Below are 72,089 nucleotides of genomic sequence, written 5' to 3' on the forward strand. Positions count from 1 at the left end.
TGGGGTTTTTTTTTTTTTTTTGCACTTTTCTTTAGTATTATGGGTACTTTATTTTTCTCGGACATACTGAGGTTTAATTGACAAACAGAATTGTAAGGTATTTAAAGTGTACCATCCAATGACTTGATCTATGTTTACATTGTGAAAGGGTTCCTCCCACTGAGTTAACTAACAAATCCATCACTTCAAGTATTTACCTTTTATTTTTTTGTGTTTTTTTTGGGAGGATGTTTAGATTCTACTCATAACAGATTTCAATCATACACTTCAGTGGTATCAATTATAGTCTCTGTGCTCTACATTACATCCTTACACCTTATTCGTTTTCTAACCAAAACTTTTATCCTTTCACTAGCCTCTTTTTATTTCTTTCACCCCCAGCTCTTGGCACCCACTTTTCTACTCTACTTCTATGTCAGACTTTTTTGTTTTTTTCAGATTCCACACACAATTGATATCACACAGTATTTGTCTTTCTCTGTCTGGCTTATTTCACCTTGCATAATGCCCTCCGGGGTTCATCTATGTCACCTCAAATGACAGAATTTCCTTCTTTTTTAAGGCTGAATATTTTATTGTATATATCCACCTCGTTTTCTTGATCGATTGATTCACTGATGTACATTTAGATCAATTCCATAAATTGGCTATTGTGAACAGTGCTGCAATGAACATGGCACTACAGATATCTTTTTGAGATAATGGCTTTGTTTCCTTTGGATATATACCCAGAAATGGGATTGCTGGATCATATGGTAGTTTTATTTTTAATTTCTTGAGGAACCTCTGTACTGTTTTCCATAGTGGCTGTACCAGTTTACATTCTCGCCAGAAGTGCACACAGGTTTTTTGTCCCCCAAATCCCTGCCAGCATGTGTTATCTTTGGTCTTTTTGAAAACAGCCACACGAATATGAGGTACAATCTCATGGTGGTTTTGATTTGTATTTCCCTGATGATTAGTGATGTTGAACATTTTTTCATGTACCTATTAGCCATTTGTATGTCCTCCTTGGAAAAATGTCTATTCGGGTCTTTTGTCCAATTTTTTTCAAGTTTTTATTTAAATTCCAGTTACTTAACATATAGTGTAGTATTAGTTTCAGGAGTAGAATTTAGTGATTCATCACTTACATACAACATCCAGTGCTCATCATTACATGTGTCTTCCTTATCCTTTGCACAGTTTTTAATGGGATTACTTGGGGTTTTTTGTTATTGAATTGTATGAGTTATTTGTATGTATTGGATATTAACTCCTTATCAAATATGTGGTTTGCAAATATTTTCTCCCATTTCATAAGCTGCCTTTTCATTTTATTGATGGTTCCCTTTGCTGTGCAGAAGCTTTTTGGTTTGCTATAGCCCCACTTGTTTGCTTTTGCTTTTGTTGATTTTGCTTTTGGTGACAAATCCAAAAAAAAAAAAAATCTTGCCAAGACCAATGTCAAGGAGCTTACTCCTTATGTTTTCTTCTGGAAGTTTTAGGGTTTCAGGACTTAATTTCAAGTCTTTAATCTATTTTGAGTTGATTTTTGCGTGTGGTGTAAGATAGGGATCCAGTTTCTTTCTTTTTGCATGTGGCCGTCCAGTTTTCCTATTGCCATTTAATGAAGACTATCTTTTCTTCGTTGTATATTCTTGATTCCTTTGTCAAAAATAATTGAACATACATGTATGGATTTATTTCTGGGCTCATTATTCTGTTCCATTGCTCTTGGTGTCTGTTTTGACCCTCAAACCATACTGTTTTTGTTACTACGGTTTCGTAATAGTTTGAAATCAGGAAGTTGTGATGCTTCTCGCTTTGTTCTTCTTTCTTGAGACTCTTTTGACTATTTGGGGTCTTTTGTGGTTCTACAATATGGATACTTAAGATTTGCTTCTTATAGAAGTTGTGGTTATTTTTTAGACATTAAAATACATTTCAATCACCACAAAAATATCTACTTTGCATCTGTTTCCTAATTTGAGTTATAACACTTGAATTTTTCTCTGTTGCATTACCAATCCAGTTGTTGCATTCCATCAGGAAAGAACTCCTTGGGTGAGTTTTTCGCGATCATTTCTGTGTTAGGTTAGCATAACAATTTCAAAAACAGAGTCAAAATTAAAAGAGTTCAATGAAGCCCCATATACATATCATCGAGATTCAAGTAAGACTGCTTATAGCTGTGGCACCTATCCTTTTTTACCAAAAAAATATTTTAAACCAATGTTTTTTTAGCGTTGTGTCAATAATGAAAAATAAACCATATAATATCTTCTGTAAAATGACAATTTTTGCTCAGTTTTATTTTCTTTCTTATCTCCCTGTTATTTTTCCAAGTTTTTGCCAATGTATGCATATTAATATTAAGTTATTGTATTTATATTATACATAAAATAATGTAAGCATCTTTTGGACATAAATAGTATTGTATAATCTCCAAAAACAATTATTTAGACTTAATTCTATGTTTCTTGGTTTTTTGGTACACCACAATTTTCTTTCATTCGATTATTTTCCACACTCATTTGGATTATTCTCCAATCTATTACAGCATGTATTTGAGTCATCATTCCCAGAAAAGTATGTGGGTAGCATCCTTCCTAAGCTTTGCATGTCCAAAAACGTCCACCAGCTTGTCTTTCACAATGAATTTGGCAGGCCATAGAACTGTGCCAACCATTTGAAAACATGACTCCATTGTTTTCTGGCAGTTAAACTATTTTTGTGTCTGATGCTTGTGGAATTTTTAACAGTTGGTCTTATAATTTAAAACTCATGAGGTTATGTATAAATGACAACTTACTAGTTCTATTTTCACTGAAACTTGACAATCTCTTATACTCTTAGTATATTTTTTCTACAATGCAAAAAATCTTTGTCTCTTTAACATTTACTTCTGATTTATCAATTCTGTTATCTTTTCTTAATTTCTGTTTTATATGCAAATTCTTTGGTCTGTCATCCGTCTATCTTAATTTTCTACATTTTATTCCTCTGCTTCCGTGTTGTGAGAGACTGGAGTTTGACTTCTATTTCATGTATCCTATTTTCTAAAACGTCAGAGGTTTTCCACCATTGTGTTTACAGTGTTAAAGTCAGCGACCATGTTTTTTGTTGCCACACATCTTTCTCTGACATTGGATTTTTATCTTCATGTCTGCGAGCTCTAGTTACATAGTTATACCTTCCTCAAATTTGCCTGAGAGGATCTCACTCTTCTAAAATAGAGACTATTAATAAGATACTGTTGAGTTTCATATAATTTTCCTTTGTATGCAGAATATTACTGTGAGAGGAGGAAGAAAGGGAAATGAAGTGGTGGCTTCCGTGATTTTTTAAAATCTCTCTCTCTCTCTTAAGTAGGGTCCATGCTGGGATTGAACATACGACCTTGAGATCAAGACCTGAGCTGAGATCAAGAGGTGAATGCTTAACCAACTGGGCCAGCCAGGTGCCCCAGCTTCTATGATGTTTGAAATAGACTAGTAATAGTTTCAATAATTTAGAAGGAATTCTTCAGTTTCTGCTAGAAGGGCCTTGCTATTCTCCACTTTCTAGCATGGGCAAAAGTATTTCTCTGTATTTATGCTTCCTTTCAATGTCCCATCTGTGAACTGACTCTTCTTTTCTAATAATCTCATCTGTAGAGAAAGTAGTCTTTTGGTGACATTTGTGTGACTGTTTTTGACACTTTCCTCTAAAGTCCTTGCTATTCCTTTAGGATATTTCTGTCCATCCCCCCACGATGGATTAGTCTTCCATCACCTGTCACCACAGATACCTTAGTGGTCTCCAGTATCTCTTTCTGTGTATCACAATGTACAGATATTTCAGACTGAATGTTGACATGCTCTTACGCCACTGTGACTGGTGGCATTTGCATAATCCTATCCCTATTTTCCTTCCTCCACTATGTTTAGATGGAAGGAAAGGAATTAAAATAATTCAGTATTAAATCCAAATCATTTTGAAATCTCTCTAAATATTGATTTCATCATACATCTCTCCTGACTCAAAAACTGTCAGTGGACCCGGAATGCCTATGGGATAAAATGGAAACATTGCAATTTCTCATCCAAGGTTGGTCATAGCATGCTTTTTAAATAGTTTTTCCAGTCTCAGCTCGTATATCTCCTCAACTTACTTTTTGCTCCAATAAGATTATTTCCTCATTTTTTCCAAATAAGCCATACTCAGTTCTACCTGCACACTTTCCCTCACACTATATCATTAGTCTGGAATGCCTTGTATGTTGTAGGTAAATTCTCTCCACTATTTTATTCCTAGCTCAAGAATTACTTCTTTTATTGAGTTATCTAAAACCTTCACAAGCTTATATAGCATTTTATTTCCTGTGTGACTCATGTTAGTAATTACATGATGTTGAATATTTTATCATACCTTCAATGAGGATTTGTCTCACCTCTTCCACTTAGATAATACCTGGATAAGTGGCATTAGCATTAATACTTTTAATCTTCATTTTACCTCCAACATCATTAATATTGCAGTACTTACCAAATGCTTGCTGTATAAATATATGAATAAAGAGAGAAAACAAAACAAAAAACCTAGTAATTCGCTTTCATTTTGAGGTACTTTACACGTTGTTGGAAAAAAGCCTAAAATTCTCATTGAAAAGTTCAAGTGAGTTAAAGAGATTTTAATCAATAGTTTTCATAATAAAGTTAAAAATGTTATAAAAGAAAATTAGAACACATTCACGGGGCATTTAGAATGGCCTTCAATGGAATCGTTTTTAGGGGAGATAACTGCCTCCTCATGGAAACAAAATGGTCAAGTGGGCTTTATAAGTAAATTAATTCTGGGTTCAACTCTCATTCTGCCACTGTCCTCTTGGGTAGGTTTCTAATTCCACTTTACCCCATTTCTTCATCCACAAATGGAAATAATAATGGCCCATTATATCATTAATATCAAGAATTGAATGGAGACTAAATATTTAAAATTTCTCTAAAAGTGCAGTGTCTATTACACAGAAAATAATAAAAATGCTATTTATTATATTTCTATTTCCTTAAAATATATTAATTCATCTAATCAATTCTCACTCATCTGATGAGTTGAGTTATATCACTACCCAATTACAGATAGGAAACAGACAGATAAGTAATTTTTCAAGACCATTTAGTTAAAAAACAAAAACAGAAAACAAAGCAGCACCAGACAATTCATATTGTATATGGCCAGAGCCCACACTCTTGGCTACTAAGCTATACTGACACCCAGATGGACAGGGATTATTGATCTCTATTCTTATTCATCTTCACTCACAATGCCAGTCAGATCTCATGTAAGATACCTGCCCTCTTTGCAGAGCTAGTGTAAGGTTTTTGGGATATTAATGGGAAATGATAATCCTCTATTTCCCATGAAATAGGAGGGATTTAAGAAAATATCACATTACTACAGAAAGTCATGAAAATCTCTTTTCTGCAGATTTTCAACAATATTATTTGGAATGGTTAAGGTATTTCTGGATGAAATTTACAACATTTCACAGTCCCCTTTGAGCCCTATATTCATATAATTTGATTTTCTAAATCCATTGATGTATGATACAGATAAGTTTCCCTTCATGTGGTAAGAATTGATATTTTTAAATTAAAAATTTAAAATCAATTTAAAATTTTAAATCAAAAAAATTTTTTAAATTTTAAATTCTTAAAATAATTCTATTTGTATTTATATTTTTTGGAAAAATTTAAAAATTATTACATATAAATTTAAATGAAGCCATACCTTTTTACAATTAATGAGAGAAATGCAGTCCAACAAAATTTAAAACATCTCATTTTCAAAGCCTTTTGTGGCTTTAACACATTCTGCACATTTTAAAGTAATTAAATGATCATCTTAGAACATTTATAGCACAGGCATATTGAGAGATACAGAAACGGTAACAGGGAAAGAAAGAAGAAGGAAGTACAGGATAGCAATAGCAGAGCAGCTGAGTAGGCTTGAGACACTGAGGAATATGTCTATTTCTTAGCCTCAGAATCCATATCAGAACATGATGACAACTCTAAAGGCAGCTCCCAGGATCAGACTTTAGGATGTGGGTAGCGTGAACATGTGGGAGTGTGTCAATGTTTTTTCCTGGCTGGACAGACGTTTTTTCCTCTGTTGCCAAAGCCATGTTGTGTGTATGAAAGATGAGTTCCCTGTTCCTGGTGCTGTTACAGGCACCAGGAATCAGTAGGAAAACACTGGAATCCAGCTTTCTTTTGGAAAACCAGACCAACTCATGGAAAAAAGCCTCAAAATATGGAGTTAATCCTTGTACAGATGATCATTCTTCTGGTTTGCATATCAGTTATTTAAATATCCTGCAACTGAGGTAAGGAGATAACACATTATAAAAATAGAACTACAGTGGCCTTAAATCCTCATTTGGATCAAGTCTTATGATACTGTCATATAGCCAATGATTAGAAAATGATGCAGGATGGTAGCCAATCAACTTCCTCAATGCAGAGATATATCACAATTTTCACTTGTGAGGCCATTCTTGCATTTTAACACCTTTCAATAATGACATTTTCCTTTACAAATAGTGAGCATAGACACATATGGTATAAAAAAGAGGAAAGGGGTGCCTGGGTGGCGCAGTCGTTAAGCGTCTGCCTTTGGCTCAGGGCGTGATCCCGGCGTTATGGGATCGAGCCCCACATCAGGCTCCTCCACTGTGAGCCTGCTTCTTCCTCTCCCACTTGCCCTGCTTGTGTTCCTTCTCTCGCTGGCTGTCTCTATCTCTGTCAAATAAATAAATAAAAATTTAAAAACAAAAAAGAGGAAAAAAGTGAAAAAAATATATTGGTTAAGTAGGTTAGCATTAGACAGATAGAAGATGTTCAATGAATAATAGTCTCTTCCCCTTTACAAAAATCCAATAGCCTTTGAATATTGATATCATGCCCATTTTCCAGAAAGGAAACTGAGCCTAACTACTTATAACTGATGGAGATTGACTTGGTTTGTTTGATCACAAATGTCACATGTAAGCTTTCCACAGCATCAGGATCTTTCTCAGGTTGTACTGGCTTTCCCACAACTATAGAAGAGATGCTTTTTTTCCCTGTGTAACTGGTTTAGTTTCTTCTCAAGATGTCTGATTCAATGGACATACTATTCTCTCGTGAGGCATTATAATGTAGTGCTTGAAAGTTTGGGCCTCTGGACTTAGTCTGGATTTAAAGACAAGCTGTTGACTACTATTGTGTAATCTTAAAAGTTTCTTTAAAAAATCTTGTGCCCAGAACAGTAAAAGGACACTCAGTAAGAACTAAGAAAATCTGAATAAAGTGTGGGCTTTAGTTAAGAATAATATATTGAGGGGCCCCTGGGTGGCTCAATCGTTGAGCGTTTGCCTTCAGCCCAGGGCATGATCCCGGGGTCCTGGGATCGAGTCCCACATCAGGCTTCTCTGCGGGGAGCCTGCTTCTTTTTCTCTCACTCCCCCTGCTTGTGTTCCCTCTCTCGCTGGGTGTCTCTCTCTCTCTGTCAAATAAATAAATAGAATCTTTAAAAAAAATGTATTGATATCAGTTCCTTAATTGTAACCATATTAATGTGAGCTGTTAATTATAATGTTAGCAATACTTTTGGGTGGGGAATATATAGTAACTCTCTGTACTGACTTTGTAATTTTTGTGTAAAGTTTAAACTCTTCTAAAAAGTAAAAATTTATTAAAAAATACTGGTCTTGGGGTACCTGGCTGGCTCAGTAGGCAGAGCATGTCTCTCTTGATCTCGGAGCTGTGAGTCTGAGCCCCACATTGGGTGTAAGAATTATTTAAAAAAAAATACTGTGCTTTAGTGTCCTCCTGGTTTTCTTGGGAAAATTTGAGGAATTAATACATATACAAAACTTATTTCCTGGTAAATATGAATATGCAAATAAGTGTTAGCTATTCTGGGGCATTCTTAGGGAAGGGAGAGGTTTGGGCTGAGAAGGAGGCTCCCTTTTTATTGGAAATCTACTCAGTGTGAAAAGAAACAGTAGGCACACTCAAGGGTTCCCACCTTCCTATGCACCCAAAGTTTGTGTTACAAAAGTCTCATCAGGAATGTCATTCCTAAAATCAGGAAGTATCCCTAGATTTTCTAAGTCGAGTTTATCTGCCTGTTTGTCTCCAACCTGTTCCCAGTTCCAAAGAAGGTACAGGTGAGATTGAAGAGAAACACAAGAAGAGGAATTAAATGAAGCACTGAAGAGAAGCAGATTAATCCCACATACAAGTTAAATATATTTAGCTGAAGGTTCATTGTGGCTCTGGGGGCCTGAACTATAAGACTCACTGTTGGAAACTCAATATCCTGCTGCCCAAGTTTGCCAGTCACTAGTGGCCAGTCACCAAATTCCCTCATTCCTCGATATTTGGCTGGACTGCTTTCTGTTGCAAATTTTTTTACATACGATGAAAAATTCCATAGAGTGCCAAAGAAAGAAAGCATATGTGAAAAGATAGCACTTTCATTAGTAAATGAAAGTTGGTGTCAGATGAAAGGAATTCATGACTAAAGTGACTGTGAATCAGCTTGAGAAAGCTCGCCACTTAGTTGACTTCCTGCACATCAAAAATATGAGGAGCAATGTGCCCCTGTTCCCTTCTTAACAGTGCTTGTTTCATTTTCTAGTGCAAAATTAGATCACAAAAACAGTAAGCCCCTAACTTTTCCCTATTGGTGAAATTATATCAATGCTTCCCAATCTTAAATGTGTATGCAAACCTCCCAGGAAGTCTTGTTAAAAGACACATTATAATCCATTGGTTCTCAGATGAAGTCTGAGATTCTGCATTTCTGACAAGCTTCTAAAATTTTGAACCCCACTTTATTGAATAAAATTAGGAAAGGTTAACCAGAGATACACTCAGGCCCGCACATGAAGTTTGAACTCAGCTAAGGACCAGCTGCCTATCTGTCACTAGGAAAATAAACTTGTGGTGAAACTCAAAAGATACACACATGCCCTCACTTCTTTTTTAATAGAAATGATTGTGGAGCTCAATAATTCTCAACCCTGGCAGTGCCAGGAGAACAGACACAATTTGTCCCTATGTCATCTGTAGAGATTTTGGTTTAGTTGGTCTGGTGCAGGCCTGGAGATTAGTATTTTTTAAAGCTTGCCAGATGACTCAGTCATGCAACCAGGATTGAGAACCACTATGGAACTGACGTCACCTTAATTAATGCCTTTCCACTAAAGCTTATTTGTTGGTTGGCTTTCCTGTATCACCCAAGTAGTACTAAAATCTGAAGCAAAACAAATTAAGTGGCCACCAACTTCTAGGATTCTGAAATCAAAGATGTTTGAGAAATGCTGTATCTTTCTTTTCCTTTCTTTCCAGATTCACTATGCATATATTAAAGCTACATAGATCATCAGAATTTCTGTTGAATGTGAGTGGCATACTTGAACTCTGTGGATGATGTAAAATGGACTTTGAGCAGACATCTGTGTAGGCTTGACACATCTATAAGGTGTGTTTAAAACCTGTCCTATCAAAAACCAGCCAGACTCTGGAGATGACACTGTGAATAATGTGGGTGACAGAATCTCCCTGGCCTAATTAAAGGACAGGAGTATCAATGTAATATCAGCGTATCACACATCAATGATACAGTGTTTACATAGTGCTATCACAGCTCTCAGCCCTGCTGCCTGCCTATCAGAAAGGACGAGAAAATTTTAAAGGTGTTACGAAGAGTAGGGACAGACCTTGCCTGTCCTTGGATCTGTGCAAGGAAATGGAAGTGATGTCTACTGTACTCAGCATAGGACTCTGAGTACAATCAGGACGGACTGCTGACAGATTTCTCCTTCACTCCACCCTTGGAGACAGGCCAGAAGCTAGGCTTCAAAGTATATCTAAGTGAAAGTTCATTTCAGCTTTATCAACAAACATGAGTGCAGCCAAGTAATTCTGAATTACCCTTATATAAACAATGTTTATCTGTATTTCCCTTTGAAAATAACTATTGTGTTTTTTGAATAAGCCAATAAAATATTGTTTTTCTTTGTGATTCCTGACATGTTTTTTATACAAATTCCACCATTAAAACCTACTTTTGAAGGTTCCCAAGATTTGAAAAACATTTAGTGTTTGGCCCATGAATGAGACTGCAAACACAACAAGGAATACTAAGTATCACTGAGTAGTCAAAAGTGTCATGATAGTATTACCATGAAGCATTTCCCCCCCCTTCAAATTTTAGTTTCCTTATCAGTAAAATGGGGCAAATGCCACCTACCTCAGAGGATAATGAAGACTGAGAAAATATGCACTCTATTTAATAAGCTTGGAATGCCTTCTTTTGTTAGTGGTTAGCTGCATGGAGCACAATACACTCAAATGAAGTCTGTGCTGTCCCACACTGAGTTTGTGCATGACCCAGTGGTGGAGATGACAGTCGAGTGAAAAAGAAATATGCCGTGCAGTTAGGATTAACCCAGGGCACTTCTTTGATCTGCACCAAATTCAAACGGACATCCTTTCAACTTTATGTACTCTCCAATTCATTGCATTTCATTTTGCTTTAAATTGGTGCAAAGAGGCACAAACAATTGCATTTACATCTCCTTTTTGGCCTTTGATTTTCATTATTGGTGCTTCCCAAACATGTCCTCAGGGAGCCTGAACACTTCTGCAGAGGTATTGAACAGGGATGAGGAGGGATGAGCATGGCTTCAGACAGGTGCCTCCTCCTCCCAGCATGACTCCTACTCACTTATAACTACTTCTCTCGAATAAGACATCAAGGAAGGAAAGACTTTTACAGCTAAAATAAATGTGATAGCCGCCGCTATAAGGAGAATTTCAGATCGAACGCTGCTTACAACCTGAGCCTATCTCATTCCTCAATCAACAAAATAACGAAATAATGCATGACTTCCTATTTTCCTACCAACTCTATTAATATTTCTTCAAAGTGGTATGTTAAGTGGCAACATGCATGTTAAGTTTCATTTCCACATTGACTTCTTATGTGACTTCGGATCTTTGTACCACTAAAAAGTGCTTCCCCCCCATCTCGTTGAGAAGCTTACTCAACAAAATGCCCTTGCTTATTGTTAAAATATATTATGTGAAATCTAAATTTACTGGAATATACTACTCAAGCAATCATTCTGGACAGTCAACAGTTAAAAGGGTGCAGAAATCAAATCAAGAACAGAAATGGCCACATGGCTACATTTTCAGGGGCTGTGCAAGGGGTCTCTACTATATGCTCTGAAGTTTCCTTTAAACTGCTGTTGAGCTTTTAAAGATATTTGCTGATCTTTGCATAGCAGCCTTTGTGTAATTGCTGGCAAGATAATTCCAAATATAAAGAGAGAGGTACCAGATAAACAAATCAAATTACAGTAACACTTCATTAAATGCAAGGATGTGAAAGTTAACCCAATAGATATGAATACAACAGACTGATCCATGGAGCATGTTTGAAGACTACTACTTAAATACAAAATTCAAAAACTGTTAATGCTATAAAAGATTTTTCAAAAGAATTCCAATTATTCAGTAAATCTGATTCAGACCAGTGTACATATTTGGACTGATTTTATATTTGGATTTATAATCATAGGTGAAAAAGACTGTTTTCTGTCAAGTTAATCTAAGTAGGCTTGGGGAAAGGTAGGATTTATTGCTCTTTCATTAAAAGCAATGAAGAGAGAATAATTTTCTTTTCTCTCCATTATTTTTCCCTTTTTTTTTAATCAGCTCATCACTCTAGAGAGCACCAAGGAAGGAAGAGAAGAATTATGACAACTATTGCATGGAATAAACTATACATCTCATAAAGGGTATCATAAATAGATTTCTTCTATATTCCTAAGGACACCAAATAAATGACAGAAATTCTGAAGCCCCTATACTGCTTTGCTAAACTTTGTTTTAAATAAACTGATATGTGCAGGCTCGTCAAAGGATATGTAAGAGGATATCTATTATGGCATCTTTTTTATGGTGTGGATTTGGAGGCAATCTGGGACTCCATCCCGGCAAAATGGATGGTAAAACGTGGAGGGTACGCAAGCTGGAGAACTGTGAGGCAGTTTGAGGTGGTGGGTTAGATGACACATTGCAATGTAAATTTACTTTAAAGACATAGTTGTCAAGAAAAGTATAGAAAATAATGTGATATGTAAACTAAAATATGTGCACCTTAAAAAAATACATATTTTGGGGCACCTGGCTAGCTCAATTGGTAAGCACCTGACTTTTGGCTTCAGCTCAGGTCATGATTTCAGGGTTGTGAGACTGAGTCCTGCATGGGGCTCTTCACTCAGCGGGAGTCTGCTTGAGATTCTCTCTATCCCTCTCCTATTATCCCTCACCACCCTCTCTCAAATAAATAAACAAAGCTTCAGAAAAAAACAAAACAAACCAAAAAAAACCCCAAACAATCGTATTTTGCAAAAGTAAGTATATATAAACCAAAAAAAAAAAAAAAAGCAGAAGACACGAAAAAATGATGGTTTGGAAGCAACCTTGAAGTTAATTTAATTTAATCATTGCTCTGATATTAAAATTCTCTTTATAACATTCCCTCCAGGTTCCTGTCAAGCCAACATAGGAACTTGCACTGGGAAGCCTCTGTGTCTTTTGAAGGAGCACACTTTTTGGAGTGTACAAAGTTAATCCCTTAAAGCAAAACCTACAGAAGCATGAATGAGAACAAACCCTTTGTCCAAAATTTAATTCTCTGTAGGTTATAAAGCAGTATTTTCTCAAATTTGAGGAAATGACCATTGACATTAGTATCAAATGATAGAAAGAGACAGTTGTTTAAAATGCAGATTCTTAGACTCTACCCCAGACCTACTGAATTAGAATCTCTGAGTCTAAAACTTCTGATTTTTAACAAGACTCCACCCCCATATCCACTAAGTGATTCTTATGCATATGGAAGTTTAAGAGCTACTTGTATAAAGAAGCAACATTAAAGTATAATTCACTCTATGCATGTTCCTATTCATAAAAAAAATGTTTAAGATGTTCTGGGGGGTAAGCTATTTTATATTTTTCCTACATATAAAATTCACACTTCATCTCTCTTTTCATTCATTCCTCTAAGACATTGGATTCACAATTAAATTTAAAACAGAGGAAACAGAAGTCTACTAGCATATTTTAAATTTATGGGTTTTTGTTGTTGTTGAAGAAGAAGCCCAAGCCATCAGGAATAAACTTAAAACATTATTACAATGATCTCCCTCAGTCAGAGCAACAAAGAATTATTCCATTAGTAAATATCCCTGTACTTATCCAATTCAAAAAATCCTTTTAAATTCTGCTGAATGAAAAGGAATGAACATTCATTCATTGGCAAAGCTGAAAGAAGGCATGTTAAGGTCTGGCACTGAAGTTATATTTATCAGATATGTATATCTATTTTACTAAAAAAGCATACTATATGAGGATTTGGTCAAGAGCAACACTTTTGAAATATAAACTCTGAAGTCAAAATTCATTGCCCCGAGCTAATGAGAGGACTCCTCTCTCTCTCTCTCTCTCTCTCGTTACTCTTACATCTTTAAAATCTGAAACTTTATATTTATGCTGAGGGAAAAAATAGTGTAGGAATAAACAATATTTTCTAACCACATTCAGCTGAAATGGACAGCATCTCCAGGCATATAGTGATCAGGTAATTATGGTTTGTAAGACCCTTATCTTCCTCACTGATTCACTACTGCAAATTTTGGAATTCTGGCAATGAAGCCAGGACTTGAGACTTGCAGCATTTTTTCCTTATTTTCTCTTTCCAAAAACTAAAAGAAAACTCCTCATATTGCCGAGACACATAGATTGACTACACACATGCATGCATATGTGTGCACACACACATGCACAGATGCACACCCTATCCCTCTGAGAATAATCTGGCCCTTTGGTGCATTACAAAGAATACTAAGGGCCAAACCTTTTAGGGCTGGAAAATAACTAATGTTCTTGCCAGTGAGTTAAAGCTGGAGTATCCCCTTTGTCATAGCCAAATTTATGACATGGATCAAAAACTATAAAAAGCTATGTTGCATCCTGCCATTAAGGAGAATTAATATTTTCAGTGGTATGTTAACCAACGTTTTTCCAGTGTCTCTTGTTAAAAGCAGATTGTTGACTTTTCATCATGGTGTGCCAAACATTTTCATTGAAACCTTAACAAGACTTTCATCTTAGAACCATTATTTCTTAATGGACTTGGATAAGGGCAACGTAAAAGAATGGCTTTGCTTTGCAGCATTGCCGCATGCGGCAATGGCTCGTCATTAGCGCATTGGGCCTTGCTGAATCATTACACATGTAGACATTTAAGGCATTTCCAGTGTGACTTGATTTTTTCCTTGAAGCACACTTCATGTTTAATCTTATGCTAAAGCAACATAGGTCCCTCCCTCATTTTCATGTATTTTTTTTTATGATTCTTTGTACTTGACTATCCAGTGAAACTATAATAAATGAGATCATTTATACACACACACACACACACACACACATACACACACACACACACACAGAGTTTTGTTTCCTTTGTACTTTTTATTGAGGATATCTATCTCTGGGATTTTCTTCTGTGCTTAAGGAATCAATGCATCTTTTAAAAAACCCTAAGCCCCAATAATTTAGCAGTAAACTGTATGACATCAGTTGTTCAGAATCTCCAAATATATCTATATTCTTGTACATCAATGTCTTTATGTGAACTGGAGGCAACTGTACCATAGCAAAGGAAGCCTGAAGGCTAGAGGACAAAAGGTGCCATGAAAATAGAATGTGTCCTCTTTCTGGACCTTCCATTCAGCTGAGTTTTGAAATATGTAATGTAAAAAAGATATGATAGAGCTAGTGGGCTGATGCTGACAGACTTTAATTTGCCCAATAATTTTTCATTTCTCTCAAATACATATTTAGAGTCAGTGACAATTACACACAGAGATGGAAAATTTGGCTTTTGGCTTGGGTTCTCACTTGAATGTGTTGGCCTATATCTCTATAGAGTGTTTTATGATGTGGTTGATCAAATTGTAAGATATGACTGTAAACCACACCACTGACTTGAAAACCAGCAAGCTGAGAGTCACCTGAAGCTAGCTATCGAAGTCAGATAAACTTTTGAAATCCAAGAATGTGTGGGAGTGGGCTGTTTATCCAATAAATAATATTTAATTCTAGAATCTAGATTTTATAGAATTTAATATGCCTCCCAGGAAGTTTTATGATTTGGAAAACTGCATGACTTAAATACGTATTACAAAAATCCTCTATTTGGAATGTAAGTATAACCATTCAATCTTTATTTCTAGGAAACAAAAATCATTTCACTTCCTCTAAACGTATTATTTCAGTTCAGCTGTTTTTGACTGCCAGTAACATTTCCAAAACCAAAGTGGATTAAACAAGGAAAGTTATCAATATAGCTCATGTAAGAAATCCAGAGATAGCCCATCCCAGGTGGGAAATTAAATAGCTCAAGTATACAGGGCTATGGTCAGCACCTCTTCCATCAGCTTTACCTTTTAATTGCAAGCCTGTTGTATCTCCAAGCATCACTACCTCACACAACCACATCCACGGGAAAGACAAAATAGTTAAGACTTTCTATTCATGTTTCTCTTTCTTTTTCTCAAAGAAAAAACATTTCTCAAAAACTCCTCAGTAAATTTCCCCTTATTATTTTTATGTATGTATTTGTTTTTAGCTAGAAATAGAACACAGATAGGTAACTAAAATTTAAAAAAAATTGTTGGAAGGGATCTTGAATGATTAAACTCTCTATTGTGTTCAAACAAGTATGCTATTAAAAATGAATGGTACAGCTTGGGGAGTAAATGGGAACAGATGCAGTGACCCATCAGAAATCAGAATGGATGTCAGGTGCCATGACCCAGAGCTTGTTCAGTTGAGAGCTGGCTGAACTGACGTGTCTTCATCTAGCCTTTCTAAGTGTTTAGATAAAAGGACTTAAGATAGCAGGTGATAGAAACCCAGATTGTCTTGTCTTCCACCAGACTGTAATGTCTTGGAGGCAAATAGTGTGTTTTACTCATGACTATATCCCTAATATCCAGAATGGGGCTTGAAACTCAGAGGGCACTAAATATTTGGTGAATTAATCAATAGACAAATGTAGTCAATCACAGAATATCTGGATTTGCTTCACATCAAATTAAGAAGTTCTTTTCTTTTTTAACTTCCATCATCTGTTATATTCTTTAACTACATTTTCAATAGTTCCCATTTTTAAGCTTTTGTCTTTTTATGCAGTAAAACTATAGTTGGTTAGAATATTTTATTAGTGAGATGATGAAATACCTAACCAGTTTATCATTAGGATTATAGAGTTTGGGCGGTCTGTGACTTTTGAAGGAAAGCAGAATTTGCCACCCTAAAATATTTCTTTTTGACATAAGAATTATTTTAGGCTGAGTATTTTTAAGAAACAACAGATACAGGAATAGCTCTGGAAACTGAGTAGAAGTTACTTAACATTTATGAAGGAAATCTCCATTTGTAAGGGTATCTTTCTCTTCGCACTAGGAAGAGAAGGATGACTCTACATCTCTAGAAAATTTTATCAATAAAGAAGGTCACAACCTAAATCTGCATAACAATCACACCTTTATTTACTGTACTTTTCCTTATAGCCTCCCTTTTGTGGCACCCCCACCCCCAACATCTTTCATCTTTAGCTGGAGATGATATTTAAGGTGGTGGCTCAGGCCACCTCAGAAAGTTACTCAGTTTTCCTGGGTATTTCCCATGTATACAGGAGGGATACAGCTAATAAACTTGGTTGTTTTTATCCTCTTAATCTTTTATTAAGTGGGTATCTCAGCCGAGAACCTAGAAGGGTAGAGGGAAAATTTTTTTTTCCTTCCCTACACTGTATTTTTGAATCAAATAAGTATAATATAAATGTTTCAAAATAAGTATATTCTTCCTGGGTATATTTTGCTTCTACTGTGATGGCAGTTATGAGGTTAGAAATAACAATGAAATTTATAGTTAAGCATAAAATTTCTGCTTCCTCTTTGGGTGGAGACATATATCAGCTAGATTTCCTAACTTTATAAAGTCCAAAATAAAAGTTATCTTTAAGAAACACCTTGCTCTAGTGTACAAATATAGTATGCCTTAAAATATGGATAAATAGGACTATGATAATGAAATTGCCTTCAAATTATAAACAAAAGGCTGATTCTGATTATGAAATTAACATCTCATTAAATAGGTACAAAACAAATTTATACTTTAAAAGAAACTAACTGCATCAAAGGAAAAAAACTATGGGAAAAACAAAACTTTCAAATGTGATTAAAGAAAAAAAAATCTAACCAGAGAACACTATTAATACAATATTTGATGTGCTAAAATACTTTTAATTATTTCCGAATTCAAACCTGCTTTCGCTTACTTGAAATTGTTGCATAACTCAAAAGTGCCATTATAATTCAACCCAAATGGTAGGGTACTTCAATGAGCTGGTGGAATTGATTCTGGACATTAAAGAGATGCCGGCAAAGTTATAAATTGCTGTTCTAATCGGGACTGAAGAGGTTAATTCAAGATTCCACTAAAAAACAGACTGGCAGAAATGTTTCCAGGGCGTATTTCCTCCCCCCCTTCTTTCTCTCTCTCTCTCTCTCTTTTTTTTTTTCCCTCAGTAGGGGTTTGGAGAAGAGGTTTGGAAGGGAAGGAGAGGGCTGGTTCCAGGCCCCCTGCATTCCCCAGAGCACCGTTAGGGAAGGGGGAGGGCTTCCTGCCCAGGCAGCCATCTGTAACATTCTAAGAACAGCAGGAACCCGGGCTGCTCCAGTCAGTAAGCCCTGGTGAGGATTCTGTCTGAATTCAGAGAGGAATTTCCCCTCTTATTTCTTGCATTCTCTCTGCCTCTCTGTCTTTTCTTTTATCTGTTGCAGGTGAGCAATGGGGCTGGGTTCTAAGTAGTTGCTTGTATAAATAAAATAGCATCTCAAGATGTCTGAACAATACTGTAGGGGACAGTGGTTTGACCAGTACCAAAATACCCAGCCTGCCTCCTGGAATGTGCTGGCAGCAAGCTGGGAATGTCATCATTCCAGCTAATGTCACACTGTGGAACACTTTCTGGGATCAGTGGACGTGTGTCTGATGTTCCCTAAAGTTACTGCTTTCTAGGCTTGAGTCAATTAGAGCTGGCTTTTTTGGAAGTGGTGTCATTTAAAACTTATTTTATACAAGTTATTTTTGTGCCTATAATTTGGGGCTCACACGTCTGTTATTTCCTCCCGTCCTTGGCGTGCATAATATGCTGCCTATGGAAAGTGGTAAAGAGTGACTATGGAAAAAGTAACAAGGGGTTTTTACTTTTAACATCTGGAGAAAACACATTTAAGGAAATGCTAACAAATAGGTACAGGGATTGATAAAGTTATATATATATATATATATATATATATATATATATATAAAATATAATCTCCTTCCTTCCTTAGGTAAAACAATCCAGACAGAATTTTTCAAATCAGTTTTACATAAAGCATACAATAAGAAGTTTACAATGAGCCTGATCTCACTTAAGAAGATGCAGTTCACATCTTTTTGTAGGGTCAACCAAATGACTAATGTCAAATCTCCAAAGCACATAGGTACAAAAAATTTTCTCAGAAAAGAATAAAGGGATAGGATTCCAATTTTCAAATTTTCCTACTTTCCACTTCTCAGTAAAGCTTTACTATTATATTTAACTTCCTGGCAGCAGACTAAAGAAACAAGCAAATTATACTGCAGAATATGAAACTTAAAAATTAGAAAGAAACCTTCAAGGAGCATTCCAGTGCAGAGATAAATATTAAGACAAACCATGCACCCATAGTTTTGTTGAAAAAAAATGTACAAATGTGAAAGTACTCTAGTCTTATACACCAAAATTACTTAAAGACAAAGTATGATTCAAGGGAAAATAAATCATAATGAATATCTACTACTGTATTAACCAAAAGAACGGTGGCTACATTTCAGCACAGTTTTCTACTTCAATTCTTTCACATTTTTATATCTTAAAGTAAGCATTAGTAAATATTCCCATCTGGTCTCAGTTTTTATTTTTGACCCTGAATCACAATCTTGTATCAGTATAGCCTAATTGATAAAGGCATTGCATCAAAATTTGAAACACGAAGAATCAAATATAATAGCTTCATTTTTCCTAGAATTACCTGGTGTTGAGATGAGAAAAAAAATTTCAAAATCTGTATTTTGTGAAAAAAATGTATCAACAGAATAACCAAACACTGAAAATTGTAAGATCAGGTCTGTAGAAATTTATAAAGCTTTAGAAAATAAGTGGATTGCTTCCAGGCGTGTGGGACTAGTGCTTATGGAGTTAGAGTACCCTTGATGCAGGATGGGGGAGGCACTTCCTGAGGTTGCATTAATTCCTTTCCTGTGTCCAATCATCTTGAAGTCAATGTCCAGGATCAAGCTGTGAGTTTTAACATCTCAAAGCTTAATTTCTGTTTAATATTGCAAAGCAAAGGACTAGTACTATCACCAGGATGATGTGACTGCCATATAATACCAGAAAAACAAAACAAAACAACTATTTGTTTATAATTTCACAATGACAAATACTTATTCTAAAAAGGATACTGCCCTGATCCACACAATCAGTGCTCCTTACCTGTAAGACAGGCCACTGAGGAATCCAACCGGTTAATGAATTTGCAGTGAGAACTTGCTGTGTAGGGTAAGAACAGTCCAACTCCTTGTGACCAGCACATTTCCTTCATGAAGGCAGATTTTCCTTCTTTAAATAAATGGATGCACAAAATAATGTTACAGTCCAGAACGGAGGTCCTGGGATCCATTTTGTCTCTTTAAGGAAAATTAAATGTTGGCTGATGTACAATTCTAAAGCACAAGTCTCGGCAAATGATTTTATCTCCTCCATGCTGGTATTTTTCCAGACATTTTTTGTTTTATATAACTTCTAAGCACTGACAGCAGAGATTACTTCCATTTATTGATTTTTTCAAGGACTATTCTAGAGAAATGGTTATTGTGAAAATTCTCGAAACTTATGGAAGCCTCAGTGTTTCTGGGCTAGAGTTGGTTATTCATGAGCTCTTAGCCATGTATGCCAGTAAAAGACTGAAAGTCATTATGGGGTTACATTGCCCATGGGGTTAATCAGTAAAACCCGTAAGTAAGAATAATTCTTCCTATTTTTCAGATGAGGAAATTCACTTTAGGTAACATTTTCTAATCACTCCTCCGGTAAAGACAGAGAAAGTATTTGAATTAGATCTCTCTGACTTCTTGCTAGGACAACACGGACATTCTCTATTTTGACCTATACTTGGCTAAAGAAAGATAATGCCCCAAAACTAGAGATAGGTTTTTAGAGAACAGGAATAGTGAGGTTTAATTTATATGCTCCCAGAAACCAGTACAGTGAAAGCAAACGAGAGCCTCACTTAGTATTTGCTGAATGAATAAATGAATTGTGTGAACTCAGTAGGGTTTAATCGCTACCTTGGAAAGCTGTAGATTGAACATAAGATAAAATGATTTGTACTTTACTAAGCTGTTTCCTTCAAATATATAATAATCCTTTAAGGATAAGAATAGTGTTAAAATTATGCTCACAGTTTTGGAATTTCCTCTTTATTTAGCTGGTTTTCTTAGAATTGTCATATAGAAGAATAAAGGGTTTCGTATCCACACAATTTAAAAATATAGTCAGAGCATAGAATCACTAATAATTAAGAAACTGCAAATTAAAACTACAATGAGATACCACTTACGTGCATTAGGATGGTTACTTTAAAAAAAAAGGAAAATAACAAGTGTTGGCAAGTGTGTGAAGAAACTGGAGCTCTTAAGCACTGTTGGAGAGAATATAAAGTAGCATAGCAACTATGGAAAACAGTATGATGGTTTGTCAAAAAGTTAAAAATAAAATTACCATATGATACAGCAATTCCGCGTCTGGGTATATGCTCAAGAGTTGAAAGCAGGGCCTTGAAGAGACATATGGACACCCATGTCCATTGCAGCATTATTCCTAATAGATAAAACATGTTAGCAACCCTAGTGTCCACTGATCGATAAATGGATAAGCAAAAGGTGGGTGTATATATACAAGGGAATATTATTCAGCCTTAAACAGGAAGGAAATTCTGACACATGCAACAACATAAATGAGCCTTAAGGACGTTATGCTAAATGAAATAAGCCAGTCATCAAAAGACAAAGGGTATGATTCCACTTCCATGAAACACTTAGGATAGTCAAAATCCTAAAGACATAGAATGGTAGTTGCCAAGGGCTAGGGTAAGGGAGGAATGTGGAATTATTAATGCTATAGAGTTTCAGTTTTGCAGTGATGTGGTTTTGGAATATAGGTGAGGTTCAGTGGGGTGGAGTCCAGAGCCAATGACCAAGAAAGAATTCTTGAGGCGTCTTTGGTGCAAAATGGTGGTTTATTAAAGCACGGGGACAGGACCTGTGGGCAGAAAGAGCTGCTGTCCTGGGGTAGTGAGGGGTGGCTGATTATATACTAAGGGGTTGGGGGAGTTAAGGGAAAAGGAAGGTTTCAAAAGGATTTTCATGTGTTAAAGAAGACTCACAGGATACCCAGGATACTGGAGGCCTTGCCATTGTCAAGTTAAGGTTGTTTTTCCGCTCCAGCAAGGCATTAGCATTAAGGTAGTCAGGAGCTTCCTGGAAGAATAACACATGTGTACCACCCAGGACTGGGGGGTGGGGGAGGTTGCCGAATGTCAGATTCTGCTTTGTCCTCAGTTTGCCTTCTGTTCCTTCATCAGCAGGATGAAAAGAATTTTGAAGATGGTTGATGATACTAACAGCCCTAACAATGTGAATGTGTTAGTACTGCTGAACTGAACATATAAAAGTGGTTAAGACTAAATTTTATGCTATATGTAGATTACCAAAATAAAAATACTGTAAAAGCTATAATAAGAGAAAGACATTGGTCCATACAGACAAATCACTGTTTGGACTCTACTCAGCATTAGCCCTTCCCCGTTATTTGGTTTATTACTTTAATGTAGCTGAGTCTCATTATTTAATTGTACTTTTTAAATTATTATTAAGAGGGAGGGGGTGAAGATCTGTGGACCTTGCTTAACTATGTAAATGAATCTAGTAGCTTTCAAGTTAAAATAACCTCTTTTGTACCCCAAAAGTTCTTTAGAGCCAGTGCTTAGATATCACAGGAAAATATTACCAAGGATTGTTAAGAAAACCAAGCTATAAGAAAATTCAGGTCTTTAAAAAATACCACTATACTATGAATTATTTATTTTCAGTAAGATGTAAATTATTAAGGCCTAGGCATAAAGAGACAACAGGAGTTAATGAGCTTTGCCTCTTGTCTCACGTTATATGGATTCTATGAATTGATTTTGGAATTCTAGCCTTTGAGCAATGAAGTTTCCAGTGGCCATATGATAGCTTATTTAGCCAGCAGCCAATTAGAATATATATTTTTAAAAATTCAATTAGTAAACATTATTGATCATATACTCTATGCTAGCCCTGAGTAAGTAGGAAGTTTACAAGTGTGACAAACATGGCTATCTTGATATATGTATTTTATAAAGTAACAGTTCCTAAATCTAAATAGTTACTGTGTATGCATGTACATGGTTTCTCTTTGAAAATCAACTGCCCAAAATTTCAAATGTTGTATTCTTCTATTAGAGCTTATAAGTAGTAGTGGTCAATTCACACATTTATGGTTAAAAAGATCTTTGATGATTTTTGTTTTAAACCATTTAATAAAGTCAAATAAAATTTTCTTCCTTCAAATTTCAACTTTTCTGACTAATTATATAAACTCACATATTTAAGAATTTATTTAAAGGGACTAGTGAGCAGGTAGGATATGTAGAAGGGACTCTTGATATTGATTGAAATCGTCAAGCCTACTTTTAGCCATGGAACATGTTTTTATGTGTTATTAAAGAAGTTATTCAGAAGAAGGCGGTGTGGTACACTGTCTTGATTTTTCAGGAGAGGCCTGGTGTCCTGCAGCCTTCCTCAGGTGTCATGAGGACACTTGACTTTCAAAGAGAAAACTGAACTGACAGAATGTGAACAGTTATAATTCACATACAAGTCAGCTCCAGGAACTCCTAGAAATAACCAGGTGAAGTTCTTTTGAAGGATGAGGTAAGTTTTTGTCGTCATTCATGTGCAGGTAAAACCTTCCAAATTTGAGTTTTAGTTTCAGAATAAGCACAATTACTGCCCCCCCCAAAAAAAAACAGGCCAGGCTGGGGACATTCATAGGAGACAAGTCTCCATTGATATATTTTACCTGGCATTTATCTTCTTTCCACTTTGGATTCTTATTCACATTCCTGTGAATAGATTTAGTTTCTTAGATTCAGTTTCTCTGGAATTATAAATGTGTTCATGATACACGGAAGAGGTGGTTGTTGTTGTTGTTGTTGTTGTTTTTTCAGAGAAGTTCAGCAGGTAAATCAGCAGGAGGCACTTGTGATACCAAGGAAGCTTAGGCAGAGGAGGCTGGGAACCTCAAAAGCAGGATTCATCAGCTGAAAGATTCACAGCACTGGCTTCTGATCTGGTAAAGTGTATGTCTGGTAAAGGGTAGTAGTAAATAGTCTGTGGAGAAAAAAAAGAGATGGGTCAACACTGGGTTGTATAGATGAGTCGTTACTCAGTTATGACTGGTTATTAATGAAAACAGTCATTAAAAGCTTCCAAAAGGTATAGATATGCAATTTTTATTTCCTAATTGCCAGTTGTGGAAAGAGCTTTGCAGAAAAACAAATCCTATACTGGTGGGGAACAGAGACAAGAAAGGGAAATATCTGGAATATGGTGATTTCTTTTGTGGCTGGGCCAGATTAATTTGGTCATTCCAGAGTGGTTTTATCCTGGCCAGGCAGCACCATCAAGGAGTGCCAGTATAAAGGTGGGTGGGAGCAAGTGACCCCTCTCCCCCATAATGCACATGTTACAAAGTTTTTTACTAAGGCGGAAGTAGAGACATGACAATTGCAAGACTGTCATCTGATCTGGTAGTGATAGATTTCACCAAAAACTGGAACCTTTTTTTATCATTGTTTTGATTTATACTTAACATTTGTAATGCTTAGATATAGCAAAACAAGTTAAACTGTACATATGTTCCACAACTTGTGTAGCTAATACCGTGCATAACCCACATAAGGTTAAGTTGTCACCTGGAGGTGAGGACAGGGGCAAGTGCCCTGGTTGTTTTTGTGGTAAATTTATCATTACAATCAGGTTAAAACATAATTACTATAACAAGGCAATTTTCATATTTGCCTAGTGACAGCCAAGGGAATTACATAATTTGTGAAAAGTAAAAACAGTAACAGAGTAACTTTTTTTGGTTTAGAGTTTTTTTGGTTTAACAGTGACCTCTTGGTGCCTGTCCCACTGTTTCTTTCTACAGTCACATTGTTATCTCATCCAATTCGCACAACCATACTATATGAACTCCATTTTACAGATGAAGAAACTGAGGAGGCTTTATCCAGAAGGAAATAAAGCTGGAATGGGAGCTCTAAGTCCAGGAGTCTGTACACCTCTCACCAAGCAGGCTCTCAATAAACACATTCATCCACAGAGACTGAGGGTAACTTCCTGAATGTCCTTGTTTTCCTGAAAGACCTTTCAGCAAGAACGGCTCTGAGAAATAAATTGGGGCAGAGTAATTTAATGCTCTTGTGTCGATCTCTACTCATTGTCTCTCTTTTAAATAAGAACGCATTGTGCATTCATTTCTCAGCAATATTGCAGAAGATCACTAACTAATTTAGGCTTCATTCAGGAAATAAATAGCAGGTTCTAATATGGGTTTGTGAGGTGCAAATACATGTGTATACATACCAGCATGAATGTACATCAATCCCTTTGCTCTGCTCAGTCACAACAATTACTATGAAAGCTTCAGTAACTTCAATTTGGCAAACAGAATGATAGGTCTGGGAACCAAATGTTAGCCTTAAGTGTGTTTTTCTGTTAGATCATTAGGTTTCTTTTTTCTCTACTTAACAGATGTGTAGAAATTAAATGGGTCTGGAGTCACTAATATTTTATGCATATGAAAAGCACTGTCCTTCCTGTGAATAAAGCCAACCATTACCCCACTAATCGATCTAAATAAAAGATTTTCCTGCACTAACAAATAGTATTTTCTGATGATTTTAGTTCCACTCTTTATCCTGTTCACCTCTAGAAACCTAAACAAAAAAGCCTATCAGGCTGTGAATAGGAGAAAATCCTTACTTTTGCATTCTCCTCTACTTGCCTATTTAAACTTGGCTCATGTCCTCTTTGAGGAGGAGTGAGTGGCAAGTTTGCTGCCCCCAACATTGTAAGTAACACCAGAACATGTGTTATGTCATCACAAACGAATCAGTGTATGGAATAATAGGAAGCGACTTTGGAAATTACCTGCTTTAATTTCCTCCCTCTAAGGGCGCCTGGGTGGCCCAGTTGGTTAAGCATCTACCTTCAGCTCAGACCCTGATCCCAGGGTCCTGGGATGGAGCCCCACGTCGGGCTCCTGCTCAGCAGGGAAGTCTGCTTCTCCCTCTACATTTCCCCCTGCATATGTGTGCACATGTGTGCGCTCTCTCTCTCTCTGTTAAATAAAATCTTGGAAAAAAAATTCCCTCACTCTATAGAGGAGAAAACCAGGGTACAGAGAGGGAAGTCCTCTGCACAAGGTCACAAGTGTAACAAGGGGCAAATCACGTTTATTGATATTAATACAGTTCAGCCTTCACTGTTCGAGGAAGGGCTGGTGGTTTTGAGTAGCTGTGACAGGGAAAAAGTATAGCACTGTCGCTACATGAACAAATTTCTTTTATTCATTCAGTGTATTTGGTCACAAGTTACTATATATGTAGTGAGCCTTCCAACATGCTAAATGTTAGGGATGCACAGCTTCCATAGGCACCAATCAGAATGAGTTGGTTCTTAACAAGCCAAGGCCATTGAGAACTCTTCATAGGAAATGAGTATTGGATCAAGACAATATCTCCTGCCACACAGAGTAAGAAGATTCAAGGGATTGTACATTAATATTTTCAAAATCAATCACGGGTTGCCACTTTCTATTATCATGTAAGACAATATAACAAAAATAGAGCTAGGACCCTGGCTAACATAATTCACTCATTCTTGAATTGCAGTTTTCCTATTGTCTAAAAACATTCTCTCTCTCTCTCTCTCTCTCTTTTTTTTAATTCTTTTAAGCTCTGGAACAGAGGTAAAAAGATGGGAGGGTTCTTTTAGCTAGACATTCAAAAAGAGCTAAAGGAGAGAGAGAACAACAAAAAACCCAATTTATACTCCTTTAAGAATGCCAGGTCAATATCACTTTCAGCTAAAAATTTAATTTCAGGAAATACGTCACATTTTTTATAGAAAATATATTTTATCATTCAATTTTTTTTAAGAAATAGAAACATGTATGAGTGATTATTTTTTTTTGTAACAGGATTACAAAAAATGGAAGAATTAAAAATAAAATTCCTAGAAGGCAGGGGCAGTGCCTAGAATGTCTTTGTATGTCCAGGTCATAAATGATTGCTAAAATGTAGTGAGCACTCAGAGACTTTTGGCAAATCTCCGGAAGTATTAAAAAATCCTAGAGATAAAAGCTAATAGAAAATATGATTAATTTCAAATAGAAAATTGCCTCACTCATTCCACAACCAGTTCACTAAGCAAAGAAAACGGAGAGGCTCTAATTTCTAATTCTAAATGGCACAGCGTGCTGGTTGATTCTGGGAAAGACAAATCTGGTTTGAAATACTGGTTCTATCATTGTCATTTCAGGAAGATTCAGTAATGCTGGCACCTATGAAGACCAAGTAGCAGAAGTTGATGTTTAAATTCCTAAATTCAAATATAGTTGAAAAGGCCAAATTCTCATTTAATATTTTAAGCAACGTTTCAGAAATGATACAGATCATTCCCTATATGTCCTTTATTCCAGTGAGGTGCATTATTCCCCAAACATTAGCAATCCTTTTCTGGTTTCCCCACATTGAGATCTTCTACAGCCAGTTGTTATTTCTCTCTCTTAAGGACATGGACAGTTGTTATCAAGGCAGAGTAGAAACTGAAGTTACAGAAGTGACTGAGAACCAAAAAGGATTTACTTAATCTCTTATTTTATGTGAAAACAGGCCAAGGGCCCCAAAGAGGAAAGTGAGTCTGTTTCTTGACAGATAATTACCGGGAGGATAATTTTAGTGACCGTTCCATTGCCAGAAGAATCCACAAATTGGCAGCCTGGTCCATCCATTCCCCTCTTCTGCTATTTCAGCAAGATAAGGTGGTGGGCGATCCATTATCCCCACTGTCTGTGCCCTGGGCTTTCCATCTTTCTCGAGCAATCAAGGACAGTTGCTTTCCTTGTGTCAATGCCAGTTGCCTCCCCAACCCCCATTTTCAGAAAGCAGTGGAATCTGCCTTCAGTTAGAAAACTTCCAAAAAACTTCTTAGGCAGAATCATGGAAATTAAAGATGTGGAAGACCTCATTGGATCATCTAGTTCATCTATTTCCCATTAAGGAGTTTTCCAGATGGAAGGTTTTCATATGCTAGATGCCTCCTCTCATTTCTGCAGAGCCTAAAGTCAGATTTTGAGCATCCAAGCCTACTGTGGAGAGGTGAATAAGGCCTGCATTCAATAATTTCATAGACAGAAAAGTGCCTTATCCCAAAGGTGTTATCATATTACAACAACTTTTGGATGGAAATAGGTGACACCTCATCAGCACAGTTATGTGAGTGTGTTGTACGGTCCTCCAAGCACCGTGGCCTGACATTTCTTTTGCAGAGAGCAGTGTTTGGTTGCTGTATCCTGAGCACAATGGAACCCATTGGGAACTCAGTTTTTTTCTTTCCTTTCCTTTTCTTTTCTTTTTTCTTTCTTTCTCTTTCTTTCTTTCACTCTTTCTCTTTCCCCTTCCTTCCTTCTTTCCTTCTTTCCTTCCTTCCTTCCTTCCTTCCTTCCTTCCTTCCTTCCTTCCTTCCTTTAGTTTCCTACATAGAGGAACTGCTGCTTGGGGGATTCTTCCAGAACTCTTTTGGAAGAGAGGAGTGATGTCCTATGGTACATAGGTAAATCTGAAGGAAGACATTGGTCAGTAATAGCCACTGTTTTCACTAGCAATTCATTTATGAATCTTCCCTTCCTGTATTTCTATCAGCATCACATAATGCTGCCAAAATATGGTTTGAATTTCATCCTTACTAATTATATTAAAGGGCCACCTTAGGCAGGTGCCATTGTGGTTAGACGGTTATGATCACATTATGGCCTAGAATAACCTTCTGATTTTTTTATAATACAGAAACCCAACTTTAAAACGAGTAGAGGGGGAATCCTGGCTTACTTTCTACCTTAGCTGTATATATTTGCATAGATTATTTAGCCTGAGTTTCAATCTTCTCATTTGTGCAGAGATTTTTCGTAAGGCAAGATAAATGTTAAACTGTCTGGCCTGGGCTCAATGCAAAATAAATAATAGTTTCTTCACCCCCCTTTTTAATGGTAATTAATCTTGGAGCCTGGGAAGAATCCCCAAAATAAGAAATAAATGTGAAAATATTTCCCCCCTGCCTCACTTTAAGAAAAAATCCAAATTAATTTTACATTATTCTGGTTATAATACTTTGTTTCTGATGGCACAGCTCCTTGTGTACTTTTTTTGAAGACAAAAGAAAATCTTGCATTCAGTGTAAACAAAAACAATTAAAATAATTTCAAATATTAAGCCTAAATCCTATAGTAGTCCATGAAGCCCTTGCCCTGACATATTAAAATACACTTTAAAACACTGAATAATATTGGAATTGTCAGACATGCCTTACTCATGGGTCGAAATGGTTAAGTCTCTTGTTGCAAGTAGCAGGAAACAATTTGAACTAATAAGCACAAAGGCAACTTACAGGAGTGATTTGGAAGCATCTTTTCTTGAAATACTCTTCCCTCAGATACTTCAAGTTTTTCTTTTTCTTCCCCCCAACTGTTATTCAAATGTCACTTTCTCAGTGAGGCCTTCCTTCACCTCCCTTGAGACAATTACAATCCCCTGCACATTCCCAATACCCCTTTCCCAACCTGCTATATATTTACTCATTTATATTGTTGATTTTCTACCTACACTTACAATATGTAAGGTCCAAAAGGGCAAGGATTTTAGATCACTTTATTCATTGATTTTTGTCTCAGCAACTATCACAGTACCGGACACGTAGTGAGAACTTAGTAAATATTTATTGAATAAATGAATGAATCTGAATGTCATGGAATCCAAGGAAGAAAAAAACTTGTCTTCAGAAAGAACCAAGGTCATGTGCTTTAGAAGCAGGATTATTTCAATCTTCCCCCTGGAGCTCTGCCATTAACAAGAAGTCTATTTTTATGGGTAGAATGTGTCTTCTGAAGTCCCGAAGTTCATTCTCTGTCAACATACTCAAAAGAATTTGTTGGAAGGTGGGTGTAACTGACTTGCCTGCCATTAGCATCAAATGGCACCTCAAATATTTCTGCTTAGAGGCAGGAACAGTGGCCAACACTCAAATGCTTACCAAGTAATATGAAGGTGTGAAGCAGACTGGGTGTGATCCACTGGAGAATAGTGTACCCTAGTAGTATACAGCAGGGGATAGTGTGTTGAAGCAGTGAACAAATTCTCCGTTTAAAGGGTGAAGCCCCTATCCAGTCTGGCTGACATTGTATTGGGCCAGAGCCCACTTTTTCCAGAGCCTGTGATTTTCAGAAGAAGCTGTAAATAGGGATCTTGCTATACAATCTCCTAATTTCAAAATTGCGACAACTGTTTACAATGTTTTATTAAAATACACCTCGAAGGTCATGCAAAACATCTTTAGAGGACAGATGTGGCCACAAGGCAGGGTGTTTGTAAGATGTGGGCTAGAGAATCATCCAGCTCTAGTTATTTGAATTTTATAACCTAAGCCATCTTCACTTTATTTGTAACATTGATAAAATTACTAACAAAACTTGTTGCTTTCCAAGTGAGATTTCTAATATACATACTTTGTAAGTTTTTTCCTTCTAAAGAACCTCTTACATTCCCTTGATTATTTTAGTGATGTGCATTAGGACCTTTTCTAGTTCTTTCTACCTCCATCTCCCTTGAGTGCTAAGTAGAACAGGTGAGAGAATATTGAATTTGCACATGGGAAATCCAGGTTCTATCCCTGGATTTGCCTATTTCTTACTGGTTATGCAAACTTGAACAAAGTTACCTAAACTACTTACAGCTATGCTCTTCCACTTTTAAAATAAGAATGACAGCTCCTGATTCTTTTCACCTGATGTGAGGCTGTGAGCATGAAAGAATTTATCAACATGAAGGGCTGAAAATGTAAGACTTATCTGAGTATAGTAACACCATTGCTTTATATGACAGTTAAATCCCACTGAATGCTTTATTTCTAATAAAATGCTTTATTGCCAATAAAATTTTTTATTTCCAATAAAATTTAGAATGCATAATTGCATGGTTTTTTTGTTGCTGCTGCGACTGCAGCAATATTCTGAAATGTTCTCCAGACACTATGATCTTTTCCTTAGGCTATAATTTATAATTCATACTGTAGTACCTTATAAATTTATCTTCCTTGCAACCTAACTCATCTTATCCCTTTTTTGTCTTCAAATCAACTTTCTGCATATCCTCTTTTCGTTGTCAATTATCTCCTTTCAATCATCCCCAATTGCACTTACGAAGTCATATTTGATCCTTCTTTCTCATTTATTCTTCATTTTGAATCACCTTCCTTGTTAATCTCTAACTTTAAAAATCATATCTAGATATCATAGTTGCTCAAGTAACATGTTTTTCATGAAGCTCCCAATTCCTCCAACTTAAAATTATCTCTTACTCTTCTAAGTATCTATGTATAACTTTGTTGATTTAAAGCTTAATACATTTCATTTTGATTACTGTTTGTATTCACATATCAAAGTAAGTACAATGGCTCAATCTTGTTCAGTTCTGTAGCCTTTATATAGAATAGGTACTCAAAATAAACTGGATGAATGGATTTGTCCTTAACTCTATTTTCTTGATTTTCCTACAAAAAAGTGTTATTATTTTTTTATTTTCACTGCTTTCATTATATCCTTGTATGTTATACTTGTCAACTCAGTATTTCATCAGGCAGAAGACCCTGGCAATTACAAAAAATAAAACTTAACGGATTCTCTCTTTTTTTCTAGGTAATATATTTAACATGTTGGTTAGGACTATGTTCCAGCATCAGTCCCTAGGGAATCTTGACACTAACACTCTTCTAAGTAGAGAAATGATCATTTATTCCTACACATTGCTTCCTGTCATTAAGCCATTTCCATACTTAAGACAAAACATTTTCCATAATAACAAGGAAACCAATTTTTTTAAATTCTTTGACCACCTATAGGATGCACACTTGTCAAGTCTTTCTGAAAGTAGAAACAGAATTACATCCTATTTTGTCAATATCGCCTCTGAGAAATCTAAGAGACTCATGTATTCAATAATCTTTGTGGCAAAACTGCTAAGTGTCAGGCACCGTAAGAAACCGTAAGGTCACATAGAAGAAAAGCCCATTTAGTGCTCAAGAAGCTTGACCTCGACAACTGGCTAAGTGCTCAAATGAGAGGAAAGAGGGACAAATCTCTAACTCTACCTTGGAGGGAGGCCCATGAAGGTTTAATTGAGGTAGACACTTCAGAAGAGCCTTCAAAGAAAATCCACTTGGTGTTCAAAAGGCAGGAAGTGCATTCTGTAAAGAAAGGGACTAGCAAATGAGAAGGCACAGAGGCACACACCAGCACCCCAGTGCAGGCTGTCCGGCATTTCTAGGAAGGAGCCGTGGAGTATGATACGACCAGAAGAGACCCCATTGCAGAGGCCTTCGAAATATTTTATCCAATAGTCCAAGTACTTGAACATTTGCAAGCAGGCGAAAGGAAAAATAAGATATGTCCCAGAGACATTACTCTGACGGAATAAAGGAAGTCCTAGGGAAGGTACAGTTTGCAGGTTATCTGAAAAATCTAGTTCAATGCTCTAAGCCATCAGCAGCAACAATAAGGAAAGGAGGGGACAGGATGTATTACTGTGGAGGTTTAATCCATAGGAACATACAATTGTGATTGAATTAATTAGTGGAGCATTATTTTCCCCTTGTAGAAGCCACGTTTCCTATCTCCCCCAAAGGTATATTTTTCTAGGAATCTGAGATTCTATCATTTTTTCCAGGTGCTGCCATCCTGACAAACGTGGGGATACGAATCACCACTCTGAAGTTCCCAGATTTGCTTCCAGTTTCCTCCCAATGGACACGGTGCACTGGAAACCATTAGTCTTTGCTACCACAAGTCAGCTTAGTATGACAGTTTGCACATTGTAGCCAAAAGTTTTCACCGGGGTCCCTGATGACTTATTTAGATCTAGTCTTTTAATTCAATATAGAACATAATCTTTACTTAGTACAACTTTGTTTTTAGATGTGGACCTGCCATACTTTGTGCATCCTTTGTTTTCCTTTAAAGATGATCTTATTTTTCCTTCAAAGATTGCTGTTCATCCCCAATTTCTCATTTAACTTACCCATGAGCTATAGTTGAGTTACTGTTTTTTTATGTGACATGCATTTTTTCTTAGGTTTCTACTGAGATTGTTATAGGTGACTCCAGGCTTCCTGTGCTCTAATTGCTCTCTAAATGATTCCTATTTCCATTACTGGTTTATGCCAATAAGTGAGGATAAGGAACTATGAGACAGAATGGCATTCTGATACATTACATATTATATACCATGAAATTAAAACTGTTGGGTCTACTCTTAATTCTGTAATTTTGTTTTTTTTCCAGAATCCTAGAAATATAATTAAAGTACGTACTAATTGTTCCAGTCATTGCATATATTCACCCTAGTATTGTTTTTAAGCACAGAAAAAATTGGAAACAACATAAATGTACTAAGATGGCGTATTCAGTGATTCAATTATGTGTATTTAGATGATGCACTAAGCAGACATTAAAAATTGTTATTTCAGTCTGCATATTTTGACATGAAAACTTATTCATTACATACAATGACGGAAAAACACATTGCACAATTTGATGTGGAGTATGGCCTTACTCTGTGATAGCTTTCTTTTTATATGACTTTGAGTGTTAGAATTTCAGGTGACTTTAGGGGCACCTGGGTGGTGCAGTCAGTTAAGTGTCTGACTTTTGATTTCAGCTCAGTCATGTTCTCAGTGTCGAGATCAAACTCCACATTGGGGCTCTGCGCTCAGCGGGGTGTCTGCTTGAGATTCTCTCTTCCCTCCCTCAGCTCTTCCCTGCCTCCCTCTCTCTCTCTAAAATAAATAAATCTTTAAAAAAAAGAATTTCAGGTGACCTCAATTTTTAGCTATTTTTGTATTTTCTGTCAAAGGGAGCACATTGAAAATTCAGAACACTTCTCTTTTTATTTCGTAATACTTGTCTTGGTTTTGAGTTTTGCTAAAATTTTCAGAATAAGGTATTAGTAATACAAATGATCAATGGTATATTTGAAGAATGTTTTTATGTGACATTGCAAAACAAAATAAAATAAACCAAAAACCTTCTATAATTTTCTCTAAGTTAGCAGCCCTTGTCTGACTAGAAAGAAACACTGGACCTCACCTGTCCTAAAGTCCAGTGGGAGTTCATTTCACAAATGGTAATGCTGCCATGACTAAATCTGACTACTGCAGAATGATTACTTCTAGGTTTATATTTAAACTTTAAGTTGTTTTTTTTTTTAATGTAAACAGGGTTGTTGTTTTCTTTTATACATTCTTTGTTGAAAGAATCCCAGCTCCCCACCCTCCTGTCCAGGGCACAAGGGCATCAGTTAACATTACTATTCCATACTAAGAAAAGGAAAGGACAGCAACTGGACAAGTTGACACATTCAGATCTGTTCTTATTTTCTTGGTGGTACACATCCTGACATTTCCCACTTGATAACCAGTGTTGATATACTGGGTGCATTTCTCTTTCCTTTTATTTGATTCCCCTTTACTCTGGCAAGTCTAATAGGAAGGGGAGATGACTTCTTCCAGCATCCAGTGGGTTTTTTTTCCTTCACAATCTGGAAAATTTCATTATGAAATCTGAAACTCAGTATTATGCCACCAACACATTCTGCATGTTAATTTGCCAAGAAGATAAATCACATTTTCTCATGTTTCCAGAATCCCCAGGATTATAGGGCATCCCACACTTGCTCCCTAGATGCTCTGCACTGGAGCCCCATCTGGTTTTCTTTTCTAAACATGTTCCCCTGAGATTTTCTTTAATTTGAATTGTATTAAATTCATCAAATTTCTTAATGAGCCTTGGGCCTTGTTCGACTTGTGTGGCGGTCTCTCCTGGATAGTAGCGGAGGGGAATCTTAACTGCCTTCAGTCCGTGCACTTCTGGGCGTTCCCATCAGGTCTAAGCCCTGTTTCACATTATGTGAATGTCATAAATAACTTGGTTGAAAGGGTCAGTGTTTTCTTATCTTGAAGAGAGTCAAAGGGCAGTTTGCATTTATCTAGGAAATGCACCTCACAGATGCTAGTCTTAAAAGCTCCTCAGGGGACGGGTGGGGAAATACTATTATCCTTACATAATTCTAAAAACCTGGGGGGTAGTGAACAAACTGCACAAATTCTTCCCTTTCCTTTTCATCAAGGCCACAACAGAAGAAAAAAAAAACATCCCTGGTAATTTCATTTTTCTTACAATTCGGTTTCTTCTCAGTAGTATATACTTTTCTTGTCACATCTTACCTTATTTCCTTTAGGATATCTTTTATTTGTACACAAAGTGGGTTGTAAGAGGTTTCCTTTGGTAGTATCCTGGAAATTGTCTCAAGTATACCTCCCCAAATCACAAGAGCAAAGCCAAGGTTTTTTTCCTTTTGTTTTGTTTTGCTGTGATGAACTGGAATCTAACCTAAGAAATTTAACTCAAATCAAGTTTTTAAGAAAATAGAGTTTTGTAACTGTATTTTAAAGGCCCCCTACACAGTCTCCAGCTGTCTGGATCTGTTCCTGGATGGAAATCGTAGATGAAGTCTGTGATAGCTCCCCATTGAATTTTCAGGCCACCACCCAGTTTTAGTTCATGCTATCTGCTCCTCGCCAAATTCCACTTCCTTTAGACTGTAACCCACATTCATTTATTTATGTTTGAAGTCTGGGAAAACCAGCTTCTAAATACCAAGAAAGTTGAATTTTACCAATTCACCTTAAAGAACTGATATAAATGCCTGCAAAATTCTTCTTTAAACAAATATTTTGAGATAATTCTACTGTATTGTTGACTTCTGTAACTGAACACAGGTTCTTTTTTCTTTATTTTTTTTTAAATTTTATTTATTTATTCAACAGAGATAGAGACAGCCAGCGAGAGAGGGAACACAAGCAGGGGGAGTGGGAGAGGAAGAAGCAGGCTCACAGCAGAAGAGCCTGATATGGGGCTCGATCCCATAACGCCGGGATCACGCCCTGAGCCAAAGGCAGATGCTTAACCGCTGTGCCACCCAGGCGCCCCAGGTTCTTTTTTCTTTAAATCAACTTTGTTGAGGTATATTTTACATACAACAGAATGCACTAAAATTAAGTGTAGAGTTGGATCAATTTTCACAAGTACACATACCTGTGTAGCAACCCATTCAATCAAGATAGAGAATAATAGTTCCAAACCCCCACCCCCAGAATGCAGACACTACATAATTTCTGAGGTAGGAATGAGGCTGGCAGGTATGGGAGACGGAAAGCCGGCCAGTATAGCTGGCTTAGTTGAAGAATCAGAGAAGAATGACATGAAAAGAGGTCAGACAAGCAGGTGAGATCTGATCTGCATGAAATAAAGTTTGACCTTTTGTCCAATGTAAAGAAGCCATTGACATGTTGCACGGAGAAGAACAGTATGATCTGATTTACATCTCATTTTCCTTCCATCTCCATCTGTCCAGTCCTACACTTTCCACTGGCCTAGCCCCTATTTCAGCCTTCCTGATCTCATCCACAGGAATCTTTAGGGCTTTTAAAAAATATTTTTGTATTAAGCAATCTCTACACCCAACATGGGACTTGAACTCATGACCCCAAAATCAAGAGTCATATGCTCTACCAGTCGAGGCAGCCAGGTGCCCCTCTTTGACATCTTTTTTACCCCCTGAACTTTCCTACTAACGTTGTGTCTTCCAATACTTATGCCACTGCTTCCATTCTACCTTCTAGCATGTAAAAGGGATGGAAGGAGAGATGAAAGGAAGAACTTTTAAAACATATTGTCACACTGGCCATGACACTACACTGCATAATTATTCTAATTGGCAATTTACTGCTATGTAAGTAGTTATACGAAGAGTGGGACACTGTAGAGAAAACAACCATTTGTTAAATGCATACTTTCTGGCAGTACTCCAGATACTGTCGGAAGCACTATACAGTATAGCATTTAATTTAGTAACTACCAGGCTTAATAGATGCTGTTTGCATTAGCGAATGAAGAAATAGTTCCGGAGAACTAAATCAACGTGCTCAAAGTCACCTAAGTGGTAAAAATGCCCAGGTCCTTATGGAACCAGAAGCCATTCTATTTTCCTTATCCATGATGTCTCCTTAAAATTGGGATTTTCTTTCTCAGAGAAATAATATCAGCACTTTAATTTGATTGTCTTATGTCTGATTCTGATACCCATGCTCTTTGCACCTAACCCTACCACTTTCAGAAAGGAAAAGTTGGCATGATTCATAATAAATTTATTCTGCAGAAACTTTTATCCAGAGATGAAACAGAAAAATCTTGCACCAGCAGGGAGGGGGCCGGTAATCTCCCTCTGCGTCCTCGGTGTCTTTGAAAGAGAACATGGTTGTCAAGTACCCCAGAATTAATGACATCTTTTGATGGAAGCATAAGAAGCTCTGTGCTTCAGGACCCCCAGCCACAGAACAGGAAATGAAGCTGCTTCCAAGAGAAATGAAGTTGCCTCTCTGGTGGGGGGAGTGAAGGGGGAGGATAATATTTGAATGGGCAATTGATCAATAGGAAGACTACTATAAGGTGATAAAAGAACTGTAAGTCACAAAACTATTGGCATACTAGTTTTAATAAAAGGGATTGTCTCCAGCCATGCTTTATGCAATGAATTCTTTGACATATGTTTCTAAGTATTATCTTTAACAACGCAGGTGTTTCCATCCAGAGCCAACCCCTCTCTTTACCTAGGATAAAAGGATTCCTTTGGACTATTTATCTGATCGACCAATCAGGATATGTGTTTATTTTGTTACTAATTTTAACCACAGTGCTTGCTGCTCTCCACTGTCCCAGACATGGTGTGCTACAGTTTTGGATGTGTGACTTTTCACTGACTATATCCAGGATTAATTTTGAAATCGTTAAAACATAGGAACTCACTAAAAATTCCTTTTTTCAATTAGATTTCTACCTGGCAAAAATTTCAATAATTCTGGGTGAAGTATAAATGATCCAAGTTGGTTTAACATATGAAAAACATATCTTACAACATTAAAGGAAGTTATATCTAATGTGACCCTTTGCTGACATATAATTTATTTTGTAATAATTAGATTAGAATCTAGAAATGATAACTAGATCATATAAAGGGTGTATAACAATTACAAATGCATTACATGATCTATAATATCTCCTCACTATGAATATATTATTAGATGGCACAGAACCATACTAGCTGGTAAAGTGATTTTCAGCTCAAAATAGAATATCTGAATTGTTACTAAGAGTTTTCAGATTGAAAAAACAGTGGTAGCTCTGGCATCAAATTATTCATCTTGGTGAAGAATAAGAATAAGAATCTCTTTGCCTATGTAGAAACAGCTTTGTAGCATGGTGTAACAATCTTGGTGAAGTTTTCTTTTTTTTTTCCCTCAATACATTTAGAACTAACATTCATCTGGCTTTTCCTAGGTAGTTTTTTTTATTTCAGTAGTACTGTAAGATAGTCACTTCTTAAAATTGGTGAGAATAAAAGACCCTAATCCATATGCCCCAGATATTTCTTTCTTTCGGAATCTACTGGAATACTATTTAAAAGACCCTAGAGAAATTCAGCAACACATCAGGACCCTTTGTCCATTTAACTGACTATAAAATACATTGAAATAGTATAGGCGTCATCCTTAGTGGTTTCGCGGGGAGGGGGGGGTGGGGTCTTTTGACTTTGTAGATTAAAAAAAAATGTTCCTGACTTGTCTACATTGCTTCTATTTACAGTCCTTTGGAAGTACTGCCAAGAATACAGGGAGAATGAAAATGAAATTCTCTCAAACTGTATCTATCTACCTACCAATCTATCTACCTATCTACCTACCTACACAATATTAGATTTATCTGAAGATTTCCTGCAATACACCAAATATTCTTTTAAGAATAAAGAGTGCATTAAGATGTTAAGAATGCTTCTCAACAAACACAAATCAGCACATCAGAGCCCTGATGTGTGCTTGGTCTGAGTTAAACCATTACTTCTTGGGTCTTTCTTAGGGACCCTTCTAGAGGACCCAACTAAATAATAATAATTCAAAGTACTAAGAAATTTTAAAATAGGCTAATGTGGTTTAATCTTAAATGTTTATCTATCTATCTACTAATCAAGGTCTTTGCATTGCTACCACCCAAGAGACAGATTTCAGCCCTTTACTTACCGTACTTCATTGTTGCTGTTGCTGCTGCTGTTGCTACAAGCAAACTTTCCTTTACTCCCATTACACTTTACTTATAACATTTTTCAGACCTTTGAATATAGATCTGGCAGTGGAGATACATCTGGAACCGATTATCTAAAAGGAAAAAAAACTCATCATAATCAAAATAAATCATATTTAAGAAATTACTTTGCAATTTCTCATCCTACTCATTTTTTGATCACTTCAGCACTATTGGGTGAATTGCATATAAAAAATGAATAAAAAGTTTTGTTTTTCTTCGGGTTAATATTAATCAATTCCATCAAATGCTTACTATTCGGAAGTGCTTTTGCAGGATACTTGTTCTCGTCAACTTTGAAGGTGTAAACATAAGATTCATATCTGTGATGAAAGCAGTATCAGGGTTCTCAAAATTCACGAATCCCCAAGAAGGTAATGCCTCAAATGTAAACACTGCTAGTTGCATTTATTCACTTGATTCCTCTTAATATGTTAAAAACAAAAAAGGTAACAATAGTAGTCTTTATGAAAAGCATTGTTATGGTGGCCTCACTTCTACAGAGCATCAGCTAGAATTTGTGTGAGGCCAGGAACAAGAGATGGTATTTGTTTTTAAAGTTACCTCTACAGGGACACCTGGGTGGCTCAGTTGGTTAAGTGTCTGACTCTTGATCTCAGCTCTAGTCTTGATCACAGCTCAGGTCTCTATCTCAGCTCAGGTCTTGATCTCAGGGTTGTGAGTTCAAGCCCCACACTGGGCTCCACACTGGGTGTGGAGCCTACTTAAAAAAAAAAAAGTAAATGAAGTTACCTCTATAAATATATCTTTCAATTTCTCATTTTTATGTTTCTCCTTTTTGGAAATAATTAATCCTCTGAGAAAATACAAATTAAAGTGTGTTTGCTCAACTGAATTCAAGACTTTCTTTAGAAGAATTCCTTTCATAAAGCATGGATCAAATCTAAGCTCATATTTTGAATATGGAAATTCTCTTGGTGATGAAAGTTATACTTAGCAAATGTGGAATGTGTGCTTCATACTTAAAGTGTTCTTAAAAATAATAACCATGCCAGTGAACTTCAAGATGATGAAGTTTAATGGGCCCTGGAGTCTGAACAGATCTCACTGGTTGGATCCAAATATAAACTTGCAACCAGAAGTGTGTGTAGAATCAGCACAAATCAGTAGAGAATCATGGCTCTGGTGGGAAAAACATGTGTGCCAGTCAGAGGAGCCCCTGGCTGGTGTAAGTGATTGAGGAATTGAGAACTTTGGCTCCACTAAGTGTAACTGGGTGCTAGACAGAATTCCACTAGGAAACTTTTGCTGAGATTAGAATAGTTTGTAAAGGATGCCAAGAAAAGCATAGTTGGTGCTGCTAGGGCAGACTAAGGCATGAAAAGTGAAATCATTAGACATTATACAGGATTCTAAAAGATGAGGAACTGTCTAATAAAAAGTGTTGTCTTTACTCTTTGGACCTGCTTTTTTGTTTGTTTTCTTTTTCCTTTTCCTCCTCCCTGTCATGGTCAGTGGTTGACCTACAACTAGGTTCAGTTATTTGGAATCTCTGGCACTAATGTCATCTGGCCTCGGATTTCCAATTAATTATTTTGTGAAATAGCTACTATCTTAAAGCAATACATTTATACTGGCAGAAGGTCAAAGCTAGTGTCAGAGTTTTGAGTGCCTAAAAAAATGGGAACGTTTCCTTTTTGCCCTGATAACGAAAGCAAGTAGGTAGTACCAGAGGGAAGTGTGGGATTTCTGGCATGACTGGCTTTTGCTCTGCACAAGAAGGAGAAGGAATGATTTGGAAAGGCATAGGAGATTTAGCTTTTACCTGGATGGATCATGTCAAGTTTTGGTTTTCCCATTTCTCCTGAATTTAATTTATTTTTTGGACAATGCTCTAATTTTACAAAATGGTTGTGAAAACACTGCTGACAGCTGAATTTACACCCAGAGGTTGTTGTGGTCACCAGGAGATTGGGTCCGCAGTGAGTGAGCTGAAGAATCTGGGAAGAGGCAATGGGCACAGAGATATTATGTTAAAAAGACTTTCTGTTAAAAATCCATCTTAAATGTCATAAGACACCACCACGCACCCTAACTTTTTCCAACCAATATAGTTACAGTGTAGTTCAGCCCTCAAAAATAGTATGAGAATATGAAAAAAGTAAACCAAATTAACATGTTTATCATATTATTTTAAGTCTTCAAACATCTTTACTATTACTGTATAAGGAATTTAGAATTAAAAGCTGAATTTTTGCCATAGACTAAGCAGGTTACCTTATTTTCAATAGAGTCACAGAAAGAAAGGAATCAAACCAATCAACTAAAAACGATTATTTACTGAATAGTACTCCGTTAATAGTTTAGGAACTAAACAAGTCCTATGACTTATAATCTAGTAACAAAGAAATGTTATTTATCTATTCCTTTACCATTCTTTGTGGAAAGCTATAGACTTTTAGATATTCTTTACATTTCCTTGGAGCTGTGTACCTTCCTGTGAAGGAAGGAGAGAGACAGCTGCATTTACAGACTGTCTACTTTAAGTCAGGTGTTTTATACACACTACCTCACACAATCTGGATTAACTGCTACTTGTGGGAAGCAATATAGCGATCTTTTCAGTGAATAAAAACACAAACCTCAAAGGGAAAAAATAACTCCACCAAGGACATATTGTTAATTAAGTGGTGAAGTTGGATTTTAAACCAAATCATTCTTAAATACAAATCCATGTTTGATTTACTTCGCTGACAAGCTAGAAGTGGAAAGCAATTAAACATGTTTTTAAAAACCTGTACTTTTACCTTTAGCACCCAGGAGTGAAAAAAAAAAAGTCTGCTTCATCCGCACTTCATTCATTCATTAAGAGTAGCTTGGAGCATGGTGCCCGGGTGCCTTAGTCGGTTAAGCATCTGCCTTTGGCTCAGGTCATGATCCCAGAGTACCAAGATCTAGCACCACATCAGGCTCCCTGCTCAGTGGGAAGTCTCTTTTCTCCCTCTCCCTCTGCTCCTCCCCCAGCTCATGAGTTCCCTCTCTCTCTCTCTCAAATAAATAAATTAAATTAAATTAAAAAGAGAGTAGCTTGGAGCAATGAACTAACCAAGGCCCAAGCAAATAAACAATAAATATACCTGCAGCCTTGGCCACATACTCTCACTCTGGAAAAGCCCAGTGTTTTATATTTTTTTAATGGGATGGTCAGCCAAGTACAGCCACAAGAGGAGACGTAGGAGAGTCTCAGGAAAACAAAGATTATTATGCTCCTAAGTCCAAAACAGAAGGCATGCCAGGCCAGGCAGGGCCACATAGGAAAGATACCAGTGTGCTCAGGAAGTGGAAGACAGGAGTGAGGGGAAAGCACTGGACCAGAGCCTTTACTGGGGTTTTCATGGGAAAGACAAGGCAGGACAGAGGCAACAGTTTAGGGACTGCCTAGTTTGATAATTTTGGTGGGCTTTATGTAGCTATAGTGGTGGTCCCTAGTTGCCTGGTACCCAGTCCTGGGATGATTAAAGCAGAGGAATATCTTCTTCTGGGGTATATGCCAGATAGAAGAACTATGGCTTTGGTTTGGTTAGTTTGCATCTCAAGGGCATGCTCCAGGCTGGACACTTTGCTATCTCTAAGAATTGGCTGGCACTGGAAGGGGCAACTTCTTCCCAGGTAGAAACATTTTCCAAGATATCAAAACATAGCATACAGAAAACAAAAAGTATATTACAATACACCAGACTGCTTATCTCACCTGCCATGGTTATTGCTGTCTCTTGGCTTTCAAGTCATTATCCCTTCAGGAATTTGGTTTGAGAATATACTGAATGTTCCTGACCACCTGATTAGCAGGCGTTCTTCCTACTACCTCCCAGAAAGCCTGAATCTGAGTTTGTTCTGGTTTCTGACTTCCTTGATATAACCGACATAACTTGAGAGAAAGGCGATCACATTATTCTCTGCTCGTGGGTAAACTGCAATTGTGAAAGGCTAACTGGCCTCCCTTATTAGCAGTGGAGTCAAGTTTGAGCATGTGACTCTATTTTGACCAAAAAGATGTAAACATTTCTGGAGGGTTCCAGAGAAGCTCTTCATGATCTACTGAGAAGGATTCAGGAAGCTTCTCTCTCTTATGTTGGGTGTGAACTAAAACACATGTGACCTCAATGCCTTGGTTGGCCATTCCATGAGCACAACAGGAAGCATTCTCAGGATGACGCCAGCACTGCACAGGATAGAGCAGAGAACTTGTGAACTAAAGGCTTTGTGGGGTTGGGGGCACTATAATTGTCCCTCTGGGTGTCCCCTTACTGTTTAAACTAGGTTGAGTTGAATTTTCTATTGCACACATGGTTCTGAAAGTTTGCTACCTGTGACAGCAGCTTTAGATAATTAGGAAAAGGCTCGAGAGGACCCCTACTCCAACAGTGGCTCTGGTGTTAACCCAGAACCACTGTGTAGAAGCCCAACTATTCCACGTCTACCTTCCAGAAGGTGTTGTGTTGAAGGGAAAGAGTACAAGGGGAGGCATTTTCCATGAACCTGTCCCAGAACTGGAATCACATAATAGGAAGTTAGTTGAGCATCTATACTGTGCCAGTCACTCTGGGTTATGACGGTATAACACAAAAGCAAAACAAAATATCCAATAACAAGTTAACTGTTTAAAAAAAGGAGAAGGGCGATAAATAAATAAACAGATAAGTATATAATGCCAGGTGACATGAATATTTTCATGTAAGGGCAGAAGAATATTTTAAGTAATTTTTTAAAAGTGCTGTGAGGAAGAGCAGGAAAGAGTCAGGGGATAGACAATGGTAGTGGGGGTGCTATTTTACTTAAGGTGGTAAGAGAATGTCTTTCAGAGAAAGAACATCTAAGCAGAAACTCAAAAGAATGGAGAGAAGCAGTGGTGAAGTTATCTGGAAGAAAAATCTTCCCGACCACAGGAAGAGCAAGTGCAAAGGCCTAGAGGTGGGACCATGTCTGGTATGTGAAAAGAAAACCAAAAGACCAGAGTGCTGGAACAGAGCAAGTAAGGGGAGTGGTAGACCATGAAAACAGAGACAGGGCACACACATCTTGCAGGTAGCCTCGGAGAGAGTCTACCTAGGTTTCATGGGCCATAATAAAAACTTTGCACATTCCTCTTTTCACAAGTTTTGTGTAGAGTGATGACATTCTCACCAAAGTGAGAACATAGACTACAGCGAGGCCAGGTTAGACAAGGAACATGTTAGGAGACAAATTCAATAGTCCAAATGAAAGAAAATCATGGCTTAAATTTGGGAAACAACATGAAGGTAGTGAGAAGTTGCCAGATTCTGATTATGTCCTGAGAATTACTGAAAGATTGGGTATGGAGTGTGAGACAAAGAAAAGCATTGGGGATTATTCCATGATCTTGGACTGAATAAACAGAGTCACCTTTTTCTAAGATTGCCATAACTAACTGCAAGATGGGTGATTTTGAAGGGGGGAGGAGTTATAAATTCTATTTTGGAATTAGCGATTTTCAAATTTGAAATCAGTGAAAGAAAGAAAAGAAAAAATCAGATTTTTGTAGACATCTGTGGAGAAGTGTTGATAAGTAGATCAATATACAACTCTAGAATTCAGAAAAGAGGGTTAAGGTTAAAGACCTAAATTTGACGGGGGGCCTCGGTGGCTCAGTTGGTTAAGCGTCCAACCCCTGGTTTAAGCTTAAGTCAGGATCTCAGGGTCATGGTGAGATTGAGTCCCAAGTTGGGGTCCATACTCAGGGAGCAGTCTGCTTGAGATTCTTTCCCTCTGCCCCTTCCTAATGCCACTCGCATGCTCTCCCTCTCTCTCTCTCGCTCTCTCTCTCTTAAATAAATAAATAAATAAAAATTTTAAAGGCCTAAATTTGAAAGTTATCAGACTGTGACTGACTTGAACATTGGCAGATAAGATAAAATCATTTGGGGAGTAAGCACAGTTAGATCAGAGTTCTAAGACTTGATTCCTGGGTACCCCAGTGTCAGCAGTTAGGAAATTTAAACATAACCCAGGGAGGGAGGTTAGAAGGGGAGTCCAGTGAGCTAAAAGAGAAAACAAAAGAAAAGCTGAGAGAGGGATGTTCCAGAGGCCAAGGGAAGAATGTGTTTCAAGCAGGAAGAAGTGGGCAAGGGCATCATGCACTGCTAATTGAAAGAATATGATGAAAGCTGGAAAATGACCATGATTGTAGAAGGAAAAGGTCAAATTCAACTTCCTTGGCTTTTCTTTTCTGCAGGTAACACCTTATCATATTTCTTCAGCATTTGGAATGCAGACTAATTAGACTCTTTATTTTGGGGATTATATTTGATTTTTTTTATCCTAGCCTAAAATGAGAGCCAATAAGGGTGTAATCCTGAGTGTGATTAGCAAGCTGAAAAGCTCTCTCTGTGCTTCCAGCTAGAGTAGAATTCAATGAGTGGATTAGGAGAAGTCTGAGGGTTATTCGACACAGTTAATGAGACTCTTGAAAATATGCAAATAACCCCCCCAAAGCATTAAATCTCTCATAGAACATTAATGCACACATTTTCAAAGCTACCAGGAGACAGTTTTAAAACCAATCTAATTGGATTTAACAACAGTAAAAGGACAAGGACAGCATAGATAAATGCTTTCTGTGGACACAATTTGATGTGAGATATGGTTGAACAGTGGCAAGCTATCTGGAGATTTTTATTTAACTTTCATTATATATAGATGTTAACTTATCAGAGGACCTCATGCCAGTAAGATAGGGTGGATCTTCCAAACGAAAACATTTCCACATCTCTGAAACATCTGAATGCATGTTAAGTTTGTGAACCTATACAGTTATAAATTAAGTTCCAAATGATATTTTAATGAAGAATTTGGGCTCCTAGATTGAGTATATACTCAAATTTGGAGGTTTCCTCTGTGTACTATTTAATATCAACAACTAAATATTCAAAGAAAAGGCTTTCAGTTTTATTTTTTTTGTCATAAAAACAGTGTTTTTAGGCTAAAAGGAGGTTATGGAGTGCAGTACAGTAAAAGGGAAGGACATATTGTTGTTTAAATAGTAATTGGCCATGAACTTTATGTTCCTTCTTGATTACTTCTCTGTGACAATAGGACTAAAAACCAAGAAACGGATGGCTTTTTATTAAATTTCAGTTCTTACGGGCTGTTTTACGCAAAGAGATTATTTTTGTCTTCTAATATAAGATTCACAGAAATGTTAGTTTTCATTATTTTGGCATTAGTGATTTTCTGTAGCTGAGCATTTGAGAAATACCTCAGCAATACTGAATGAGCTAAATAGGAATATATTGTAGACAATATATTTGTTCCTGATTAGGGATAAATGTCAATCAATTTTTTAAAAAAAATTTTTGAGAGACAATGAGAGAGCACATGTGTGAACGAGCCAGGGGAGAGGCAAAGGGAAAGAGAGAAAATCAAGCAGGCTCCACACTCAGTGCAGAGCCTGACTCAGGGCTCCACCTCAGGACCCGGAGATCATGACCTGAGCTGACATCAAGAGTTGAACACAACCAACTTAGCCACCCAGTCACCCCAAATGTCAGTTAATTTTTAAATAAGAGAATAAATGATTGTGTTTATACGTAATTATAGTACCAAATGATTATTTAAACGTAATAATTTTATGTCCCAGACACTGCCCTAAGCTCTCGACATACAATTAATTCCTTTGAAGAATTCTAAGATATAGGACTATTTTACCGAGGAGCCCTATTTTAAATAATAAAAACTTGGGTTTGGAAATTTGAAGTAATTTGGTGAAAATCATAGTCAGTATGTTGGCTTACCAGGTTGTTAATCAATACTGTACGCTGTGCTACTATGTACAAGTCCAAATATACAGGCACAAGGCTCAAAGTATGAGGGACTTGAAATCTTTGTTACAAATATGAATTTCTCTTCCCAACAGACTTAACATTTAGTCTTATGATTCTATAATTAGAATAACTTGTGAAGGTTTTCTGGGCTCTTTTAATGAACTAAGATTTGATGTTATCTGAGGTTGACACTACCGCTAGCTAACACAATAGCACAGAATAGCTATTAGCAGTCATTCTTTCCAGGAGAGTCTAGAGAGAGTCTAGAGTCTAGAGACAAGGAATAACATAAGTTTATAATTTCTTGGTATATGAGCCACTAAAAGAATTTTTCTAGAAATGGTGTAATGCCTTAGACATGCAGAAATATATAGTTCTTGGAATATACTTTAAATAAACCCATCATAAGGAAAATACAGTAGTCATTTGACATTCTTCATAATCTATCAAAATATTCATGAACAAGCTTTTCTTTAATATCTGGAAATTTAACTTCAATCCATTTTCCCCTTGAAATATTATTTTCCTTCTCCTTCCCCTAACTAAAGTTTATCCTAATGTAATTAAAATTTTTTTTAAACATCTTTATATTAACCACCTTTTCATCTTTAACTGTGACAATAATGCACATATTTATGCATCTATACATTGATACTGAAATTTTAAAAGTTTGCTTTGATGATATGCTCTTAAAAGCTAAATATTTTAGGGGCACCTGGGTGGCTCAGTTGGTTAAGCGTCTACCTTCCCTGCTCAGTGGGGAGTCTTCTTCCTCTCTCTGCTCTTTCCCACACTTGTGTTTGCATGCGCCCTCTTTCTCTCTCTCAAATAAATAAATAAATATCTTTAAAAAAAGTTAAATATTTTATACTGGATTTAAATTTATTATTATAAGTACTAATATATAAATGACCAAATTATTATATTTTTAATTTTGATAACTATTCATAAGAACATAAAAATTAATCTATAAATACATCTCTTATAGAAGTGGATATTAATATTCCTTTATTTCATGGTCTAAGGTTTTACACATTGAGATAATATATTATAGTAAGATTTGGTGTGGGAAAGAGCTATACTTATTTCAAAAGTGTAAGTATGATGATTAGGATAAAGGAGGTAGAGAAGAAGATTCAACTTGTCTCTTGATCACAGACATATTCTCAAGCAGATGAGTTTTGGGGAAGAATACATACAAAATTCAAGGATACTTCAGTGAATTAATAATAAGGTAAGGGTTTTGTGATGAGAATCATCCTGGATTTAAGGGATAGCTGTGTGAAAACAGAGTCAGAGACTGAAGTGATACATCTATAAGCCAAGAAACGCCAAAGATTGCCAGCCACCATCAGAAACTAGGAGACACATGGGACAGAGTCTCCCTTTAGAGCCTTCAGAAAGAATCAATCATGCAGGCACTTTGATTTTTGGACTTCTGGACCCCAAAACTGTGGCAGAATAAATTTCTGTCATTTTAAGCCACCAAGTTTGTAATAATTTCTGGTAGTAAGAACTAAATATTATTTTAAAATGCTGTATTTCAGCTTAAAACAGCAGATTTCACTAAATTATATGCGTTATAGACAGTTTAAGAAGAAACAGAAAGGGCTTCTTCATAGCTCTAGAAAATAGAAAGTTAAAACTATACCAACATTATGCCAAACAAACAGTCCCAATGAGTTTTCTTACTCGATTCCAGGAAATGAATTCTTATTTCTTGGGTTAGTGGTCTAGTTTCATGAAGCAGTCTACTAGGTTAGTTTCAAAGTCATCCATGATGTCAGCCCCAAGGCCAGCACTCAAGAGTCAATTCTTTGAAGTGTCAGTCATCTAAAGTCAGAGATACAACTCTAGCTTTTGATTTATGGCAGAGACTACAGGCAAACATCAAAACCATCTATAGATTTAATGGCTTTTGTTAATTTATTACTATAATCAATAATATTATCATCATAATCAATATCCAAACAAAGGAAAGTAAAATTCTCTATTGGAGTATGGCATGTAACTATTTTATAGAAATTTTGATCAGTTTTCCTTCTGGGAGTAAAAACATATTATTGATAGAAAGGGGAATTGGCAAATTTCTAGGTACTTCCTATATTTCCTTAAATTGACAACATTTTACTGACACATACATTATCTAGGAAAGGCTGTCTTTTCTGAACTGACAACTTTTCCCATGAAGCTCCTGCAATAGTAATAGATCAAATACACATAAAGTTGTCTTGCTTCTCTTTATTTACAAGGTGATAGAACAAATCTTTGTGATTTCTCAGACGACCCCAAGAACTCCTGAAAATAGTTTTAGGTATAAAGTAGATCCTGGAAATGTTTTCATTCTTTTCTAAATTAAGGGACAAGTTTCAGGAAGGCAAAACCAAAAGAGTTGTTACAGACAATCTGGGCACTTTAATAAAATAGAATAATGGGTGTCTGAGAAACAATTCCCAGTTACTTATTTAATCAAATTGACAATAAAGTTTTTTAAAAATGAAATTAGAAGATAGCAACATTGTAAGAACTTTAGCTCTTTCATAACTGAGGAAGCTATGTTCTTTCTTGTTTGTTTTTTATTTTAATTTGACAATCAAAGACATAATAAAGTCAGTATAAAGCATCGAAAATTGTTCCAGTGAGACACAGTTTCTGCTATTTAAGCAGGTTACAGAGAAAGTGAAAAAAATCCTTTCATAATGTAAATGAAGGCACCGATCAGGAAACCAAAGTAAGCCCATCAAGCATGAGCAAATGTTCCTAAAATTTTAACATACTCCATCTCTTCTTTTCAGATTTAGGTAATATAAACCAAAGCTAATAAATTCCAACTCTTCAAATTTTGTCCTATACTCTGCTCTTTCATATTCTGACCCATTATTGTAGGACAACATATGATCTGAGGACTCCTGGGGAACACTTAGGAGGTCAGTGAGGTCAAAACTATTTTCATAATAATGTTAAGATGTTATTTGTCTTTTTCATTCTCTCACAAGCATGCATTGGAGTTTTCCAGAAGCTACATGATGTGTGATATTACAACAGATTAAAAGCAGACTGATAACCCAGCTGCCATTTATTAATTCATATATTAAAGACATTTACAAAAAAGTAAAACAACGTTACTCTTCTAACTAAAACTTTAAAAATGTCATTTTCATAAAAATATGTTCTATTAACATGCAATTGGTTTACCACTTCTATCTTTAAATAAACCAATAAACTTGTGTTTAAAAAATTTCTCAGTTTTAAAGTTTAATATGACAAATATTGATATTATAACCCACAAAATAATGCTCTTTGGCCTAGAAAATAACTTGTAATAGTTTAAAGGAACTCAGAACCAAAAAGTTTGGGAAACGCTGTGTCAGGAGAAATGGACTCCTTTTCTTTAAAAAGCAAAAGCACAGGCAGAGTTGTGATTTCTCTGTCACTATCACTGCCTGTATAGTCTCTACGACCATATTAATTATAACTTTTAACCAGAGTAACTAACTTCTAAAGTCATGCAAAGAAACACATTTCTTAAAATGTAATTTGAATATATATAGGCCCTTTTTTATAGACTGAACAGAAAATCTGATCTATACTGACAGACAAAATACATCTAAATAACAACAATGAAAAATAGTGGGGGAGGATGAGGGGCACTAGACACAAAGGAGCCCATGTTTCAGAGAGTAACAAAATTTCATTAAAATCACAAGTTATCACATAGAGGAATGCAATATTCACCAAGAGACAGGCTCCCTGTTTTATGAATGTAGCCAGAAGACTCTAACAAGCGCACAGGAAGGAGGCCTGTCAGAATCACAGCCAAAACAAATAAACTTCAGTTAGAAAGACTCGTGTTAGCCCTACTGAGTAGCTATGCACTCCCAACCATCTTCTACCTCCCTAAAGGGATGGGAAAGCCACTCCTATCTAGAAACTCACTGAAGATCTAAGGACAGAGAGGAGCTACAAGCGACTTCCTTTGTCAAGAAGATTAATTCAACTACGATGCCTTTTGTTTGCTGCTTTTCTCTGCTCAAATGCTAATATTAATCCTGTTCTTGGATCTTAGGAGGAAACCATGGCAAGATAGGAGAATACCTTCAGTCCAGCAAATGGGAAGAGAGCACATGTGAATGTGAATAGTCAAATCTCTTTGAGGAATTTATAGGAACTGCCCTGCCTGTCAGAGAAGGTGCCGCACAACTACTAACAAAAGCTGGTTCTCTGACAGAGATGCTACTGTCCAGGCTGGTGGGAAACTTTATTTGTAATTTTTTATGCTTTATTTGTAGTTATTTATTTAAGTTGCTTGAGTGTAAAACAACAATGAGAAACCAAATTTTTAACACATATTGAGAAGTATTAGAGAGAATGGTTATACTCACTATAGCCAATGCCCTAGAGTAGAGACACTCACACACGTGGTTCAGGCATATGACCCTACATATTTTGTGGAGGACTACCAGCCACATAATTAAAGCCTTAAAACCGTGCCAGTCCTTTAATATGGCAACTCTACTTCTAGAAACTTCCCTTATACGAACATCTGTGTGTTGTCAGAGAGTGTTAATATAGTGTGTTAATAATAATAAAGAAACAGAGGGGCCCGGGTGGCTCAGTTGGTTAAGTGTCTGACTCTTGATTTCAGCTCAGGTCATGATCGCAGGGTCATGAGATCGAGCCGTGCATCAGGCTTTACTCAGGCATGGAGCCTGCTTAAGATTCTCTCTCTCCCTTTCCCTCTGCATCTGCCCCCTCTCTAAAACACACAAACATACAAACAAACAATAATAAAGAAAAATAACAAACTAAGCATGCATGAATCCAGAATTGGTTGAAAAAAGTAACAATTCATCCATGTAATGAAATAATATTAGTAGGTACAAATAATGATGGGATTTCATTTATTTCTTCATTCATTAAACAAATATTTCAGTGCTCATAATATTTTAGCCACTGTTCTATAAGCAAGTCATACAGAAATAATAAAACAGGAAAAAAAAAAACCCTGCCCTCCTGGATCTTACATTCTAGCTGGAGAGACAGGCAAAAACACAATAGTTAAGCAAAAATACATAGTATATTAGATTGGACTATAGTCTTCAAAATAGTACTAAAAATAAAAATAAAGCAGGGAGATGGGATGGTAGGATTCATGATAGGGTGGATGAAGGGCCCATGGAAAAGGTGAAATTTGCATCAAGATATAGGTCAGAGAATAAACGACAAGGATATCTGGAAGAATAAAATATTACAGAGAGAGAAGAGCTAATACCAAGGTCCCTGAAGAACAGCAAGGGGTCAGTATGGGCAGACAGGTGTTAGCAAAAGGTGAGTCCTAAGAGATGAGGTCAGAGAGGAAAAGAGATTCTAGTGAAGACCTTTAGCCATTGGAGAGAATAAAAGAGAGAAATAATGTGATTTGTCTAAATGTTATAATAAGTTTCCTTTGCTGCATAAAGAAGAGATTAAAGTGAGCTACAGGTAAAAGGAAGGAGACCAGTTATAAGTATTCTGTAATCATCTAAGCAAGGGATAAAGATGCTTGGACCTGGGTGTTGCAGTGGAGGTGGTAAGTGGTAAGATCCAGGGCTTATTTGAAAAGTCAATAGCATTTTTATCAAATCAGATGTAGGATGTCAGTAAAAGAATTCAAAGATGACTTGAAAATTTATTTCGTGAATAATAGGACACATAGAGTAACCACTTACTGAGACAGGGAAGATGAGAAGGTCTGGCAAATAGTATCAATCAGATTCAAACTTTCACTGTGACGTTTTGAATCTTAAGTTTGATATGCCTATGAAATCTCCAAATAGAGATGTCAAATAGTCAGTTGTACGTATTTAGCCAGGAAAACAGAAGAGGCAGCCAGGCTGGTGAGTTATATTTGGGAGATGCTATCTCGTAAATGGTATTTAAAGTCACTGGACTGTATATGAGCACCAAGGGAATGGTTATAGAGAGACAGGAGAAGAGGTGTAAGGACTGAGCCCAATAAAACTCTAATGTTTAGAAACTGTGGGACTGTGGAATTGAGGAGAAATCAGTAAAGGAGACCAAGAAAGAGCAGCCAAAAAAACAAAACCAGAAGTAGATCTGGAAGCCAAATGAAAACAGTGTTCAAGAGAAAGAGAAGGATCCACAGTGTCAAGTAAAGGTCAAGTAAATGAGCTATGAGGATTGAGCATTGAATTGGAAGTTAATGGTGATCTTACAGAATAGCTTCAGTGAAATGGATATTGAAATCTAATTGAATCTATATTTAGAGATAGTTAACATTTTTAAAGCCTATTAAAGGGAAAAATTAGGGCTTAAAATGATACATATTTAGAAAATACAGTATAAATTCATTATATATATATGTTTTTATACTGTATTTTATATGCATATGTATGGTTGGTTGGTATTAAAATACATATACAAGAAAAGGATAAAATAAAATTCACCAAGATACTGAAGGGACTATTTTTCATCAAGTGATAGATTAAATTCTTTACTCTTTGTGCTTTCTCTGAAGCTTTTTTCTAACAAGTATCTATTACTCTTGCAATCAAGAAAAAAAAAGAAAAGCCTAAACAATTTCCTAAAAAATAAGGAACAAAAATGTGCCATGAAACAACAAGGTAATCTACATTATGGTAAAAGTATCTGTAAGATAAAGAATAAGCTAAAAAGGGTTTTGCTTCCTTTTAAATTAGGAAATGTTTTGGAAAAAGTTTGATTGTAAAATACATTTGTATTTAAACACTTGAAGAAGTTCATAGAACTCTTTCTTCTTATGCTGTTATTATTTAGTAAGGAGTGTTCTTTTACTTAAAAATAAAAATCTGATTTCAATTGCTTTTAATGGTCTAAAAACAAGATGCTGCATTTAAAAACTCATAAGAATATGCATTAGAAAGTTGTAATTTTATTTTTTTTACACAAATTTCACTCTTATTTTTCCTACAGCTCCGTAAGTGTTTAAGGTAGTAAGACTTATATGTCTTTACACATTTTCATAATGATACTTCAGGAAGGCCTCAGTTTACCAAAAAATCCTCAAACATAATCATGGCCCAGGAAGCAGCTGTATCCAATTTCCAAAGGGGGGGGGGATACATCATGCTGAATTGTTTAAAAGAAGTAATATAATGGTGAATTTTTTTCTTGTGATTTAGTTTGAAATACTGTGCTTAAAATGCTGAGCTTGAAGTCCCATAAAGCTTGGTATGCTTTGCAAAAAGCACTCCCTGCTTAATTTAGGCCAGGCCTCCCTTTTGCTTTGAAGGAACAAAAAAGAAACATTAACTGTTCCTGGCCTTGTTAGGAATTGACTCAAGATTTCCGCAGTCGTCATGGTGATGTTACTAGCAAACCGAGCTACTTTTTGAATGAATGAATGAATGAATGAATGAATGAATGAAGAGAGGAAATCAAAGAAGGCAATTATTTATCTTAACAGAATGTAAATGTAAATACTTGAATGTAAATGTAAAGGCTAGCAGTCAAATCTATTTTTCTTTTATGCGAGATGGTTTCTTTTCAAAGCTATAGTAGCTAAAGGCATGTGCTACTACATTTAGATCAAGTATCATTGTGCTGTATCACCTGTCTAAAATCTAATATCAGATAAATTTAAAGAAAATATTTATATATTTAATCTTGAGTTCAAATAATATAAATAGAGCTTCAGACTTACCTGATATTTGTTATTTCTGTCAACTTCTTGTTTTCTCTCCTAAGAGACACCTTTTTTTCTTTTCTTGTAGTCACTCTGAAAATAACTGGTCTTCCAATTATCGCCATAATCTGAGCTTAGAACAAAAAATATTAGTGTCAAATAGCCAAATATCTACTTCTACTCATCTTATACAGAGGAAAAGTTGAAATTTAAAAAGCAATCATATGGAATATACATTCTAGTTTATAAAATAGTCTCTAGAAATGTAAAGCAATGAGGTATAGATAAAAAGTCACCAAAGGGAATAATATGAAAGACTTGAACAAATTTCATTGTTCCAAAGGAGTGCAGGAAAGAAAGACAAAAGAACAAAAAAAGATGGGACAAATAGAAGTAAAAAAGAAAGATGACAGACTTTGACTTAACAGTGCCAACAATTACATTAAGTGTAAATGCACTAAACACCCCTATTTGAAGGCAGAGATTTTCACAGTAAGTTTTCAGAAATATTAAATATATGACTATAAAATACACTGCTCACATTGATAAAGTTGAACAAAGATGGCAGACTTAAAGATTTGTTATAAAGATATATAAGAGACTATCTTATGTGGCATTGGCATAAGTGCAATGGATCAGAATAGAGTCCAGAAATAGACCAAAATATATATAGTCAACATATTTTTGAAAATATGCTAAAGCTATTTCATGGAAGAAAGGAAAGTCTTTTCAACAAATCTAACAGGAAACTGGATAAATGTACAAAAAATTAAAAACTAAATGTGATTCACAGAATATATACATGAGGAGAAATTATTAGTGCAATGTGAAACTGGAAACTATAAAGTGCCTACAAGAAAAAAATAAGAGAAATATATTTGTATATTTACATAATTTTTTTTTAGAAATAAAAAGTACTAATTTTAATTTTTTTTATATTTATTTGACAGAGAGTGAGAGAGACAGAGAGAGAGAAGCACCAGCCAGGAGAGGGGCAGAGAAGCAGACTCCCTACTGAGCAAGGAGCCCAACATGGGACTTGATCCCAGGACTATGGGATCATGACCTGAGCCAAAGGCAGACACTTAACTGACTGAGCCACCCAGGTGCTCAGAAAGTACTAATTTTAAAATAAAGAATTGATAAGCTGGACTTAATAAAAATTCTCAAAATTTTGCTTGATGAAAGATATCACAACATGAAAGTCAAGCCATAAAATGGGAGAAAATATTCACAGGATCTCACAAAGAATCTGTATCAACAGGGGCGCCTGGGTGGCACAGCGGTTAGGCGTCTGCCTTTGGCTCAGGGCATGATCCCGGTGTTATGGGATCGAGCCCCACATCAGGCTCCTCTGCTAGGAGCCTGCTTCTTCCTCTCCCACTCCCCCTGCTTGTGTTCCCTCTCTCTCTGGCTGTCTCTACCTCTGTCAAATAAATAAATAAAATCTTAAAAAAAAAAGAATCTGTATCAACAATATATAAAGAAATCCTAAACAATAATAATACAAAGACAAAAGAACCATTAGAAATGGACAAGAGACTTTCAAAAGTCTCATGTATTTTTTTATTATCAGGAGATGCAAATTAATATCACAATGAGGTACTACTTTACAAATACCACTGAAATTGCCAAAATTACACACACACACACACACACACACACACAAATTCTAAATGTTGGAGAGTATACAGACCATTTGGAATTCTCATGCATTCACTGCTGGTGAGTATTTAAAATGTTACAAATGCTTTAGAAAGTTTGTCATCTTTTTATAAAGAAAAGCCAGCCTAATGGTCCAGCAATTTCTCTTCTGCATATTTATGAAGAGAAATTAAGGCAGGTTTCTACAAAAAGATTTGTACAAGAATATTTATGGAAACTTTATTTATAATAGCTTAAAAGTAGAAACAATCAATGTCTACTAACAGGTGAATGGGTAAACAAAAAATGATGTATTAACTGACGCATCAGTGAAGATGACTGATACAAGATGAAGACAACTGATACAAGATGAAGCTCCAAGATTTTACATGGAGCAAGATAACCGCAAAAGTGTGCATACTGTATTTTTCATTTATACAAAATTCTAAAACATCAAAACTAAACTATAGGAATGGAAATAAGAACAGCAGCTGCCCGGTGGTAGAGGGATGGAGACAGACAGGTAAAAGGGCTTGAGGGAACTTTTGAGATTGGTGGAAATGTTTTATGTCTTGATTAATCTAGTGGTTACATGGGTGTACACATTTGTAAGAATTATCAAACCATACACCTAAAATCTGTGCAATCCTATTAGCTCCTTAAGTTTTACCTCAATTTTTAAAGTGTGATCATATTATGGAGCTCTAGCTGCAGGGATTCACTCACTTATGGGGTTTGGGGTTATGAAGTAACATACTATCTTCTCTTGCCCAGGTATTTTAAAGAGAACTCTACCCATAGGATGTAGTGACAATAACCCTTTATAGCAATCCAGTACATAGATTTTTAAAACAAACATAACTTCTTTGCCTTAAAATACAGTCTCGAGATAGGTAAGCAGACATCATTATTCCATATCATCACTGAGGAAAATAAGGTTTGTTAGCAGGACGTAAGGTTAGAAGGAGAACCTCAGCTTTCTGACCAATAACCAATTCAGCTCTTATTTCACTATATCTATACAAAACAGTTGCCAACTTCAGATATTGATTGGTTGCCCCCATTCAACAATCAGCCACTGATCTGGCTGGGCTGTTAGGTTATAAAGATCAATAACACAAGGCCTCTCTCCTCAAGAAAATTTTAGTCTATACTCATTCTCCTGCAGCACAACGTAGGAGGCCAGCTATTTTGAACAACCTTTACAGATATTACAAAGTGGATGCATTTTCCACGGTATTTGGTATGCTAAAATAAAATGAATCATCTTAATCAATAATCTATCAGAATGTATTCATTACAAAAAACAATGCTTTTGGACTTCTAATCCATCACTTGTTCAAATCTTCCAACTTTGAATAGTTTTTATTGCAACAGACCAACCACTACATGTGTGCCTTTATTTCTCAACTAGAAGTGCATGCCTCAAAACCCCAGAAAGGAAACATTTGTTTTGGCCTTTTTTAAACTGTCCTCATTGAGACTATATGCACAGCTAGGAGAAGGAGGGATCCTGTTGAGTTCCCATAAAACCACCAAGCCTGACACCACAGAACAGTTTGTTCCTCTTGTTGGTTTTTACATTCCTTGAAACTTGAAGGTGATGACAGGAAGAAGGAAGGTTCATCAGCAAAGAAATAGGAAAGTTATCTCAGAACAATCAGAAGCTTGATTCTCCTGCATAATATTTTTTTCTCAAATAAAATAGTTTCAATTCCGCTGTGAAAATTAAAGGAATTTTAATTGTTTTTAAATGGTGACTTTACCAAGGGTATCATTCAGCCCTAATATTTATTTTCTATTATGTCCTAATATTTAGAATTATGCTTTAATTTTGGATTTTAAAATTAACAGAATAGAATGTACCCACTGTAACCTTTGAACTTATTTCAATATATTGAAATTCATAGCTTTTAACCTGGAGAAAAAATAAAATGTTGATATCTTATATGGCCTTTCTGGCAGATTGCAAATATCCCAAATTACTGTATAAATAGTGAGCTCTGGAGCAACTGAAAGCTTCACTTGTAACTTTAATGAATGTCAAGAGTAAATTACTTAACAGTTTAGAGGAGGTTAATACCATACTTATTATCTATTTTTCATATAAAATGTGGCTTGCTATTAGTCTGCAGAATAAAACCAGTTAAAACTATAAATTTTATCATAAAAATCACAAGAATAAGAATGACAATAAAGAAAGATTTAAATAGTATTCAGTAAGAAAATCAATGGGTGTTTGAATTAACAAGACATAATCAGAAGTGATTATGAATATGAATATGTTGAATAACATGTTAAATCTTGCAGCCAGCCTAAATGACAAACTGATCAAAAGGAGAAACAGTTTCCATTCCTAGTTTCACCATTACTTAGATGGGTGATCTTAAGCTTAAAAAAAAAATTTAGAATGAGATGAGGATTCAAAGAACTCAGTAAAGGACTTTTCTCTGACAGCAAAGACCAGAACAACTAATCTTATAGCTTCTGCCTAGTCACTTATATTAACGAGAACTCATGCTTTACAAGGCAGATGTTATATTTTCTACAAATTATCTGAAATTACTTCAGTTTAAATAAAATGATATAAATGTGCCTATTAGCTTTAATCTGTGCCCCAGGGATAATGAGTTAACTTGAAGAATCCTAATTAAGATTACAAACCCCAGGGATGATTAACTACTACTTGGAACGTCCTCATCAGGATTCTACCTTCCAGAATGACAGTCATAATCAATTGAATCGTCCTGAGTCTTGATCCCTGCTTAGTCAGCTGGTGGGGTAATTAGCCTAAAGAAAGTAAGCAGTGATTTTTCTGTGACAAAATGAGTATTGTATAAGATAAAATGGACTGATCACTTCTGCTTTTGGTTGAATGAGGTATACGAATCTTGGATTAGCACAGTTGCTCAAAATTGTGTACAACACCTAGGGTATGTCCCTCATTTTGATTAGCAGACTAACACACTACTGCTATTGGAATATTGTCACATTTGCCTCACAGGACCTTTTTGTTTAACTGTAGGAGTGCCCAAAAGAACAAGTTCGCAGGTTGAATTCCTAACCTGTGTGTACTTGCTAATAAATATATATTGGCAGAATTTGGCCTGAGACTTGCTTGTATCATAAAACACGAAATAGTGGCAAGATGCTGTTGGCTACAGATGTCTACACAAAGGAATCCAATAATTATTTTTTCCAGCTTTATTGGGATATAATTGACATATAAAATTGTGTAAATTTAAGGTGCATAACATTGGTATGTGTATATACTGCAGAATGAGTTCCACAGTAAGAGGAACCCAAAAATTATGAAAGACTGAAACAGTTAAGTTCACAACAGCAGCCCATTCTGTTTTTATTTTTGTATTAATGTCTCAAAATACCATTTATTAATTTGCAAAGAGAATATTAAATTTTAAGTGAACCAGAATATGTATTATTAGCTGATGAACACATTACCCCTTCTGGTTTTATAGCTCCCATAGGAAATATTTTTTATATTGAGCTGACACTGACTTCTGTAAAACTTCCATGCATTTGTCATGGCTTTTGCCTTCCGGGCCACACACATAAGCCTAATCCCTCTGAAGAAGGGCTAAACTTTTAAACATAAATTCAAAGTAGAAGACCCAGAACATGACTTAATTTTTCTATTCTGATTGAAACTTCACTTACCAGTACACTATAAAATTCAGTCTTAGTTGATTTGAGTGTTTACCCCTTTCCAAGGTATGTGAAAACCCTAGGGTCTAACAAAAAGTTAGCCTATTTGGGGAGTCCTTTCTTGTCTTTAGTCCACATTTGTCCCTTCTGATTTATTCATTATTTAAGACAGACTGATCGCTTGAAGAAGGCTGCTCCTGTGTGAAGCTGGGACTCTGGGATACTTGCCATGGTCCCCAGACCTGGTGCTGGTGGTAGGACCTCTCTAGTCACACCAGACCATTCTACTCTAACATTCTGCCACTTTCCCAGCATCATGGGAATCCTCGCTATTCAAAGAATTCCAAATCTTGGTCAGCTCCTCACTAGGAGAAACATCCCTAGCTCCAGGAATTTCTGCTCCCCCATCTCTAAGAAGTCTGTTCTCAAGCACAGGCATACACATACCCATTACCTACATCTCACAACATTTTGCCATTTCCTTCCCCATCAGTCTCCCCCACCATCCACCCCCAAAAGGCAGTTAACGTTAAGATTTTTTTAAAACACAGGTTAGTTTTATTTGCGCTAAAATTTGTATAAATGGAATTGTACTATATTCTTTTTTGGTGTGTCTAAGGCTTCTTTCACGTAGCGACATTTTTTTAAATGATTCTTGCATATCATTTTTGTCAGAAATCCATTCCTTTGTGTTCTACTATAGTAGTATTCCATCATATGAATATAGCACGCGTGCAGTCATTCTCCTATTTATGGACATTTGGGTTGTCTCCAGTTCTTAATTACTATGAAAAGTGTGTTCGTGAACATATTTTTAAAATTTTTTTATGTTTAAACACATTGGAGTAGAATTGCTAGATCATAGATATATGTTTAATATTATAAGAAAACACCAGACTTTTATTGCAAGTGATCGCTCCATTTCACATTCTCACTAAAAATGAGTTTCTCCACATCTCCATCCACATTTGTTGTCAGTCAGTCTTTTTAGTTTTAACCATTCTGTTAAGTATTTAGTAGGATCTCATTATGGTTTAAAGTTTATGTTGTCTCCTATACTTCCGTGTCTTTTCGTATTAACTTCAACTATAAGCCATGGTGAAACTATTCCCTGCATGTCCAAGGTTCAAATCTTCAGATCTTAAGAAGCATCCCAGTTAGAAAAATACATACAGGCTTACTCCTAATATTTACAAAGGCTGCAAGAGGAGTATAAGGGGGAGATCAACATACTATCGTCTAATATTTAAAACTTCTAAATCAAGACAGCAAACTATTACTTAAACATATTTTATCTTCCCACCTTGATATATCTACTTCAGAATGACCTAGGGATGAAGACCTAAATGTGGAAGTGTAGGGAAGACAGTCTGAAGCACTCTGAACTCCACTGTATGCCAGCCTTGGCCATCTCCCATCCGCCATGAGGTTTCCCTGAGCACATCAATGTGAATAGCCCAGGCCCCCAAGTTTTGTTCAAGTAGACCCCAGTACAGTATCTGGAAATAGGCTGAGGAATAGCAGTCAAGGAATTATGGAACTACAGGCACCAGGAGGATGGGTCAGAAAGGGAGAATATGGATGTCAGGTGGGCATATCCTTTACCCCCACAAAATCCTTGCTCTTTGGGAGAAGCGTGCACAGAGGCAGAGACCCCTTCTTTACAAGACTGAATGCAGTACAATGAGAACACCTATTTTATCTGCTACTACAATTTCATTTTACTATTTGCTTGAGTGACACCAATTTCTTGCTGGGCCACCATTGCTGCTGTGTTGGCAGATTCTGAAGGGATCTCTCATTTCCTCAGCCATACCAGTCTTTCCCCATTATTTAACTGAGATGAGTATGATGTTTTCTCAACGAAAACAGGGAGGAACAAACAACTGACAAACACAGAAAATGCAGAATCATAGAAATGGGTATTAACCTACTTCTGAGAACTTTTTATGGGGGATATTTAGAAGGATATGAGCGAGATGGCCAAAACATAAATAACCAGAGAAAAAGAATAGATCACTCGCCTGCCTCCACACGCATGCACACATCCCTGCCAAAATGATACACAGCTGAATCATTTAGAAATGCTATGGAAAATATTAATCATAGTTAATATATATGGAAGTCACTGCTCTAAAAGCTTTATGTGCATTATTTATTTAATCATTGCATACTATTATCGTCTCCATTTTATAGATGTGAAAACTGAGGCACAGGGAGGTTAAGTGAAAAACATAGCTTCAGTTTGCTTGCTAGGAAGTGGCAAAGGCACATTCAAATCCAGACAGTCAGGCTGTTGAATCCGTAGGGTTGGCCAGGAGGTTATGCTGGGTAAGCCTATGTGTTGGGCATTTTATGAGGTGTTTTATATAGATTAGCTAATTCAAACTGTGACATAGGTATAATTATCTCTGCTTGACAGATGAGAAAACAGAGGCTAACTAATTTGCCAAAATTATAAAACCAGTAAACGGCTGAGCTGGGTTTTACTAACTTGCCAAAGTTATTTAACTAATAAGTGGCTGAGCTTAGCTTCAAACTTGATTAAATTATATTCTGGACCTATAGCATATGAAGGCAACATGTAATTTATTTTTTTAATGTTTAGACAATTTTTTGGTGTATTTTTCAATTTACACATAAAGGAATAAAAGTCATGCTTGGGCACTCCTTTCACATGGACACCTCCTTTTTAACAATGTCCAACAAATGAGCCATGACTGTACCTAACTACACAGAGGGATGATGTAATTTGATTTCCAGTCCTGCAGCCTAAACCAAAATTAGGGTTTGGGAAGGTGCATTATAACTGGCAGTAACTGTATTTGATTCTTTTTCAAGGAGAAGAACATTTTCCTTCTTGGACATAAAAAGCAATACATCCATTAAGTATCAAACACAGTATTTCATTTCTATACATCTATGGATAAGATAACCTAGTGATTTCATATTTCCCTGTGAATGCAATAAAATCTGAAGAAAAATTGAAGAAAAATATCTGTACCAAATCATTCAATATGCATTCCTCAGTACATTCCAGAGCTTGGAGCACATATAGGAAAGTATGGAAAAACTGACTGCCTGACTGCTCCTAGTTAGAAAGATTTAATTTTCCTTCTGAGCCCTTAGTGTGAGCATAGGTGTGGTATTTTATTGTACATCTGTCACACGTTTTCGAGTTGCCACTGAATTGAGCACGTACTTCTTGAATGTAAGGGGGCTTAAAAAATGAGAAAAGATCCTTAAAGGAAGCAGTGTGCTTTCTATCCCTTGCCAGAGAGATATTTGCACATGTAAGCATAAACTGAGACTTACGCAACAGATTATGACCTTTCTCTTCAAAGCACTACTCTTATGACAATGGGTCTTACTTGAAGAAATACTAATTATTCTGGTTAAATTACGTTTTTTAAAGCTATACATTAAAATTTGTTTTTCACAGACCTTGAAAATACTAGGAGGTGTGAGGAGAAAGTCCCTCCCCAGATTGGGAGTTATCATAGCATTCTGAGCCTGGCAATTCGAAAAAGAAAAACAAAGACAATTACAGGAAACTCGAACGGTCCCTTTAAAATAAGGATCTCTGTGGAATATGACTTCAAATGAGAATTCCATATTAGCATGGGTCTACGTTTACTAAGCCTGATGATGCTGTTGTTGCCGTGTGTGTGTGTGTGTGTGTGTGTGAATATTAGTAAGTGTGTTTTACTTCCCCTAAATCCTTCTCATAACCATGCTATAAAATGTCAATGCATATTGTTGCAAAATTTATCTGTGCTGTTTGTTTAGCTTTGGAACTTGACTTTCCAAGAATGTTTCAGCAATGAATGAGAGGCCCCTGGCGAGAACAGACCCCACACAGCTGCTGGCACTGAGGGTGCCAGGGCACAGCCCACACTGAGCAGGAAGTTGCTCCCACATATTTGGCAGTCCTGCTGGAGCATGGAGCCACAGGCAACCTGGCTGCCCCAATCCCTTCAAATGATAGGGTCTCTTTCGAAGGATGCGGGCCAGCATCTCCAGTGGCAAGGCTTAGAAATGAGCACTTGGAGCAAAGGGAGATGAGAAAGAAAACAAATAGGTTGTGGCTTCCTTGCCAGCACCAACAGTGATGGAGAAATCCTTTAACTCGCTGGTTTGGAAAAAAGGGCCTTCAAGGTGAAGAATGTTTTTCTTTTGTTTAGTGTTTGAACTCTGCCCTGCTTTGATTTGTGATTTATATGGCACTGTGGTTTTTTTTCTTGTTGTTGTTTGTGGCTTTATTTTTTCTTTTTTAAGAAACAAACCAAATTCAATAGGAAATAAAAACAAAGATCACCCTCCAGACTATAATAAAGGTTGTATAAGAAGCAATTTTTTTAAATTAACTTAAAAAAACGTATGGGGGAGAAGAACACTCTGTTGAGAATCTGCTCTCTGCTGGAAAACATGCTAAGCGTTAAAAACACATATTATTCCACTTGGTGCTCTTAATTACACAGACAAAATATTTATTTTTAGCTCTGTTTTGCTAATGTTAAGAAATTAAGGGGTAGAGCACTTTACACTATAAAGTGAAATATGTGTGCTTCTCATTATTAATTATGAAATAACTTTGTCACATAAAAATATTTTATACCAAACACAGATTTAGATATTTTCTGGAAAATTACATTGTCAGTTCCATAATCTGACTTTAACAGGATTTCTATAGAAACATAAGTTTCCAACTTGTCTGGTTACACAGTTAGAATTAAACATTATTGAACAGAATCAAAAAAATAATTACATTAGGAGACTCTCTAGATTGTTGAGTCACGTAGTGCCTACGGTAGTCACTAGCCATATGTAGCTATTTAAGTTTAAATTAATGAAAATTAAATGAAATTAGAAAATTTAATTCATTAAACTAGCCACATTTCAATTGCTTCATAGTCACACGTAGTTAGTGGCTACCATGTTGGATAGTACAGGCTACAGTATTTTCATCATCACAGAAAATTCTACTGACTAGTATGTTCTATTGTTACATTTCAAATGAAAAAAGCAAAATTCCAGAGAACTACTGTTTGTATAACAGACAACTCCAGTGGCTGGGTTAACATTTGTTGAAAGACTTATTTACTTATGACTTTAGGTAATACTTGCTTTGATATTTTGGAGTGCTATTTTTCATTTTCTTCTTATATTTATCTCGTCATTCATTAAACATGTCTTTTATTGAATGATAATGTGAGAAAGAGTGGGCTATTTAAGCAAAGGCAATAGTGCCATTAAAGGAAGAAGATGGGAAATAATAGGGTGGTTTGGGGGACCCACAAGTGTCAGTTCCGCCGAATTATAAGGAACCCGTTGAATAGTAATCAAATTGATTACTTTTTTGTATCAAGGTGACTGGGGCAAGGTGCCCAGATACTTGGTCAAACTTTACCCTGAATGAAATTTACATTTAAATTGATTGATTTTAAGTAAAACAGACTGTCCTCCACAATGTGGGTGGGCCTTATCCAGTTGGTTGAAGGCCTGAATTAAACAGTTACTGACCTCACTTAGCAAGAGGGAATTCTGCAACACTCTGCCTTTGTACTTCATCTGCAACATTTTCTCTTTCATGGGTCTTCACTCTGAACAGCCTCTGAACTTAAACTGCAAAACTGGCTCATCCCTGGGTGTCCAGTCTGCCAGCCCATTCTGCAGATACTGGATTTGTCAGACTCTACAATTACATGAGCCACTGCCTTAAAATACATCTCTTTCTATACACACACACACACACACACACACACACACACACCTATTGGTACATTTTCTCTGGAGAAGCCTAATACAGTAATGGAAGAAAGGTAACAGAGACAATTAGCAATAAGAAGCCATTCACAATTTTCAAGTAGAAGAAAGACAAGATTGAGTTGTGTTTTAAGAAAATAAATCATGTGATGAATTGTAAATTCATCAAATTGTAAATTGCATTGAGGGCAAAACACATGGTGAAGAAACATGTTAAGGGGAGAATGTAACAGAACAGCAGTGACAATGAGATTAGGTGGGATGGACTGGATGTGAGAAGTAATAGGCTTTGGAGTTGGGCTGATCTGGATTTGAAACTCCAGCTCTTTTCTTTCTTATTTGTTTGAGCTTAAGAAAGTTCCAGAAACACTTTCCTTATCTGAAAAATGGAAATAATTGTAGTATCAACTTCACTGGGTGACTGGAAGTTTAGAATAAATGAAACATTACTTCTGTAACATGTAACATGGGTTCTCTGTATCTCCATACAGTGACCACTCAACAAAAATACTTGCTCTTTACATATATATGTATATGTTATATAGCTATGTATATATGTATGTACATATATATGATAGCACATATAGAGAGAACTAGAGTGTGTGTATACACACATATATGCAAGCTCTTACATATATACACACAAACTCTACATATACATGCTATCATATACATATATATAATGTGTATAAATTACATGGCAAAATGGTTTCAAATTAATATTTTAATAACTTAGCAGTTTGGATAAGAAGTTAAAAGAATGGGAGAAAACTTCAAGCTTAGGTGACATGGACAAAAAGTATCATTAAGAGAAATAGCAAAAGGAATAGCTGTTTGAGGGTAGGAGATGAAGAAGGGTAATGAACTTGAGGTTCATTTTGGAACATGTTGGATTTGATTTACTAAATGAGAGCCAGGGAGGAAAATATTTAGGTGGTCACAAGTGAAAGGTTAATAATACATAATAAAGTAACCGGGGAGAAAAACCATATTTTAATTCCAAAATGACTGAAATGAAACTATTAGGATTTTAATATAGGAATATGTATATTTCTATTAAAACAATAGGAAGTAAGATAAAAATTTTAATAAAATGGGAAAATACTGTATTTATAGTCATTTCTTTCAGTACTTATATGAGTTAAAATATGGTCAATTATGGGGCGCCTGGGTGGCACAGCGGTTAAGCGTCTGCCTTCGGCTCAGGGCGTGATCCCGGCGTTATGGGATCGAGCCCCACGTCAGGCTCCTCTGCTATGAGCCTGCTTCTTCCTCTCCCACTCCCCCTGCTTGTGTTCCCTCTCTTGCTGGCTGTCTCTATCTCTGTCGAATAAATAAAAAAATCTTTAAAAAAAAATATGGTCAATTATATGGCATAACATTGTAATGCATTAATCACGCTTCATCTCTGCAATGCTTTTTCAAAGTGGGCACGTGTCAGATGTCAAGTACTATTAACTGGAATAATGTGAGATATCATGGTCAGACAGACATTCGTATTAGTGTTGATCATCTATTATATTCTAATGAGTGTTGCATCAATTATATGCCAGAGTCTGTGCCGGGTTTATTATACTTCTTCCAGAGAATATCCCTATTAGGCCAGTATTTATTCCCTAATTTGTAGAGGAGGCTCTAATTCCTTTGAGAATACATAGCCAGTAAGGATATAGTTTCATCTGAACCCAAGTTGTGTGTGATTTTGAAAGCACTTAGATGTGTGTACTAGTTACGAGAAAGAATTTTTTTATGCAGTGGTTATAAAAATTAAACATTTTTCTCAGAAAAATGCCTCAAGAGCATTCTGTGGCTAGAGATCGTCTATTCTTTTTGGGTTCTGCTTAGTCACAGAAGAAGTTGTAATAAAAGTTCTCCCATGGTAAGACACTTAATTTTACTTCAGCTACTGTCTCCTCCCACTGTCTAAAAAGTTTATGTACCACAGACCATAAAAAATACAACTGAAGACAGAGACTCATAGGACAGGGCTGAGGTAATCTGTGCTCTGCAAACACTCTTCCTATACACCATTTGTAGAAAAGCACAATAAGACTTTTTAGACATCTGTTTTTGAGGTTAAGACAACCGAAAACATCTACAGACTTCAAATAGCTTTGAAAACTCTAACACGATCTGCCATATTAGAAACTAACACCAGTCATAATGCATTATCCTAAAGCAACTTATTCTTCTGTGTTTTATTTGTATAATTATTCTATTATCCATTAGTCTAGCACCAAGCACAGTTACTATATCTGGGGACACTTTTTATAATTAAAATAACATTGTAAATTGAAGTAGATTGGAATATTTATTGTCCCTTCACATTTTCAAGCTTTGACAAAAACCAGGCAAAGGCCTTTGAAGATGGTCCAGAATCCTGCAACAGAGGGGAATGTGTCAGGAAATCGGCTTTGCAAGGTGGCGAAGTTCCTGGCTGCTATGTGGCTGGGCCACAAACTGGCTAATGGGCAGTGCAGGCAAGTGATCACTTACAGAAAGCACTATAACAGGTGACTATCAAAGGTGACTGGAAGGTGACCCTGAACAAGAATCTAATTTGTTCGCGGTCGATGATCACTCATAGGATTGACCTATAGGTGAAATTTTACAAATTTCCCTAGAAGTGAAATATTCCAAATTTCACCTAAATTCTTAAAAATCCATTCCAAACCATAAAAGTACCAAAAGATTATAAAAATAAAACACAAATATATGCCTTTAAAATACTCATTAAATAAAATAAAATACTCATTAAGTAAAACCAAATAGAATACAAGTCACTTTGTAAATGTTCCACATGGTGGATGAGCCTACATGACTCGTAATGGCAAACTTACTTAAAAAGCAAAGCCAGGGAAGTTCTTTGGTAACAATAAACCATCTTTTGGGAAACACATTTCTCTTTGCGCCATGATCAAAATTAGATTTATTTTAAATAAGTGTTTATTATACTATGAAAGGCTTTGAGTTGGTAAATGCTAGAGACAGGCTGGCCCCTAACATTTGCAGGGCCTGAGGCCCACATACTGCATGTCTGAATATTTTAAAGTTATAAATCAGGCTATGGTCATGGCCCTGCCTGGTTTTCACTTGGGTCCTTGAAGCTTACCCCTGCACGCACGCCACAGCTGAGGCTCAAGGAGTATTTTTCTCCCCAGGCTGCATCGCTCCCTGCAAACCCAAGCCGCCACCTGGATCTGCTGGCAGAGAGCAAGGCAGAGGCTGGTCTGGCACCCAGAATGCCAGGGCCGTCACTACATTTGCCCAAGCCTAGGATGGGACTGACCGGGTCAAAACTCCCCAGGGCACCAGGGCTGACAGAGTCTCCTCCCATTCTGCTTACCTTTCCAACTCAGGATTTCCAGGCAGTTCTAATCACTTCCAAAAGCTACACTGCCCCAGCAGGGGGAGGGATGGAATTCAGTTATTTGGAGAATCCAATCTGACTAAACACCTTTTTGGGGTGATTTGAGGCAGCTGGCTTAAACAAATGCAGCTCCTTTCCCAGGCTTCCAGGGAAGGGACTGTGATCTTCTCCCCCGCCCTGTGTCCCACCACTCCCCTGAACACTTACACTGCTTTCTCTCAGCCTTGCATCCTGAGTGTGCGTGCGCGTGGGGGAGGGAGGAGGACTGCAGTGGGTATGGTTCGGTTCCAAACGTTCTTCCCAAGTAATTCTGTTTGTCCAATTGGTTCCCAAACTTTCAAAACCTTCCTTAGAAGGTCAAAAAGCAATTTTAGAAGTCTTTGAATTTTGGTGTTTGGAGATACGTGTTGTTTCTCCTTCCAGTGCAGGCCAAGCTCTGGAGCCATTGAAGGCAGGGCTAACTCAGAAGAGATTTATCATGTTCATTTGCTTTAAAGTCACCTTCATTGCCCTTCTCCAGTGTCTTGAAATTTTACTGCAGGAGAAAATTGTGGTGTCTAATTGCTATTTCATTAGAGTTGCATTATTTGCCCCTCAGACGCAGCTCTTTCAATCCCATGTGGTTCTTTGGGGATGGACAGTCAGGGTGCCTTCCCTGTAATCCGGCACCCAGGTAGGGACTGTGGCCCAGGCTTGGACAATCTGAGTATTTCATGTCCTGGGAACATGACTGGTGCATGACAAACCAGGCTAATCAGAGACCACAAATTCTGACAGACATTAGAAAAAGCACATTATTTTCCTCAGGAATCAAGAGCATGGAGGATTAGAGCTGTCTGTAGGCATCTTCCTGCTTTGTGGAAAGAGGCTCTGAAATTGAAGCCAAACAGAAGCAAGGAGAAATGAGAGATAAAGTCCTAAGAACAATGTTTAGATCTCTAAATCCAGCTGTGCCCACTTGAAAAAGCTGATAAATCCCTTGATTTGCCTTAAATTAGTTTGAATTGGGTTTGTGTCACTTGCAACAAAAAGTGAACTGAATAATAGAATTTAATTCTGAAAGCAATAATTCCATCTGATCCCAAGCAAATGCACCCAGATGTCCCACAAACACATCATTTTAAACATTAAATTTGTTTTTTTCCCCTCTTCCATGACAAATCTGCTTTTTCTCCTGTATTCCATACCACCAGTCAGAAGACTCCACTTCTCCTATGGTCCATTTCCTAAGTACTACCACACTTTCTCCAGAATATTCTTGAATCCATTGTCTCTGTTCCTCTACTGTTGTGGCTTATTCCATAATCTGAATTATTATGTTCACTGAACTACTGCAATAAACTTTTTCTAACTGATTTCCCCTACCTCTAATTTTGCTCACTTTCAAACTATTTCACCTTGTTGCCAGAGGGGGATTTCTGGAGTGTACATTGAAGCACGTGATCCCTGACTCCCCTCCCTGTCACCCCATTAGTAGCATTAATCACTCATCATTGCCTAACAAATAAAGTTCAAATTCCATAGCATGGGTGAGCTAGTTCCTTTAGAATTTGGCCTTAGCCTGAACACTTCTAACCAGGCCTTCTGCCGCTGCCTGCCAATAATCTGTGGCCCATCCATAATAAATCACTCCAGTTCCTTAGGCACACTAGTTTGTTGACACATGCTGTTTCTTCTTTACTTAGGATGGCCTTTCCAAAATTGGTCCTCAGCAGAAAACTGTTATGTCCTCTCCTAGACTGAATCAAGCCTTGCTTCCTTCTTGCAGATTTGGTCTTTCAAGGTTCCATATAACCTGAAAACCCCAAATCCTTCACTTTATAAGCTCATCATTGTATTTGTATCCATCATTCCTAAGTTCACGTAGAGAATCTGTGAGGTGTGATCACAGAGGAACAGGAGGAGGAGAAACGTGTCCTGGAACTTTGCTGTAAAAAGGCAATTGTTATTATCTATCATTCCAGAAGCCAAGACAAATGCAAACATTTAGATCTCAGGATCCTGTTCTATTTGGCTGGCTCAATATATCTGTGGATCACACACTTGTGGTCCCATAAAATAAAACCTAAATGCTCACTGGTATGTGCTGGAATCATAGGGGACACTCCATGTTGTTTATGGCCTGTCTCCTTCAGTGTGGCTTCTTTCCCAGGGCCCAACTTGTAGTCGTGTCTCATGTCTTAGCATCTCTAAATTAGGGACTTTCCTATGTTTTCATCAGCTTCCCACTTTGGACATTTCCTCAGGGTCTTTGGCTCGGATTCCCACTGTGCGTTTTCCTCACTTCTAGTTAACTTTGTGGAGCATATCTACTGTAGTCAGCCCCATGGAACGAACGCCTTATACACACTCCCTCCCCACTCTTGGGCATGGACACTTCTTAATATTGACCAGAGATTCCTTTTAAGTCTGGTTTGCAGGAAATCTGAATGTTGGCTTAGAAGCACAATTTAAAGACCCAACAGTAATTATGAAATCCAACTAGATTTTTTTGCAGTTACTTAGCACACTTTATTTGCCTTGCTTTTTTAGCCTCTACGTGGAAGGAAACAAAAGTTCCTGTTTATTTCTCTAAAGTGCCTGCCTGCAACACTGATTTGTTCATTTTGAACCAGAGAAGAGAGACTCATTCATTTCAAATAATGATTTCAGTTCATCTCAGCAGCCTGGCTCATTGAGGCTTTCCAAGACAACAGTGCCTGGGTAAAGGTAGTTTATCACTAACTCCCGGATCACACGATGCCAAATACTGGAGTTTTAGAGTCATAGGTGTTCTGCGAAACCCTCAATGCCCAAGTGAGACATGCTGAATACATTCTGTGCATTCTGGTAAATACATCAAGGTAATAATTACTTCCACATTTCCCCTTTTAAATACACATTTTTACTCAGGGCCACAGTTCGCCTTTACACACACCCAATGCATTTCAGATTTCTGTGTAATTTAAAGAAAAAGCATTGCGGAGGTGAGCCAAATTTATATATGAGTTCTTTGTGTAAGTCATTTCAGAGCTACAAAGGCTGTGTCCCCATGCTTATACACAGTTTGTTTCCTCATAATGGCTTTCTGCCATCAATTGTAATACCTCTCTTACAGCGCCCTAGATCCCAATATGAAAAAAAATTTACTTTTTTTTTTTTTAAAGAAAGACTTCTTATGTATGTTTCTAAGACAGGAGGACTGGTTTCCATTCTCAATACCCTCAATCTGGATATAGTAAAAGAGGTGATATGTTGGGGGGGAAATAGTGAATTAGAATGCCAATGGAAGAATGGGCTTGTTTTCTTGCTTAGGGAGCAAGGGAGAGCATGATTTTTT

At 36.6% G+C, this 72,089-nt stretch overlaps 1 long non-coding RNA gene across 1 annotated transcript; it reads right to left on the reverse strand.

The window, feature by feature from the left end:
* Nucleotides 1-22,919: 22,919 nt before the first annotated feature.
* LOC117803810 lies at nt 22,920-54,451 on the reverse strand. The gene is made up of 4 exons (XR_004627899.1): nt 54,343-54,451; nt 40,646-40,820; nt 38,799-38,933; nt 22,920-23,666 (listed from the first exon to the last, which is right to left on the reverse strand). It is a non-coding gene; the product is annotated as an uncharacterized LOC117803810 (long non-coding RNA).
* Nucleotides 54,452-72,089: the final 17,638 nt, after the last annotated feature.

Source organism: Ailuropoda melanoleuca, chromosome 1 (assembly GCF_002007445.2).
Source record: "Ailuropoda melanoleuca isolate Jingjing chromosome 1, ASM200744v2, whole genome shotgun sequence".
NCBI lineage: Eukaryota > Metazoa > Chordata > Mammalia > Carnivora > Ursidae > Ailuropoda > Ailuropoda melanoleuca.